This window comes from Procambarus clarkii, chromosome 26 (genome assembly GCF_040958095.1).
Source record: "Procambarus clarkii isolate CNS0578487 chromosome 26, FALCON_Pclarkii_2.0, whole genome shotgun sequence".
Classification (NCBI taxonomy): Eukaryota; Metazoa; Arthropoda; class Malacostraca; order Decapoda; family Cambaridae; genus Procambarus; species Procambarus clarkii.
The window spans coordinates 45,721,119-45,793,207 of NC_091175.1; the positions used below are offsets into that span (position 1 = coordinate 45,721,119).

Consider the following 72,089-nt stretch of genomic DNA (forward strand, 5'->3'; position numbering starts at 1 on the left):
TGGTCCTCTCAGTTCAAAAGGTGGGAAGTACTGAACAATGTATGATGAAGAAAAGAGCATATATGAATACCTTATGTTCTAATGTTATTAAGTATGATGTTATTACAGAGTGTATTGCTGTGCCCAAGAGAAAATTCACACCACCATGGGAGGATTGTAATGTAGATGTAGTAATTACTCCCTTGCAAAAGAAAAAAAGTATGTATGAAATAGGAGAGCTGAGGGCAACATATGATTGTATAATTAGAAAATTGCCTACAGAAAACACTCTACTACATGTATATTGTGATGGGTCAGTAGCTAGGGATGGGAAGGCAGGATGTATATTGTGATGGGTCAGTAGCTAGGGATGGGAAGGCAGAATGTATATTGTGATGGGTCAGTAGCTAGGGATGGGAAGGCAGGATGTATATTGTGATGGGTCAGTAGCTAGGGATGGGAAGGCAGGATGTATATGTTCTTAACATTCTGAAACCTATATTGTTTGCTGATAATACTACACTCATCTACTCCAACCCCAACCCACATACACTAAATACTGTAATGTTGTTAATAATGAACTAAAAAAAGTCCACTTATGGATGTCAACCAACAAACTAACACTTAACATAGAAAAGACCTACTACATCTTATTTGGAAGCAAATCTACAAATGCAATTCAGCTTCAGATGACAATGTAAACATTAGCAATAACAATGATGGAAAGTTTCTTGGTCTATTCTTAGACAAGAGACTCAACTTCAGTACCCACATACAACACATAACTAAGAAAGTCTCTAAAACAGTTGGTATACTCTCCAAAATCAGATATTATGTACCTAACCCTGCTCTCATCTCTCTATATTATACACTAATCTATCCCTATCTCAACTATGGTATCTGTGCATGGGGTTCAACCACTGCAAACCACCTCAAGTCCATCATCACCCAGCAAAAATCTGCTATCAGAATAATATCAAATTCTGCTTTCAGACAACACTCAGCCCCCTTGTTTAACTCCCTAAACATGCTAAACATAATCTCACTCCATAAATTCTCTTGTGTCAACTACATTTACAAAACCCTGTTCTTAAATGTAAATCCTGCTCTGAAACTCTTCCTGGACAGATGTAATAGGACCCATTATCACCACACCAGAAATAAATATCTCTTTGATATCCCCAGAGTTAAACTTGTATAAATAAATAAATAAATAAATAAATATGTTTATTCAGGTAAGGTACATACATACAAGTAATGTTACATTAATGGATCGATATATAGAGCTAGTACATACAATGCCTAAAGCCACTATTACGCAACGCGTTTCGGGCAGGAAAAACATTAATATCTAGAACTTAATACTAATTAAGCATAAAGAATAAAATGTGTTGAGAACAAATACAAATAAAGATAAAAAAAAGGGGGAACATGACTGAAAAAGCAGCACAAATACAATAGGTTGACAGTGTTGATTAAAAAAAAAAAAAAAAATAACAGACATGGGTTGACAATAGAGGGGTAAGGTAGGTTAGTGAATTTATTAGGTAGTGTTTAGTTTTTATCTTAAACTGGTTGAGAGAGGTACAGTCTTTAACATGGTTGGGAAGATCATTCCACATTCTGGGTCCCTTGATTTGTAGAGCATTTCTAGTTTGATTAAGTCGTACTCTTGGAATATCAAAACTGTATTTATTTCTGGTGTGGTGCTCATGGGTTCTGTTACAACCTTCAATGAAGCTTTTGAGCTTATATGTATGTATTTGTAATGTATGTATGTAAACAATGTATTTATTATCATTTATCAATTCTGATAGAAATTACCTACTTAAAATTATCTGTTAGATTAAGGACCTGCCTGAAACGCTGCGCATACTAGTGGCTTTACAAGATTGTAAATACTGTACTATTCAATGTATTCTCACAAACCCAATGTACCTACTTGTATATATATAAATAAAATAAAATAAAATATTGTGATGGGTCAGTAGCTAGGGATGGGAAGGCAGGATGCAGTATGCCAAACTGAATTCGTGCGCCCCTTGAGGGACTTGAAGTAGAGGGATACGGATCACAGGATAAGTATGGGTTGCACAAACTACTGGTAACAGGATGAGTATGGGTTGCACAATTAATTACTACAAAGTGGTTGAGTATGGGGTGCACGTAAATGAAGACTCCCAAGAAGCAAATCAGAGATCAGCCCAAGCTTCATCTTGAGGCAAAGCTCAATGCCTTAAGCCATATTGATGCTCTGTCCACAGAGCATTCTCTCTCTCAAATCATAATAGTACACTAATGGTTCCCTACACCACCCCTCAGGTGCAGCTGCAGCAGGCTTGGGTGACATGATGACTATGGGGTGCACAATAAACTAACACTCACAGAATGAGTATGGGCTGCACAATAAGCTACCTCTCACAAGATTAGTAATAAAGAAACATTAATTTTTTGGGTAGGGTGACTGAAACTTATCCTGGGGTAAAAATGTTTATTTAAATTTATTATAGTTAAATGAATTTAGTAAATTATTCCATATATTGTATTATAAGTGAATTGACACTAAACTATAAATGATACTAATAAGGTTTTAAAAATGAAAAACAGTAAAAATCCTTCATGTAAGATATGGAAGTTGAAGAGTAAATTAACTGTAAACTAAATTATAAACTGTAGACATAATATAAAGTATTATAAGTAAAATACCTATAAACTACCAAATAATAAGGTGTAAGGAACCATTTCTATTGTTTGTCCTTTTTTACCTGTTTCCTCAGGTATTTTAAAATTCCCATTCCGTTGTTACTACACTGTTTTCTTGGTGTAGTTCCCTGTGGTTCAAATTTTACTACTTGTACTTCTTGCTGTTTCTGAATGATTGCTAATGGTAGCCCTTGTTGCACCTGCGGAACTTTTTGTAAATGTTCCACCTGCGGAACTTTTTGTACTTGTTGAATTTCTTGCACCTGCGGTACTTTTTGGACTTTATGCACCTGCTGCACTTGTAGCTCGTCAGGATTTTTTTCCAAGGCATTATCGCTATCACCTTCTGATCCTAATGTAAGTTTATCTGCATCAAGCTTCCTTGTGCGTGCTGGAAAAAAAATAAAAATAAAAAATAAAAAATTTTGAAATGGAAGATCCTGTGTAACAAATTTAATCAGTTACTATGATCGAGCCGCAGAAATTTTACAGGAAAGATATGGTTGGGTTGACTGCATCTATCTGGACCTAAAAGAGGCATTCAACAGAATTCCACATAAGAGTTTGTTCTGGAAACTGGAACATATTGGAGGGGTGACAGGTAAGCTTCTAACATGGATTAAAAAATTTCAAACTGATAGAAAAATGAGGGCAGTAATCAGAGGCAATGTATTGGACTGGAGAAATGTCACGAGTGGAGTACCACAGGGTTTAGTTCTGGCATTCATGGATAAATAATAAATAAATTGTTCATGATTTTTTTAGACAAAAGCTAGAATATGCAGCAGTTGTATGGTGCCCATATCTTAAGAAGTATATGTACAAACTTGAAATGATACAAAGACGTCATGGGTGTCATAGGGGCCCCAGCACACTGGTTTGCTAAAGGGCCCTTAATGCTGTCGAGACCTTATGGGCCCTTGGACCCATTACGTTAAGACATAGTGCTGTATTGGGCCACACACTTTTTGCCATATACATCAATGACAGAGATGATTGAATTGAAATTATATATATATATATATATATATATATATATATATATATATATATATATATATATATATATATATATATATATATATATATATATATAAATATCTTTGATATCCCCAGAGTCAAAGTTATTCTGTGTAAATACTCTATGCAAATAAAGGGACCTTGTCTATGGAACTCACTCGCTAACAAATTTAAAAACTGTCCAACTTCTGCCATTTTAAAAAATAAAACCAAAAAGTACCTAAATTTTTTCTTGATAGTTTCCTAACTAGTGTATTAAACTCGCACTGTATCTTATGAAATCCAATGCCAGAATATATGTGCCTAAACCATACAACTTTTCCATTGTAATCATTGCTATCACCTTATATCATGATTGTTATATTGAATGCATATCTTACTATATTATACCTTGAAATATTCCTCAAATTATGCTACAATTTATATGTTGATAACCCTCAAATTTTACTTTAATGTACATAGTAATCTTTGTGATACTTTCTTACAATGTACCAGCCAATTTTTTTCCATTTAAGCTTTAAATTGCCTATTTAAAATTATCTGTTAGATTAAGGACCTGCCCAAAACACTATGTGTGCTAGTGGCTTTACAAGAATGTAAAAACATCAATGCTATGTACTCTCATAATCCCAGTGTGCTAACTTGTATATAAATAAATAAACAAATAGTATGTAAGTACTGTACAGCATTATTCATGTTGATTCTATACCTTATCAAGCAAGTTCAGCATAAGAAGAATACAAATGAATACAACAGATGTAGACAAACTTCAATACCTGATTTTCAATCCTTCGTAGAACCCGGCTTGCTGTATTTCGTTCTAAAGCCTTCTTGCCTTTAAGTAGAAAACGGGCTTCCTCTTCTTTCTTCATTAATTCTCTACTGTTTCGGAAGTCACACTGGCAGAACTTGCAAACATTGCTTCGGACATGCACACATTGTTTGCAGTTTGTGCATCTCCTCAAGAATTTTCCCTGAAGACCTGAAGGAAATAGTTTCTAATAAAATACTTATATTCAAATGACCTATGATGCAAAAATTATAAGTTAAATTGTTGTTAAAATGTACTACAGTAATTAAATATATTATTTAAATTATGAAATAATCTACATTAACACTAGTGAGAGCAATGTTAAAAATTTTAGGACTGCATCTGGAAATAACTTTAATTTTGGATGTGATTAACCATGCTGTAACTCGTATAACAAAACTGAGAGGAGTTGAATCCAACAGCCTGATTGACCAGGCTGTTAATTTCAAGCGAATACTATATTATTGGAAGAAAAAAAAATTATATATATATATATATATATATATATATATATATATATATATATATATATATATATATATATATATATATATATATATATATAATCAATATTGTAACTTTTTTTGTGTAATGACGTTTTCAAATAAAGTTAGATAAATATACACACATACCAAAAGAATAAGGGTGGTAGGAGAAGAAAATATGAAAGTGTTCAGTGAGGATCCACAAGGTCTTCTCTGAGTACTCTTTATTTTCTTCTCCGAGGCTATGGGTCCCTACACTTGCACCAGAGGTGGTACCCCTCATATATATATATATATATATATATATATATATATATATATATATATATATATATATATATATATATATATATATATATATATATGACAGTGTCAGATTCACCACCACCATCAAACACCACCAGCACCATACACCACCAGCATCATACACCAACAGCACCATACACCACCAGCATCATACACCACCAGCATCATACACCACCAGCATCATACACCATCAGCATCATACATCACCAGCATCATACACCATCAGCATAATACACCACCAGCATCATACACCATACACCACCAGCACCATACACCACCAGCACCATACACCACCAGCATCATACACCACCAGCACCATACACCACCAGCATCATACACCACCAGCACCATACACCACCAGCATCATACACCATCAGCATCATACACCATCAGCATCATACACCATCAGCATCATACTCCACCAGAATCATACACCACCAGCATCATACACCACCAGCACCATACACCAGCATCATACACCATCAGCATCATACACCATCAGCATCATACACCATCAGCATCATACTCCACCAGCACCATACACCACCAGCACCATACACCACCACCATGTCAAATGGACAGTGTTAACAAAATTATTCCCACATACTCCGTCACTATGTGATGGAGTACACATAGAACAGGGGACTGTAACAAATGTTCTAGCATAAAACTTTGTACTGTTTAGTAATTCCTTACCATTTGATGTACTAGGTAGATCCATGTTTGGTGAAGTTTTATAGCTGGAGCTGGAAGATCCTGTCGAGATGACTTCTTCAAAGAGAATAACTTCAACACATTGTGTCTTGAGTCTTCCAGTACTTGGCCTACAGTTACCAGATCTGATTTACAGAAACTAGTGAACTATGGAGATAAGATTGTTAATAATATACTTTTTTTGAGATTCATATGACTTGCAGCTTAAAAACCAACCTTATTTTAAAATAGTACACTAAAGTACATAGCAAATTGCGAAATTCGTAGTTTTTTAACTACTTTAAAGCTAAATTCTCAAGCTTTGAAAATAAGCACAATTTGCTATTTTAAGCAGAATCTGGCAACTCTGATTTAGCATGTAAACATTGACTTGCATTCACAATGTAGTTATTTATTTTTCAACAATTTAAAACGAGTTATGAAAATACACACATTGGTACATTATTGCAAAGGCACTATACTATATATATATATATATATATATATAAATTGTTGCAAGTCGAGCAACAAATATTTTACATTGAACAACAAATGAGATTGGAAAAGCAGTATTGCCAAAATAGACCCCAGACACACCCTGTGGGTAGTAATGGACCCCCATACCGACCCTATGAGGGGTAGTGGACCCCATAATAACACTATGGGCGATAGTGGACACTATACAAACACTATGGGCGGTAGTTGACTTCATAGAGACCCTGTGGGCGGTAAGGGACCCCCTATCGACCCTGTGGGCGGCAGTGGACCCCCTATCGATCCTGTGGGCGGCAGTGGACCCCCTACCGACCCTGTGGGCGGCAGTGGACCCCTACCGAACGTGTGGGCGGCAGTGGACCCCCTACCGACCCTGTGGGCGGCAGTGGACCCCCTATCGATCCTGTGGGCGGTAGTGGACCCCCCCATATCGACCCTGTGGGCGGCAGTGGACCCCCTATCGATCCTGTGGGCGGCAGTGGACCCCCTACCGACCCAGTGGGTGGCAGTGGACCCCCTGCCGACCCTGTGGGCGGTAGTGGACCCCTACCGACCCTGTGGACGGTAGTTGACTTCATAGCGACCCTGTGGGCGGTAGTGGACCCCATACCGACCCTGTGGGTGGCGGTGGACCCCATACCGACTCTGTGGGCGGCAGTGAACCCTATATACTAATCCTGTGGGCGATACTGTACCCTATAGTCATCCTGTGGGGGCAATGGATGCCATACATATCCAGTGGGTGTTATTGTACCCCATACTTATTCTGTGGGTGGTTGGAGCCCCATACCCATCCTGTGGGTTATAGTGGACCCCATACTCATCCTGTGGGTGGTATTGGACCCCATACCTATCCTGTGGGTGGTTGTGAGCCCATACCCATCCTGTCGGTGGTAGTGGACGCAATACACATCCAGTGGATGGTATTGGATCCCATACCCTTCCTGTGGGTGGAAGTGATCCCCATACCATTCCTGTGGGTGGATGTGACCCCCATACTCATCCTGCGGGTGTTATTGGACCCCTTACCCACCTAACAGGTGGTAGTGGACCCTATACTAATCCTATAGTTTCCAATAATCCACACCATACCATCCTGTTTGCAGTAGTTTACCCTATATACATTCCAACATAACATCGTTTTCTGTTAGCGTTCCTACAAAACATTCTTTAAAGATTTCTAAAGCACAAACTATGGTATATAATATTGATTGGTGAAGCACTTATTCTATGTAATAATTTATTGTGCTTATTATAATTTACTAAGAACAACTAATATTTCTCAAAACAAAACTACGAGCCTTCAATGGGATGTAGCTGATCTGTAATATTATAAGAGCATGGACAATAGTAGGTGAATTTCACAACCCATGTGGGACCTGAAAACTACAATTTTCGTTATAATTGAACCAATCACGACTATTCAGCTATCTACGTTGATGGACGAGTACTGTGAGACGTAAATTGGTACGTGAGGAAGAGTTTGAGCCTTGGTAAAAAAGTTAACTGGGAATATATCACATATGTACTAAATCACATTCCACATATTGACTTTAAGCACTAGTCATATATGTACTGTCTTGTGTGAGAACGGTTACATCAGAAGTGATTTACCACACACTCTTGTGAGCACGTCACACAATGTACACACACAGTACCATCACTTTCATGTACAAACTGCAGCAGGCCACTTCTCATCCTCAACGTATATGCCAGAAGCCAGAAACTCAATGTAACATTGCTCCCAGATCTAGACAATCATGGGACAATATACATGGGAGATTTTAATGCTAGACATATTACGCTGGGAGACAGTACTAACAACGATAATGGATGCAAATTTATCAAATATGCTTATGACAACAGATTAACCGTGTATACTACGGATACTCAAACTCATTTATTGGGAGGCAGACTTGATTATGTAATGGGTAGAAACCTTGTGCAAAATAGTATGGAATGTTCGTTGTTAAATCACTTGGTTAGTGATCACTATGCAGTTTCTGCTTCCTATGAGGTACAGTGTGATGTACCTAATAGACATCAGAGACGGAAAATTAATATTCCATATGGCTTGCATGACCACTTTATTAATTGTATATCAAAATTATATCAAGATTACACAATAACGAATGTACAAGCCTTCTCCAGAGATCTCGTTGATACGATTACTACCTACTATGACACATGGGTGTGTTGGGGAACAGGGCGTAAGCCTAGCAGAAGTGGGCAACACCTACCACCACCCAAGTGGGTCCTTGACCCCGTATTTGTTAAAGAACATGAACGAGTAAAGCAACTTGGAGATACGTACAAACGAACCAAAGCACAAGGTGACTTGCATGCATTTCTAGTTGCAAATAGAGAGGTGAGAGACATGAGCAACGTTATACGTAATAAACATTGGGAAGAGTTCCTACAAAGTATAAATGAGCAAACAACACTTGTTGAAGTTTGGGAGAAGATACAAAAAATCCCTAGAAGCAACCCAACCACACCAATGCATCACAGCCCACTAGAACAAGCAAACAGTCTCCTTGATCAATGGGCACTAACATTAAGCTACAACTCACTCGCAATTAACATACAGCACAAACTCAATGATACACGCCCCAACAGACAATGAACCATCAATCTTGCCTGTACAGCTATTGACGTGTCTGATCTTAATGATGTAGCCTAATGGGAATTAAATCATGCACTAAAGATGGGCAAATCAACTGCTCCTGGAGAGGATGGTATTACTTACAGTCTACTGAGATTAGTCTCACAAGTACCAGATAATCCACTTTTAGTGTTGTACAGAATGAGTTTAAGTGAAGGAGTATTACATGATGCTTGGACAAAGAGTGACATTGTTCCCATCCCCAAACCAAACTTAGATAACTATAGACCCGTATCTCTAACATCGTGTGTCTGTGAAGTGCTTGAACGTATCGTCCTTAACCAACTCGTGTATTGTATACAGGGGCACCTGTCACCCCAACTGTTTGGATTTATGCCTGGGCTCAGTACACAACACTTTTGCTGAATACTTCGCTCATATTGAAACTTCCCCTGTTGGGATCGAACTGTCGAAAACCCAACACATTTAAAATAGGTTAGTTCTGTAATTGCTTTTGTTATTCTTTGTTAGCCATATGGATACTTTGATTTATTCAGGTGTCAGCCTCAGCATGACCTATTGTCAGGTGCGACACTTGGTGTTGAGGTCTGACAAAGGACAAGAAATAAGTTTGTATAAAAACTTCATCATGGATATATTCGGATATATCACGAAACACATAAGAGAGTACATTATATACAATATAATACATGTATATATGTTAAGGCATTGTACATGATAAGTACAGTTATATATATAGAGAGAGAGATACTATGACCATGAAATTGTCGTCACTTGTCAGTTGGTTCCTCCCACTTATAGATTATCTACTTTCCGGCAATTTGTACCACTATCAGGAAATCAGCGCGTTACCTCCACGCCGACCTCTAAATCTCAAAGACGGTATCTTCCATAACTTTCAAGAACGTCGACCATGCCGCGAGGTCCTTTTCCTTAGTGAGGATAGAGCACACTAAAAGTTGGGTCCGTTGGTCAAACATCCAAACGCGACGACAGCATGTCGACGGGACGGAGGGGAGTAGATTTCTGTTTCTCCTCATGCTTCGACCAGCACTCGTTACCTCGCCCGGTGATTCTGATTGGCTAACAGAATTCCCGCTATCGGACGAGCCACACCGTGCTGACCGCAACCTTATTCTCCCTGTAACATTGAAAAATTTGCTATTAAATACCAGTGCTATGCGACGCAATAACACGATAAGGCATTCCATAACATTCCTCCCCCCTTAAAAAGAGTGCTATCTCGGAGCATCCAGAATAATTTTCTTTACCAAATGTAGCATTATTCTTTTTGCGTCCATCATATAAAGATTTAACTCATTCTAGTCATGTCATGTCTTATCAGACATACCTTATCATTTTGTAGACATGGTGCCGTACCTACTGACCACTGATCTTTTGCGTACAGGATCTCCTGTGCCTCCAACTGCACACAAAATCTGTATTAACAACAAATCATCTTTATAAGTATATACAGAAAATACATATGCACGTTTTCTGAACACACCGCTTTGGACGGTGTGGCTGATGCACAAGTACTTTCCTGGGGTCTACCGTCCTTCATCACTTCACTATTTTCTTATTTTCTTTTCTAAAACGTTTTAATTCACACTGTCTACTGTTTTCTTTATATCATACTACGGGATAATGCGTCAGCCGTTACGTTTTCCTTTCCTTTAATATGTACTATATTTAAGTTATAGTCTTGTAATATTAGAGCCCACCTGGTTAGGCGCTGATTGGTATTCTTCATTTTATTTAAAAATACGAGGGGGTTATGATCCGTGAAGACCGTAACAGGTCCTATGCCCGCTCCCACGTATACCTCAAAATACTGTAGCGCCATCACTAAGGCTAAGGTTTCCTTCTCAACGGTACTATATGATCTTTGATTAGTAAAAACTTCCTAGAGAAATAGGACACTGGTTTACAAGTTCCATTTTGGTCCTGAGTCAAAACAGCGCCAGCACCTACATCACTTGCATCGACAAAGAGGGAAAATGGCTTCTGAAAATCGGGTGAAACCAATACAGGGGCAATGATTTCGTTTTATTAAACGATTCTTGACAGGCTTCGTCCCACTGCCACTTCTTATGCTTCGCTAAAAGTCCTGTTAATGGTACCGCAATGGTTGCAAAATTTCTGCAGAATTTTCTATAGTACCCCACCATGCCTTGGTACCTGAGTAAATCTCTTCTCCCTCTAGGCACAGGGTACTTATCAATGGCTTCAACTTTTTGTCTGACAGGGGCAACCTCCCCTTGCCCTACGATGTATCCAAGATATTGCAATTTCGCTTTGCCAAATTCACTTTTTGGGAAATTAATAGTCAAATTTACCTCTTCCAATTTATCAAACAACTCTTTCAATTGATGTAGGTGTCTTTCCCACGAGTGTAAATACACTATAATGTCATCAATATAAACTGAACAACCTACCATTCCTTGTAACATTTTATTCATGGCTCTCTGGAAAAAACTTCCACTATTTTTCATACCGAATGGTAGTACTTTATATTGATAAAGACCGTCAGGTGTCACGAAGGCAGAGATTCTCTTGGCACTCTCCGAGAGGGGTATCTGATAGTACCCTTTCAGAAGGTCAATTTTAGATACGAACTGGGCGTGTCCTATTTGGTCGATACAATCCTCAATTCGAGGAATTGGGTACGAGTCTGCGATAGTGATCGAATTCACCTTTCTGTAATCCGTGCACAACCTATGTGTGCCATCTGGCTTTTTCACCAGTAGACAAGGTGAGCTCCAATCACTGTCGCTCAATTCTGCCAGATCGTTATCCAATAGATATTTTACCTCAAGTCGCATAATTTCTCTCTTTTCAGGATTTACTCTATAAGGATGTTGCTTTATTGGTCGAGCTCCTCCTACATTTACCTCGTGCGTAATTTCGCGGTGTCGTCGCGGTACGTCAGAGAATAGTGATAGGTATTTCATGAGAATCTCCTCTATGTCCTGCCTCTTTTGATCATCTAAGTATGTCAAGTGTTCATTCATATCTCGTAACCACAGAGAATTAGAAATTCGGGCTCCATCTGCTCTTTCTAGCCTCTTATGGTTTAATTCCGTAAACTCATGGGAAACTGCACACATTACAGCAGTGTCTAGTTGCCCATCCTCATCTCTATCCCAATACCTTTTCATTAAGTTTACGTGACATATCTGGGATTTTCTCGGTCTGTCAGGCATGTGTATTACGTATGTTAAATCACCAAGTCTCTTCTTGACCATATAGGGTCCACAAAATTTTGAATCATTTACCGTCCATTTTACAGGTAGATAGACCAATACCTTATCACCTGCATTAAAACTTCTCTTTTTGGTACCTTTGTTGTATTATCTTGCCATGGTTGCTTGGGATATTTTCAAATTTTCCTTCGCCAACTTTCGCGCCCTGAACAATCTGCATTTAAACTTTTGAACATACGTTTCCAGATTATCTCTTGAACCTTCAGATGTTAGCCGATCCTTCAACATAACTATCGGACTTCTCACTGTATGCCCATATACTAATTGAAACGGTGTCATGCCTAAGGACTCTACTACCGAATCCCTAATAGCAAACATTATTGGGGCGATGGCCTCGTCCCACTGTGCCCCCTTTCTCAGCACAATAAATTCGCAAAAGGCTCTTCATAGTGCCATGAAAACGTTCGATGGCCCCTTGAGATTGGGGATGATAAGGAGATGACCTAATCTATTTCACCTCACAATCCTTCATTGTCTAACGGAACATATTTGATTGAAAAACACTGCCTAAATCGGATTGCAAAACCTTCGGCATTCCTACCCACGACAAGTATTGCTGTAACCTGTCAAGCAATATTCTGGAGGTTATCTTTCGCACGGGAATTGCCTCGGGAAAACGAGTCGCTGAGCACATGATGGTAAATAAGTATTCGTTCCCTTTTCTTGTTCTGGGTAGGGGACCTACACAATCCACTATTATCCTTTCAAAACGTTCCCCAAACGCTGGAATTGGCTTTAGTTGGGCTCTAGGAAGCGCTGGAGCAGGTTTTCCCGCTCTCTGACAGTATAAACAAGTTCTACAATACCTTTTTACATCTGCAGCCATACTTGGCCAATGAAAATGCTCTTGTATTTTCCTAAGTGTCTTATGGACACCGAGATGTCCCGCCATTTCTAATGCATGGGCAACTTCCAATACAGAGTTCCTATAACCTTTAGGTACAATCGCTTGATCCTTTTCAACCCAGTCTTTGTCAGCTGGCGCGTGGTCTGATCGCCATTTTCACATCAAAACCCCGTCGTCCAGGTGATAGTAAGTGGGTGACGTGATACAAGCATTTCCTCCCTTAGCTTCCTTGATATATTTTTCAAATTCAAATTTCTGGGCAGCTATAAAATCTGGTTTGCTTACCTTTATGTGGGATGGTAATTGTGGTCTTACTTCCACTCTCGCTGTACTTGGGACTGCATGTTCCTCGAACAAATCTTTTAGGCCAAAATCCACCTCTTCCTCCTCTGCATAAGATACGTCCATCCTCTCTGGCACATCTCTTAGTCGAGCACTCTGCGCTCGGGTTGCGACGCAGGCTGGATATACTTCTATTTGATCAACTTCCGAGGGATCATCCAGAATACTGGCGAGCGTTATGTTATCACATTTTTCATCTTCCAAATAGTTTTGATGTCCGTTTGGTATATCACTGCGCAGTACCTCTGGCAACACACTTGAACTACACAAATCGTTGCCCAAGATTACGTGTACTCCAGGAATGGGTATGTCCGAGCACACTTCTAACATCACTTCATCTGTAAAGTAATCAGAGGTTAGCTTTACTGTACACACAGGTATATCCATCTGTGAATTTATACCCCGTACCTTAGTTATTTGTCCGTTTATACAAGATGTGTACTCAGGGATCAGACTTTTTAGTATTAAGCTCTGATTCGCTCCTGTGTCACGTAATATTGTAACTTGTTGGTCAGGCTGACCCCCAATACTCACCATACCTTTGCTAATGAAAGGGTTATATCTTTTCGTAATGAACGTCATCACCTGGGGCAATTCCTCTTTTAAACTCTTATATGGACGATTGTATTTACTTACTGTGAGTGACACCACTCTCCTGCCTTGCCTACACTCTACTTAAGTGTCCAAGCTTGTTACATGTGTAGCATATTACCTGAGAAGGGAATCCTCGTCCTCTCGAACTACGTTGTCCATTATAATAGGATTCGCCACATCTCCTTTGTCCTGTACCTCGATTTCTAGACGATGTTGTACTTCCTCCCTGACCCGAGGGTGTGCTAGCTTAACCCTCGAATGCGTCACCTCCTGACGGAGAAAATATCACATACCCCTGACTTTGTCAGGCTATCGGCTTGCCAGTATATCCACGACCATCTCCACTGTTCCACGTACACCGTCTTACTACCCTGCAACTTTGCGTGACCTTTTTCTTTATGTTCCTGGAGACTTCTGTAAGCTTCCGTAATTACATCTGCTTTGTCCGCTGCTTCTAAGAGTGTTTTTATTCCTGCTTCTTGAACCTTAAACCTGGTGTCTGGAGTCACCATCTCCAAGAATTTTTCCATTAACATCAATTTTTTTAAGTCTTCGAAAGATTCTACCTTTTTGGAACCCATCCATCTTTGGAATCTACGTTCCAAATCTCTGGCTGTTTCAGCATATGTGCTCCTTTGTGTCTTTACCATTTCTCTGAACCGCTTCCGGTAAGCTTCGGGTGTCAGTAGAAATGATCTTAATACGCTGTTTTTCACAGTCTAGTAATTTTTACAATCTTCTAGAGAGAGCTAGGTATAGGCCTCTCTCGCCGCCCCAGTCAATCTTATTTGCACCAATTGGGCCCAATCCTCCTCTGGCCACTGCTTTAGTTTAGCGACTTTCTCAAAATGCTCAAAAAATACTCAGACTCTTCCGGACAAAATTGCGGAACCTCCTTTTCACGTGCCTTGTGATCATATGCTCCAGGCATAGGTATGCTCTCCGAGTGTACCTCTCGCTCTCGCCTCTGAGCAGCCACAAATTTATTTGCTTCGATTTCCATTTGCTCCGTTTTCTCCTTTCTAATTCTACACGCGTTTTTTGCTCACTCTCAAGTCGCACTTTCTCGTTCTCAAGTCTCATTTTTTCTTGCTCGCTCTCAAGTCTCATCTTTTCTTACTCACTCAAATCGCAATTTCTCTTGCTCACTCTCAAGTTGCAATTTCTCTTGCTCCAGTTTCAGTTTCTCTAATTGAAACTGTCTCTCTTCCCTCTTAATTTGAGCTTCCAGTTTCAAACGTTCCAGTTCATACTCTAAATTTCCACTCCTATGTGACGTATTTGAAGATACTTCCTCATTACCTTGTTCCCCCCACTTTCTTTTGCACTCACATCTAATCCTACCGCTCCTACGTCTTTCCGTCGAGACTTTACTTTATTTCTAAGTTCTTGTCTCATATAGACCACTTTAGTCGACACTAATTCTATCTCATAGTGTTCGGCGATTTGCTTCAGCTGTTCTTTCGTACAGCTCTCCAAAATCAATGGGTCCTCTTTTGTTATAAATTCTTGGACATGATCCATGATAAACTTTACCTGGCTGGATACCTAGATGACTAGCAATGGGTGCTACAAGTGTACACAGTGTGTCTTGCTCAAAACACTCCCGGACAGGCCCCCATATGTGTTGGACCGAACTGTCGAAAACCCAACACATTTAAAATAGGTTAGTTCTGTAATTGCTTTTGTTATTCTTTGTTAGCCATATGGATACTTTGATTTATTCAGGTGTCAGCCTCAGCATGACCTATTGTCAGGTGCGACACTTGGTGTTGAGGTCTGACAAAGGACAAGAAATAAGTTTGTAAAAAAACTTCATCATGGATATATTCGGATATATCACGAAACACATAAGAGAGTACATTATATACAATATAATACATGTATATATGTTAAGGCATTGTACATGATAAGTACAGTTATATATAGAGAGAGAGATACTATGACCATGAAATTGTCGTCACTTGTCAGTTGGTTCCTCCCACTTATAGATTATCTACTTTCCGGCAATTTGTACCACTATCAGGAAATCAGCGCGTTACCTCCACGCCGACCTCTAAATCTCAAAGACGGTATCTTCCATAAATTTCAAGAACGTCGACCATGCCGCAAGGTCCTTTTCCTTAGTGAGGGTGGAGCACACTTACAGTTGGGTCCGTTGGCTAAACATCGAAACGCGACGACAGCATGTCGACGGGATGGAGGGGAATAGATTTCTGTTTCTCCTCATGCTTCGACCAGCACTCGTTACCTCGCCCGGTGATTCTGATTGGCTAACAGAATTCCCGCCACCAGACGAGCCACATCGTGCTGACCGTTAACGACCTTCACGGTCATTAACCTTATTCTCCCTGTAATATTGAAAAATTTGCTATTAAATACCAGTGCTATACGACGTAACAACACGATAAGGCCTTCCATAACACCCCTCAAGCAGTCGTCATCGACCTAGCTGCAGCTTTTGATACAGCAAACAGGGAAATCATACTAGAACAGCTTGCTGGGCTAGGAATACAAGGAAAATTATTTAAATGGATAAATGGATATTTGTCTAATCGAACAGCATATGTTTTGTTTAATGGTGTTGTTACGAACCCGATTCCATCGTCGGAGCATGGAGCAGCGACGTCAATGCCATCTGTGAGTCCGCTCCCGAAACCCCCCCGCCCCACCCTCCACAAATTGGACGACGCCATCTAGTGGTGACAGGATTATACCAGCATGAGGCGTTAAATTCTTGTTCTAGTCAGCTCGAGAGGTAGCTGGTGCTGACCTCTGGTGAGGTGGCGCCTAGAAAAAGCAGTGCCATCTATTATAGAAGGAGTTGTATGTCTATTTCAGAGTACGTAAGTGATGTTTCCTAGTGTCCCATGTACTGACCAGTGTAGTGATGACGTGTCTGTATCCAAAGAGGCGACGTAGGGCTGCTGTGGTACGAGGACAGTCAGTCTACCCAGGGCAGCGAATAGCTCTCTACTCCATTCTGCTTTACAGAAGCAGTGAGCCGCCGCCGAAAAAGAACGGTGTAGTGTTCTACTGTCTGCCTGTGAAGTGGCAGTGACAGAATTCGGCGTACCCAGGACTGGCTAGCGGAAGAGACGACTGACAGTAAGGTGCTATAGAGGAGTGTAACCAGCGAGTTGCAAGAAGCTCCTGCCAGGGGTTCGCTACCCTTGTATTTGTACATGAAGAGGCCCAGCAGCGTGAGGCTGATGTTCTCTGCCAGCTCCAGGCTGGAGAGTGATTGTGGGCGTGCACGAAGAGCACCTAGTGAGACTGTGTTTTGGCTGGCCCGTGGCCAGGGTAGACTCGGAGGACTTCAAAGATTGCTTGTCGGGGGATCTGAAGACATACTTACAAGAACAGCAGGTGGAGACCTTAAGTGCAGCAGCCACTATGGCTGAGGAATACATCTTGACACATAGGTCTTCTGCTTGATATGTCTCAAAGAGCTACACGAAGTACTCTGCAAAGCATAAACCGGAGGATAAGACCGTCCCTCGTAGTGCCGCCAAATCAACCCCGGATAGTCCTAGATGGTTTAATCCAAGAAGGAACGTAGTGTGTTGGACCTGTGGAAAGAAAGGGCGATGGCTACTAAGTGTCGTGGCAATGCTGGTAACGATCCACGTAAGCAAGTTATGCTGGTGAGTAGTATAGCACCACCGGTGGCCGCCCTAGAGAAGAGAAAGAGTTGTTCGCCCTATACACTTCCCAAGGGTATGTATCAAGTGACCACTTGGGTAAGCCCGTGGTAGTACTCAGAGACAGTGGAGCTGCCCGGTCTCTGATTTTGGAGAAATCATTACCCGAGGGAGTATCAGTTGATGGGAAACAATGTTATCCTAGGCGGTTTTCCTTCCACATTGTACGTTGCCCCTTTGATAAAAGTGCATCTAGAGTCACAAAACTTCATCGGCGAGTTTAAGTTAGCTGTGGTGGACAGCCTTCCTATAGAGGGAATTGAGGTTATCTTGGCCAATGACTTAGCCCTAGGTTTATTGCCTAACAATCCCCTGGTCGTGGATGATCCAGTGAATGAAGATGTAAGTTCAGTTGTTGTAGTGCAAACGAGGTCTCAGGCTCAATCCCAGGTACCATCGGATTTAAATACTTTGTTTGACTCGCCTTCTACCCCACAGGATACGAGTAGCCCTTCACCAGACCCGCCAGCCCTGATGCCAGTTCCCAAATACTGGACCCGAGAAAGTCTAAAAGAAGAGCAGAGGAAGGACCCTCAAGTAAAAGTGTTGGCAGATATCATAGTCTCCTACGAAAGGAGGTGACCTGTATTTCCTGTCAAATGAAGTACTGTGTCGCAGGTGCCCACCGAAATATCCCCAGTCAACTGAGGTAGGTGAACAGATAGTCGTCCCTGCCGTGTTCCTAGCTAAACTTTTAGAAACAGCTCATGCCGACAGATTTGCTGGACATTGTGGGGTTTCAAAAACCTTTCATCGTCTGGCTAAGTGTTTCTGCTGGCCACACATGAAGAGGGACGTACGACGTTTCTGCAAATCCTGCCACGCATGCCAGATGGCGGGGAAGGTGAACCAGCCTGTCCCCAAAGCTCCTCTCTGCCCCATATCTTCAATAGGTGAGCCCTTCTCCTTGCGACTCGGGATGGTAGGCACTGGACGTAATCTGTTGAATTCCAAGATCGGCGATCTGTTGGCGAAACAAACGAGATGTAAAATTCGATCCCTGATCCGTCTGGATGGTCTTAGGGAGAACATATCGGGAGACTAACCAGAGTAGATGTTTTGCAAGTACCTTAGCCGTAATGGTCTTCAGGGAGATCGCTTCTGGGTACCTACTAACCCGATCTAATATAGTGAACAGATACTGCACCCCAGATGTAGACGGCGGAAGAGGGCCTACTATATCAAGAATGAGGTGCTCACCACAATGAGGAGCCCTCATTCTTGATATAGTAGGCCCTCTTCCGCCGTCTACATCTGGGGTGCAGTATCTGTTCACTATATTAGATCGGGTTAGTAGGTACCCAGAAGCGATCTCCCTGAAGACCATTACGGCTAAGGTACTTGCAAAACATCTACTCTGGTTCGTCTCCCGATATGTTCTCCCTAAGACCATCCAGACGGATCAGGGATCGAATTTTACATCTCGTTTGTTTCGCCAACAGATCGCCGATCTTGGAATTCAACAGATTACGTCCAGTGCCTACCATCCCGAGTCGCAAGGAGATTTGGAGCGGTTCCACCAGACGCTGAAGGGCATCCTGAGGAAATACTGCTATGACCAGCAGAGTAAGTGGATTGAAGACCTACCCTACCTCCTATTTGCGGTAAGATCAGTTCCTAATGAATCAATAGGTATATCCCCATTTGAAATGATTTATGGCCACTCTGTGAGAGGTCCCTTGGAAGTGGTACGAGACCATTGGCTGGACAAGGAAACCGATGTAGACGTTTTGGACTGGCTGTCTACTACTAAAGGCAGGTTGTTTTCTGCTTGGGAGATGGCAAAGAAAACCTTAATGAATACCCAGGCCACCACCAAGAGCAGGTATGACCGAAGAACAAAGCATAGGGATTTTCTAGTAGGGGATCTAGTGTTGGTATGTTCTCCCACAGTGACCGGAAGTTTAAGTGCTAAATTTGTAGGTCCTTACCAGGTCTTAAGGAAAGTAACATGTCATAATTATATTCTCAGCACGCCAGATCACAGAAAGAAAGAAACTTTGGTCCACGTTAACATGATGAAAAAGTATGAGGGGCAAGGATATGCACCCAATAACCATGGTGACAACTAGAGATGACATTGAGGTAATGGAAGAGGATGAGAATGTACTAACTCAGAGATTTTATGTAATTTGCAGGCAAAGTTGACGCATGTAACCAGAGGAAATCAACTGTCTTTGGTGAAACTGATCCAGCAATACAAGCAATAGCAATACAATATCTTCAGAGATGCTCCAGGACTAACATCTGTCCTACAGCATAATGTTGTACTGGACGACGGAGTCAGGCCTATAAAACACCCCTACCGTCTCAACCCTCTGAAGAAAAAGGTGGTGAAAAACGAGGTGGAGTATATGTTGCAACACCATCTGATAGCCCCAAGCACAAGCCCATGGTCATCTCCGATACTACTAGTGCCCAAACCGGGTAAGAAATACCATTTATGTATTGATTATCGCCAGATAAATAAGGTCAAAGTAGCTGATACCTATGCTCTCCCCAAAGTAGGGAAATGTCTTGATGCCATAGGCAAAGCTAGCTACCTGACTAAATTTGATCTATTTAAGGGCTTTTGGCAAGTCCCCCTCTCAGAGCGGGCCAAACCCATCTCCGCGTTCGTGACTCCCGACGGACTGCTTGAATGTCTGGTGATGCCGTTTGGGATGAAAAATGCAGCGTCCACCTTCCAGAGGCTGATGGGTATTGTATTGCTTGACGTAGAAAACACCTTGGTCTACATCGATGATGTATTGATATATGATGTAAATTGGCAGGACCATCTACATCACACAGAGGACTTCTTCGAAGCCATGCTCCAGTCAGGGTTGGTAGTCAACCTGCACAAATCTGAGTTTGCCAAAACCTCTGTCATCTTTGTAGGCCATGAGGTGGGAGGAGGATGGATTGCGCCAAAGGCCAGCAAGGTAGAGGCAAGCGTCCAGTACCCTACACCAGCCACCAGGAAGGAAATCTTGCGTTTCCTTGGTATGGCTGCTTTCTACCGTAAGTCTGTCCCTAACTTTTCGTCTATCGCCGCCCCCCTGACAAATCTTTTGAGGAAGGGTGTGACACTGTTGTGGGATGAACATTGCCAGGAAGCTTTTGAGAGCCTCAAGGCGATTGTGATCTCTTCTCTCATCCTCAGGTCCCCGAGCTTTGAGGATAGATTTATTTTAACCGTCGATGCTTCCGACTATGGCCTGGGGGCCGTATTATCTCAGACGGATCAAAAAGGGGGTGGAACATCCTGTAGCCTACTATTCCAAGAAGTTTACCCCAGTCAGCTCAACTATTCCGTCATAGAGAAAGAAACGTTGACTTTAATCAGTTCCGTCCCAAATTTTGAGGTGTACCTAACTAGTAATAGCCATCCCATCCTAGTACAATCTGACCATAACCCTCCGAAGTTTCTTGCCCAGTTCAGGCAGAAGAATCTTCGACTCACCAGATGGAGTCTACATCTTCAACAATATCCCCTCCAGATTGAGCACATTATAGGAGTGGATAACGTTATCACACTTCTGTACACCTGATTAATTTGGTTTGTTTTCTCTTTATCAGAAGCCCAAACCAAATTCCTTTTGGTGGGGAGGTGTTACGAACCCCATTCCATCGTCGGAGCACGGAGCAGCGACGTCAATGCCATCTGTGAGTCCGCTCCCGAAACCCCCCTACAAATTGGACGACGCCATCTAGTGGAGACAGGATTATACCAGCATGAGGCGCTAGATTCCTGTCCTAGTCAGCTCGAGAGGCAGCTGGTGCTGACCTCTGGTGAGGTGGCACCTAGAAAAGCAGCGCCATCTATTATAGGAGTTGTGTGTCTGTCAGAGTACGTAAGTGATGTTTCCTAGTGTCCCATGTACTGACCAGTGTACTGATGACGTGTCTGTATCCACGTAGTCGACGTAGGGCTGCTGTGGTACCAGGACAGACAGTCTACCCAGGGCAGCAAATAGCTCTCTACTCCATTCTGCTTTACGGAAGCAGTGAGCCGCTGCCGAAGAAGAACTGTGTAGTGTTCTACTGTCTGCCTGTGAAGTGGCAGTGACAGAATTCGGCGTACCCGGGACTGGCTAGCGGAAGAGACGACTGACAGTGAGGTGCTACGGAGGAGTGTAACCAGCGAGTTGCATGAAGCTCCTGCCAGGGGTTCGCTACCCTTGTATTTGTACATGAAGAGGCCCAGCAGCGTGAGGCTGATGTTCTCTGCCAGCTCCAGGCTGGAGAGTGATTGTGGGCGTGCACGAAGAGCACCTAGTGAGACTGTGTTTTGGCTGGCTCGTGGCCAGGGTAGATTCGTTGGTGTTTCCCAGTACTAGTCGAGGATGGTAGTGTGTGTTGAGGAAACACGGTATCTGACAAGACTGCATCGATTGAGCATCGAGGAGCTCTTAGTGTTATTAGAGAAACTTGTGTACATATTAAGTGTAGTAATACTTTCTTTAGGATCTTTCTTTATGAGGTGATGGGAAAGTGATTATATGTGAATATATTGATAATTGATGAAGTATCGTATTCAATGCACCTCCCCTATTGTGTTTTACATGCACTACCGAGCTTACTCCTTGAAAGCCTCTACTAACTTTGGGCCGGGTTCCAGAACTTTAGTTCCACCAGCAAAGAAACCGGTTGCGACCCATTGTGGCCGTAACAGGTGTTAAAAGCACAGAGAGCAGACACTTTGAACTGGGAACTCCACAAGGAGGGGTCCTCAGCCCCTTGTTGTTCAACGTTCTGATGCATAAACTTATTAAAGATCTCCCAACTAATAATGAAAACACTGTCATTTGTTATGATGATATATGTTTACAGGCTGCCTCTGAACCTAGAATGCAAGTTCTGCTCGACGCTTTTACTTCTAGAGCTGAGGAATGTGGCCGACTTATCTCTGTACAGAAAACTCGTGCCCTCATTCCATGTGGTATTCCACCAGCCAATTATCATATAGATGGGCGAGTACTTGAGAACTGCGAGTCTTACAGATACCTTGGTGTCCCCATTAACAACCCTGGGTACCTTTCTTCTCTCAAGAGGAGACTCTGGGAGAGATTAAAGCCCTTGCGGGTCCTTGTTGGTGTCAATCATGGATTTAACGTGAGACTTGCTAGAATGTTTTATGTCATTTATACGCTCTGTGATTGACTACAATGCTCTACATCTCACACTGTATACTGACAAAGAGCTGAAATCTCTTGAAACCTTGCAAAATGAAACTATGCGTCTCATCCTTGGAGCTCCAAAGTCCACGAGAATAGTTAATATGAGAGCAGAGTTAAAATTGCCTAACATAAGTGAAAGAATTTTGTCCATTAGCACAGTTTTCGGCGTGAAGGCGTTGAGTAGATCTCGGCAACACATTAAGTTTCAAGAAAAACTTTCTAATATGCTACACTCACCTGAGGTCCATAGAAGAAGAGCAAAATCTGATTATGCATTTTGGTTCTACAAGGTAGCCAATTTTATCAAAATCTTAAATATGTACCCAACTCAGTTAATTATTAATCAACCAATTACTCCATGGGATAACTGGGATCTATCAGTTGATTTTGTAAATGCACCCAAGAAAGATAGTGAACACTCTACATTATTAAAACAGTTAACACTGAAAAGCATCACGGAGAGTACTCAGGGCATGGGTACCAATGTGTATCAGTGCTATACCGACGGTCGGCCGAGCGGACAGCACGCAGGACTTGTGGTCCTGGGTTCGATCCCAGGCGCCGGCGAGAAACAATGGGCAGAGTTTCTTTCACCCTATGCCCCTGTTACCTAGCAGTAAAATAGGTACCTGGGTGTTAGTCAGCTGTCACGGGCTGCTTCCTGGGGGTGGAGGCCTGGTCGAGGACCGGGCCGCGGGGACACTAAAAGCCCCGAAATCATCTCAAGACAACTCAAGATATGACGGTTCTGTAGAAGAAGGTGGACGATGTACAGGATGCGCATGTAATATATTTGAACAATCTTCTTTCGTACATACAGCAATGAGGCGCGTCAATGATTGGGCAAGTACAACTCAAATCGACCTTGCAGGCATGTACCTTGCCACTGAATTTTTAAAAGACAAAGGCTGTGGACTTATATACTGTGACTCGCAGAGTGCACTCCTGGCATTGAATGCACATAGTAGTGACACCCAGAAAATAGTCAGTGATATTCGAATGAATGTTTTAGCTGCTAAAGAAAACAGATTTGAAATTAAATTCCTATGGATACCATCACATGTTGGCATCTTAAGGCATGACACTGTTGATATGCTTGCAAAGACAGCTTGTTGGAAACCAGTAGTAGAAATTAATATGGATGTTTCACTAGCAGTGACAAAGAGAATACTTTAAACAAATTTTTAATGAAGATCCCACCGACCTAACAAATTCACAAAGGCCTGAAAGTTGCAGTATTAAATATTATGATAGATATCGTGAGGAGACTTTCACATATGGGACTAATAGAACAAGAACCCGGCAATGTGATGTTATAGTGGCCAGAATACGCCTGGGATATAGACGTATCTGTCAGCTTTCTCAAAACCCAAATGTCGAATACACAATGTGTCAACTTTGTGAAAGAGAAAACATGTAATCACTTGAACATTATATTGTAGAATGTCCCATATTGTCTTGACTTTCGCCCTCCTGGGCTGAGGTATGCTGAACTCTGTAACTACTATATGAGTACTGGAACAATTGAGGATATATTGAACTTGTACCCCAGATTAACCATGTAATGTAACTATATAGCCTGAGCTTGTAAAAGCATCTTAATCACCTTCAGTAGTTAAGTTCTTAATTGCACACTAGTTTCTCTTGTCAGCTATCTCACCCTGTCAGAGTAAAAAAGACAAATATATATGTATGTATGTATGTATGTATGTATGTATGTATGTATGTGTATGTGTGTGTGTATGTATGTGTATAAAGCTGATCAGAATTACATTTCACCATTATATATTCACATTAATGCATTCATAAATCTGTATTTAGGTATGTAGCTTAGCCTAACATTTTAAAAGCACTACGATCACCTTCTGTGGTTGTTCAATAAATCCCTGAACTGTATGTTTGACAAATCTTTCACCCTGTCCATGGAGGATAGAAGAAAATGTATATATGCTAGTTAGCATTGTAAATGTGTGGCCATGTCTGTGGTAGAAAATAATATAAAAAAAACAAGTTTCCGCCTTTCTGGTGTGTACTGTCTTCAATCTAGTAAAATATATTCATCATACAGGAATAGAACATTTGGTACCTAGAGGCCCTGGGACATACTCCAAAGTTTGTACATCTAGGTTGTTTGTGCTATATGGAGCATGGCGAGATTTTCTTCTTGCCACAAATGAGACTAATTCACAACCATGGAACAACAGTGGCTATTTTTGCATTTAGTTCATTATTGGTGACATTATAGTTGCATCTTTGTCATACATTGTAACCCCCTGATGGATCAATACTGTCAGGCAGTAGATTTAGTTGAAACCTTTAGTATTGAATCTTACTGCTACTGTCAAGTTTTCTTTTTCCCTTCTTAGCCCCATGTGCCATACTCCAGCAGAGACAGACTGACTTGCTTTTGGCAAACAGCTTGCACAGTCACTTCAGAGCGTTCTAAACTAGTCGAATGCATGGGTTATATTTTCAGAATATTGATATGATGCTTTGAAAGCTGGTGAGCATGACAAGGTTAAGTTTGAGGCTCCCAATTATAATGTACGAGGCTGTTGAAAAATTTAACTTATGTCTGCAGTATGTGAAAGCAGATTTTCAGCTTGGCTCTATATATTGTTTATAGCAACAAAATGTAGACAATTATTTTATATCCATCCGTATAAATATATGGTCACCGTATAAATATATCTTCACCGTGTACATATACGCAATTTTACTCTAGAAAAATAGTGGATATTACCATTTGTGAACTTTGAACCTTTTCTAATATCAGCTGGAATGTAAGAATGAAAGATGATACTCATAGTGAAATGTAAGAATGAAAGCGGGTTTTTCATTTTCAGGAGTTAAAATAGTACTAAGGAGACATCTGCTGGGCATGTGTGGGCGGTTCAACGGCTGAGTGAATATCCTGCCCGTTGTCAAGATTTTGTGAGTATTTCTTTTTCCAACTGAAAGTGAACATATCTTGATAATCCACCTAAAATACAGCTGACGCTCCATAATTCATCATAATATATAATGATGTATAATCCATCATAATCCATCTCCATAAGCATCAATTTTGTGGTTTTCTTATTTCACTTAACACTGAAGTACTAAGGCTTTGATAAAATTGAATAATGTTGGATTATTTTTGTATGTATAGTGTTTCATAGTGTTTCTTCAGAAGGATCTTGAGGTGAAGGACTCACGTTTGTCTGTAGTTCAATGTGTCACCCAAAAACGTAAGCTGTTGTTTTGATGGAATAATTGTAGGTGGGAATTTAAACTTGCGACTTCCAGAAAAAGGATATAACCATCGTTATTTTTGGTAAAGTCAATAGTTGTCATCAGCCCAATGGGGTATCGTTTCCATCACGGTATGTAGCCTCCTAGTGTCACATTGTAAAATCAAAACCTGAGCAATGATTGGCCAGATAAACCATAGAGAGAGCAGCAGCTTACCACAGAGCAAATCAAACATTGCACTACGTTATTATGATACAGGTTAAACACTAAAGTTCTTTGTTGTTCAAAGGAAATAATACAGAGTGAGGTCATTGGGTTTAAGCGGTGATGGGTTTTGCTTCCGACTGGGCAGATTCACCAAGAAGTTTGAAAATATTTTTTTGTGGAAGACTTTATCTCCAGCAGTCATTTATATTTATCCTAAAGGACACATACTGTCGGACCTGTAGGTTTATCTCTAATTTTCATACATACGAAAATCAATCGTAGCGGGAATGAGAGACAGCAGTCCACAAAAGATGCTGTCTGTGATGGTCTGCCGGTATGATAAAGTTGGTACTCATTCATCTTCATAGACTAGATAAGGCCTCCCATTACAATATCTCAATAGATAAGTGTATTTTTGTCTGCAATTTGAAGTTTGACTGGAGATAGATTGGAATTCCAATTGATTCATATTAAATAATAGACTTAATGCGAAATATAATTCGTATTAATCAAGTCTGCTGGCAACGGTTCCCAATGGGCTTGCATAACTAAGTCTGTGTGTATTTCATTGACAATCCTCTCAATGATTGCACTTGTGATCTCGAATGTACTGTAATATTTATTGCACAGTGAGTCTATCTGTTCATATTGAAAGCTCTTCCCGAGTGACAAAATCCTTGATAGATATGTTATAGATATATATGATTCAGCCCTTTTACTGTTAAAAGAGGGTATGGCTATAAAAAAAATAATTTTTATTCATTCATTCATATAAATTTTAACCCAGTTGTTGCGGGGGGGGGGGGGTGCCGGAGATTTTATGTAAATTTGAATAACTGTTTGCTATTTGTTTTATTTTTCAGATATATTCCTGCGATGGTTCAAAGCCTCGTGGACAGAATTACTTAGTCACACTGATGACAGTATTACTTAGGCTGTTGATATGACTCCTATATGCTCCTCTTCACTAAGTTCACTGTAGAGCCAATAATTCCTTCATTCTGTCCTTCCTGGGGGTAATAACTAGGATAACTTTGACTTTAGCACATGTAATTACCTAAGTGTAGTTACTGGATGAGAGTTACGCTCGTGGTGTCCCGTCTTCCCAGCACTCTTTGCCGTATAACACTTTGAAATTACTGAAGGTTTTGGCCTCCACCACCACCACCTCACCTAACTTGTTCCAACCGTCTACCACTCTGTTTACATAAGTGAAATTTCCTTATATTTCTCCGGTAGCTTTGTTTCGTTAGTTTAAATCAATGACCTCTTGTTCTTGAAGTTCCAGGTCTCAGGAATTCTTCTCTATCAATTATATCGATTCCTGTTATTATTTTGTACGCAATGATCATATCGCCTCTTCTTCTTCTATCTTCTAGTTTTTGCATATTAGTGCCTCTAACCTCTGCTCGTAGCTCGTGTACTTCAGTTCTGGGACCCACTTAGTGGCATGTCTCTGCACCTTTTCCAGTTTGTTGATGTGCTTCTTAAGATATGGGCACCACACAACCGCTGCATAGCTTTGGTCTAACAAAAGTCGTGAACAATTTCTTTAGTATTTCTCCATCCAAGTATTTAAAAATAATTCTGAAGTTAAAATGTGTAGCATAGGCTCTTCGCACAATGTGATCCTCAGGTGACAGTTTTCTATCTTGAACCACCCCTAGAACTCTTTCTTTATCAAATTTTTTTAAAGATTTATCATCTAATTTATAGGTTGTGTGGGGTCTATGGTCTCCTATTCCACATTACATAATATGGCATTTATTCACATTAAATTCCATTTGCCAAGTGTTGCTCCATATACTTATTGTGTCCAGGTCTTCTTGAAGGGCATGACAATCATAAGTTTCTTATCTTTATTATCTTAGCATCATCAGCAAACATGTTTATATAATTCTGTATTCCATCTGGTAGATCATTTATGTAGACAATAAACATCACTGGTGCAAGAACTGAACCCTGTGGTACTCCACTTGTGACATTTCTCCACTCCGATACATTGCCTCTGATTACTGCCCTCATTTTTCTATCAGTTAGAAAATTTTTCATCCGTGTTAGAAACTTAGCTGTCACCCCTCCAATATGTTCGTTTCCAGAACAACCTCTTATGTGGAACTCTGTCGAAAGCATTTTTTAGGTCCAGATAGATGCCGTCAACCCAACCATCTCTTTCCTGTAAAATCTTTGTGGCTCGATCATAGAAACTGAGTAAATTCGTTACACAGGATCTTCCAGATCAAAAACGATACTGTCTGTCTGATATTATATTATTTCTCTCCAGGTGTTCTACCCATTTATTTTTTATTATTTTCTTCCAATTTTTCTATTATTACACTTGTCAATGATACAGGTCAATAATTGAGCGGGTCTTCCCTGCTGCCACTTTTGTAGATTGGAACTATGTTAGCCTTTTTCCACACATTTGTTACAACTCCAGTACACAGGGATGCCTAAAAAATCAGTTGAAGTGGAATGCTGAGCTCAGGTGCACATTCTCTCAGAACCCATGGTGAAACTCCATCTGGACCAACTGCTTTGTTCTTTCTTAGCTCCTTGAGCATTTTTCCACCTCGTCATTAGACACCTATATATGCTCCATGTTGTTCTCTGGAATTCTAATTGTGTCTGGTTCCCTGAATATATAATTTTGTACAAACACACTTTAAAACTTTTCGTTTAATGTTTCACACATTTCTTTTCCATTTTCCGTGAATCTGTTTCCCATTTTCAACCTCAGAATATTATCATTTACCTGCAATATGATGTTTATGAAATTATAGAATAGGCCTGGTTCTGTTTTACACTTGTCTGCAATTACTTTTTCAAAAGTTCTTTCTGCCTCTCTCCTCACTGCGTGTAGTTGTTTCTCGCACATTTGTATCACTGGGATGTTTGGGGGTTTGGCCTCTTCCTATATTGGTTCCATTTTTGTGTCTTTTGGTCTCTGGGCCTCTCGCAATTTCTGTTGAACCAATCCTGATTCCTGGTTCTGGATCTCTGCTTTGGTATAAATTTTGTTGTACCTTTATCATATATTTCACAAAACTTGACATATATCTCATTTACTTTATGTCCTAACAACAAGTCTTTCCAGTTAAATTCCTCAAAGAAATGTACAAGTTTCCTCATAATGTTCTCTCTTGAAATCAGGTTTTTCAACTGCTTCAACCCCCTTATTTTCTTCCAGATTATAACTCATTGCATACTTTATTCCCAAAAAGACATGGTCACTTACCCATGGGAGGAAGGTACTGAATGTCAAATATCTCTTCCTCTTTCCTGGTAAATATTAAATCCAGCATGGAGGGAACATCCCCTTACCTCATCTTCGTAGTTGTTTAACATGTTGATACATGAATGTTTTCAGGATGAGGTTTACGAATTTACAAGTCTAAAAATCCTCTGTTCTAGATTCATATGCCTCCCAGTCTACGGATTTCAAGTTGAAGTCACCGACTACCAACAGTCGTTATCTACCTCTATCTGGTCTCGCTATAATCTCTCTCATTATTGTTATAAGACCCTCTCGTTTATTATCCATCACTTCCTTTGACCATGTGTTGCATTACGGTGGACTATATGCATTTATGATCATTAGTTTATCATCCTGATTGCAGATCTCTAGTGCCATAATGTCAACTTCTTGTGGATTGACAGTCATTATTTCATTTATCTTTAGATGTTCTTTCACCAGCACAACATCGTCACCGTCTTTCCTAATTTTTCTGTCCCATCTCCAAACTGAGTAGCCTCTTGGAAATATGACTTCATTTAAAATATCATCTTCAAGTTTTGTCTCCGTAGGTGCAACAATGTCTGGCATCTGCAGCTGTATTACAACACTTAACTCAGGTATCTTTGATCTCGCCCCCATCTATGTTGGTGTATAAAATTTGCAGGAACATGTTCCCCCTCTCCTTATTCTTTATTAGCCCTCTCTCTAGCGATTTTGTTGGTTCGCCTTTTTGTACCATTTTACTGGTCTGCCTATCCCTATCACTTTGTAGAAAAAAAAATGATTTCTTCTTCATTCCTGCTCTCATTTAGACGTTTTGTTTCTACGAGGTTGTATTTCAGCTTCTCTCTGTCTTCTTTTATAAGATCTCGTCTTAACGACCATACTTTCCCTCCCTCATCACTTTGTAATTTTCTAGCATTCCTTAGTACTTCTTCCATCTGTTTGGCACCGTTTAGGGTGATTCTAAAAGGTCGATCTTTCCCTTTTCCGTACCTGCCAATTCTCCTGTAGTCGCAGACATTCTCTTTAGTAGTAAGACCTTCCACTAGCGCAAGAATTTTATCTACTATCTCTTTTTCTACAGCTCTTTCTGACCTAGATGTTATCTCCGTTTCTTTGCAGCCAAAAATTATCAGGGACTTGCTTCGATCGACTGTGTTTTGCACCAATTTAGGATTTGATGCCAGTTCCTTCTGACTTGCAGCGTAATGTTTGTTTTATCCTGGTTGCTGCAGTGTTTGGCTTCCTTTACTGCTTCTTTTATTTTTCCTTCTCCTTGGCCACTTGTGCATAGGTGAGTTGCATATCTTTCTTGCACTGTTTTATTCCCTGTTTAACTTTCTCCATCTGTACTGACAAGAGCTGTTTTTCCTGTTGAATTTCCTTACCTAACCTATTGCAGTCATTTATATTTAAATTTGTTTTAACTTCTTCCAAAAGCCATTTTTAAGAGTTTATTTTCCTCTTCCATGGCTTTGCTATTTGTTTCCAACTGATTTTTGTCCTTGCACAAGTCTTTCACTAACCCCTCAAGACCTAATACATTGTTAATCATGTGGTCATTACTTTATTTCAATTTGCCGATTATTTTTACTTGATAGTTCATTATAATATCTAATTTTTCCAACTACTTGTGTAGATTCAACGCCTTATTCATTGAAACCCCCAGAATCTTGCTCTGTTTTGTTTTTAGTATTGCCGGCGGCCATCTTCAATTTCGTCATCTGCACTGTTAACACTAGGACAACTTTTTCTCATCTAATTGTTTCACTTCCCTTGGCATATTCGTGTTACCTCGCCTATTTTTCAAAACCACTACACCTTTATCTTCCTTGGGACACCACTCACTATCATCAATCTGTTCCACAATACTTAGGTGGAATTTTTAAATAACCTCGAGCTCCTCTGATGCAGGTGTTGACAAGGGGTGTCACCTTCTCCCGAAAAATGTAATGCCGTCATTGTGATTATTCTCCAGTTGTCATATCAACAGGTGGCATATATATTGCGTACTGTTTTCCATATTCCACTCAACATATATTTATGTTGGCCCTTCTTTAATATCCACTTTGTTTGTACAGATGGTACAAAAGAGCGTTCTGTTTCGTAAAATAATACCATGTTGGTGGTTCTTGATTACATGGTCGTCCTTCCACCTCATCTGATGTTTGAAAGCAGTTCATAAAAACATTACATTACAGTAATCACCTTCAGTGTGTTTAGGTTTCCCAGGTATTCACAAGTGTCACCTCAAAACATACTTGCAGAATTTCAGTTATATGAGGCCAATCAACATTGACTCTTAACAAACAATTCACACACAACCCTTGCCGTAGAGCATTGAGGTCCAAATAAATTAATTTATTTGGACTTCATTCCTTCTGAAGATGTCTTAATATACGAAAGTATTTAAGGAAATTCCTGTTTCAATTCTTCCTCTGTGGTCTAACACTCATAAATTAATTTATATACTGAGGCAAATCGAACACTGCCTGTGCTCCTAGCTCACGTTGAGAGGGTTTGATAATGTTGTATGAGATAGTTGTCTGCTGTATGCTCTGTTACTGCTCATACCCCAACTCTATCTTGGTACGAAACTGGATTTACTTTCGTGATTTACTTTCATATATCTGGCTTATCACTGATTCCCTGTATCACCTCAATGCTATGCGGTATGTTGCCGATCATACTGAAGGATTTTTTGTTGAGGGAAGGGGATTCTTACAAAACGATATCTGCTTTTATACCGATTATATTCCTGAATGATACGGAGTTTTATTTCTAGGATCTTGCACATTGCATTGCAGTATTTGTTATAGCTAGACTGCATTGTTTACCAGACCATTCTCAAGTCGACTTGAGAATGGTCCAGGACGGACCGAAACGTCGTCGTCCCTTCACTTTCTAGTGTGTGATCTGGTCATCATACTTCAGTCACGTTATTGTGACTCATCGCCTGCATATAGACTGCATTCTTCCTTGGTACTGTCTATCCAACTCTAACGCCTCTATAGATCTCGAATCCAAATTCTTAATTTCGCTGCTGTTGGTCCTGTATATCAGACAGTATTGATTGCTCATGCTCGACTCTTGTGTTGTGACTTTCCATGCACCTCGCTTAGTCTGTGCTTCCTGCTGCTGCTGCTGCTGTTAATGTTGTTTAAGATTCGCTACTCATAACAATAAGTTCCAGTAGCACGGGCTATGGTGAGCCCGTAAGTGGAGGCTCTTTGGAGCCATTATCTGTATCAGTGGCTGATACTAGAGATCTGGCGATGAATGGGGGTCTTCATAATGGTTTTCAGCCTGGGGGGCTGGCTATACCAGTTATGGAGCTGGTGGGATTAGTGTGGATCTCTGGGTTTTCTGTTTTTTCTTTGCCTGCGACTTTGGCTGAGCAGTGCTGTCGTTGGAGTTTGGTGACGTGGTTTCCATGAGGAAGTTTTGAACCGTGTAGGTGTCGTATTTGTGATGCGGCGGTGGAGCTCCTACTATGATTTCCTCGTCTGAGGAGTCTGTAACCTCCGTAGTGGGCGTTTTTGTCTTTCGCCTCGCAGCCTTAGGTAGGTTTAGGTGTCGTTGATTGGTGGTTGTAGCTATTTCAGGAGCGCTGGTGGTGCTGTTATCGTTTGTAGACAGCACGTCTGCTAGCGCGGCTGCTGAGATAGTGATGGTAGGAGTGTCGGGAGCTGGAGAAGGAATTACTTCTGTGTCGCCCGGGTCATGGGCGCTTCTGGAGTCGGTGTTGAAGTTGACCGCATGGTCGTCCTGGTGGTAGTCTCCGGAGTGGTAGAGGAGGCAGTGAGATTTACGCTAGTGGCTATGATGGGGGCCAGGCCATTGTCTATGTATAATGCGTTTAGTTCACTGACAAAGCGCTGGTTGTCTGGTCCTGCTAGCCTTTCCGCTAGTCTAATAAGACCAGGATAATGCCTGCACGTGATGCAGGGGGCTGTGAAGGAGCCTGTGGGACCTTGGGTCCCCAATGAGAAGGCTATGTCGCCTGCTGGGAGAAGCCACATGTTGGTAAGACTGGAAAGTCTTCTGGTCGATCAGTGAGAGCTAAGGTGGTGGGTTGAACGCTTGGGGCTCTGGTCGAGGAGGTAGAAGGGTTGTTTCTCTTGGCTTCAACCTGGCCCTTGATGCTTTCCTGTCTGCGAGGGCAGCGGGAGGAAATTGCAGGGTGACTGCCATCACAGAGCAAGCAGCGATGGACTGTTGCCTTGAGTATGGAGTAGTGATGGTCCAGTGCGCACAGGCTGCACTTCTGGACAGGGTGCTGACACGTATTGGTCGGGTGGGAGAGCTCGTAGCACTTAGAGCACTGCTTGATCTCATGGTATCGTTCCTTTTTTATTTGGTGGGGTGGTATTTTTAAGTCGAAGCAGTAGAATCCTTGTGTGGCAGCCTGGGTGGCCGCAGCTATGGTGGTGAACGTAATCTTCATTGATGTTTTGTTGGTGTTGCAGAATTTTTAGTTTAAATACAGCCAGGTTTGGATTTTCGTCCTCGATATTGTCCTTGATATGATGTTGAGGTCGGTCAGCGATCCACTGGCTGGTCCTGCTGATAAAAACAGTTCTTCCGGCCAGGAACTGACGTGGGAAGTGAGGATGTAGGTGGTGCTCTTTACGAAGAAGTTTAATCCATTTAATCCATCATTAGTCAGGAGTTTTTCTAGCTCCTCTTCACATGAAAAGGAGAGCACGATATCTTCACTTTCCTGACTAATGTCAGCGGGTTTGAGGCCAGTTACGTTTTTCAGGATCTTTAAAATATTGCTTCTCCCGATAGCATGACCGTCAAGTGGAGTAGCTCTGACCTTAAGACGTTTGGGGTCGCATTGTGACCACACTGCTCCTTGTGGTGTGTGGTGAGTGGTGTCACTCACCACACTGGACCACTGCCGGACTGTGTGTCTTGCTGCTGTTTTGTGGGATCATGTCGATGGTGTGGTGTCTGCCTTCTTGGATCATGTCGATGGTGTGGTGTCTGCCTTCTTGGATCATGTCGATGGTGTGGTGTCTGCCTTCTTGGATCATGTCGATGGTGTGGTGTCTGCCTTCTTGGATCATGTCGATGGTGTGGTGTCTGCCTTCTTGGATCATGTCGATGGTGTGGTGTCTGCCTTCTTGGATCATGTCGATGGTGTGGTGTCTGCCTTCTTGGATCATGTCGATGGTGTGGTGTCTGCCTTCTTGGATCATGTCGATGGTGTGGTGTCTGCCTTCTTGGATCATGTCGATGGTGTGGTGTCTGCCTTCTTGGATCATGTCGATGGTGTGGTGTCTGCCTTCTTGGATCTTGTCGATGGTGTGGTGTCTGCCTTCTTGGATCATGTCGATGGTGTGGTGTCTGCCTTCTTGGATCTTGTCCATGGTGTAGTGTCTGCCTTCTAGGATCTTGTCGATGGTGTGGTGTCTGCTGTTATTCTGCGTGTCTATATGGTATTGCTTTTATTCTTTGCACAGCCGCTTGGGCTGGACGGTAGAGCAATGGTTTCGCTTCATTGAGGTTGGCGTTCAATTCCCCGACCGTTCAAAGTGGTTGGCGTCATTCTTTTCCCCCCGTTCCATCCCAAATCCTTATCCTGACCCCTTCCAAGTGCTATATAGTCGTAATGGCTTGACGCTTTTCTCCTGATCGTTCCCTTCGCCTTGTGTTGTCTCATTCTCTGTTACTTGAGTACCTGGTGTGCTACACCACCTTTTCCATTATCTAACCAGAGGTTTTGGGAGTCTTTTGTTATAAATGTTCTTCATAATCTATAGGCAATCTACAGATTATGTTCTTCATCTACAGTTCTTTCTAATGTTTCCAGCTGGTTCTCTTACAGCCTGTCATCTGGTCTGTTGTCTTGCAATGATTTAATCTTGCTTCAATGTTGTATTTTTGTACATTTTTGTTATACTGACTGCTATAGAGTTTGTAGAATCTGGAAGTTGTCTTCAACGGGATCCAGTTTAAATTTTGCGCATAGTCCAAAAGATGGCACATCATTCTGGTCTGTATGAATAGCTTGAGCTTTTTGTACATTTATTATTTCTTGTGGAGCGCTTGAGCAGCGTGTGCGCCATGCGTGAAGTTGGTCTCCAAAATTTGGTTATTGAGGACTGGTAGGACTCGTGGTTGGCTGTACAATCCGCATCTCTTCCGCCTTCCAATATGTGTTTGTCAGTGCTTTATTTGTTTGCATTTAAATTTATGTATAGGTTCCGGAGCGCTGCTTTGTTTCGGTATAGTTATCAATTTCCAAGACTTAATGGTTCTTGGACCTGTGTTATTACAGTCCCTAAAACTGTGTGTGTTGTTGCTTTATTAATCTTTAAGGTATCGTTCAACATTGCAGATTCAGTTTCTCTCTGTTATTAAATTTTGCGAGGGATTCAACTCAATTGTAATTCTCGTCTGAATCTTTCAGAGGAGTCCAATTTTATCAATCACTTTTGCAGGACTCAATTTGTTCAATTACTCTTGCAGGACTTTTACCGTTTCTAAGCATATAACAATCTTTACATTTGGTGGTGTCACTATAATTTCTACTTTCAGGTTGACTAATGGAAAGTTTCAATTCTGACAGCTACTTTACCATTACTGTTACTACCCCAAGAGCTGTAGTGAAGTCGTGTATCTGCATTATCATAAACTTTTGAAAGATTTGCAATGTGTTGACCAAACCACACACACTAGAAGATTTGTTTTGCAGGGATATTCCTGCGCTGGCTCTAAGCCTATGGCTGGCCTACGAATTGTTACTGGTTTCTTGTTTCTGTTTTACTTAGGAGGATTATGAGTATTTATGACTATATTCGCTTCAGTAAGATTATGCCCCATGTGTTTAACAACAACAACTACTGCTCTGTTGAATCTTAGTTGAAATTTTATTGGGTTTGTAACTATGCACTGTGTTACATAATGTTCCAGTGGTCTGTTGGGCATCGCTAAAAGATTTAGAGACGACGATGTTTCGACCTGATAATGGTCCAAGACGGACCGAAACGTCGTCGCCTCCTTATCTTCTAGTGTGTGGTTTGGTCAACATTTCTTCAGCCACGTTATCGTGACACTTCGTCTATATTTGCAGTGTCTTCACACTAGTGCTGTCCTCTCAAGCTTCACAATGTTGACCTCAACCTAGTGGTCTGGTGTCGCCTGCGAGTTTCCAGCGCATAGGTTCGAATCCTCCACATGGCTCCTACTGATATGCTCATTGATACATCACGGTGATATGATTTCTTTGTACATTTGGCGTCTTGCTAATTGTAGGAATGTGTAGCCACGAAAGCAGTTTTATGATGAACTTGCTGCCTATCTGTGTGTCGTCGCTCCTCTTGTTCTGAGTACTGCCTCCATTTCCTCTTGCTCCGATTTCCTCCCCCACATTCAATGTTGCCGTCCGCATAGCTAGGAAAAATTCACTGATCAACCTATTGCTTGAGACACTCCAAAGCTTGAATTAATTCACCTCCAACAGAGGTCGAAAATTGACTCCTTCAGGTACACACAGGGCTACCCAACACAAAAGAAGCTAATTGGTCTACCTTTCCAATGGGCTGGGTATACTTTCTAAGATGCCTCTCTGTGGATGGCACTGCCTGTTGGTGTCTTTGTGACTTTTAGGATGAAACTAAGTGTTCATATTATATATATATAAAATCCATATTTGTATATCTTAGTCAATGGAGACCGAGGCTAGGTTGACATATGCATGTTGGTTAACAGTTTAATGGCTATTTCCTGTTATCTTTGACGCTATTTTCTGTAATTTTTTTTTTTTGTTTACTAGACAGGAAAAGGGCTTTCCGGAAGGTAGGTGCTGCGACAAAAACATTTTAATCAAAACGTGTAAAAACGTTTCATTATTTATTTAGACAACCATGGTGCAAAGTGTGCCAATATTAAAAGTTTATCTCGTGAAAGTATGTCGTGCCCACGTAATGAACTCTCACCTGACCGAACTGATGGGGAAGCAAGAGAAGGGTACCTGTGCCCCTTGGCACTACCTGTGCCCCTTGGCACTACTTGTGCCCCTTGGCACTACCTGTGCCATTTTTAAATAGACGTCCCAATGATAACCATCCAATGTGTCCTTTGCTTACGAACACGGCGCGCTCTGTGGCGCCATTCATAATATTGTTGAATTTCTCACTTGGTCTTCCTAAAATTTCCATAATACTATAACATCTTAACAATTCAATCTTCTGTTTCCACTCTGACCGTCGCATTGGTCCATAAACGCAGCTAAATTTTAGGATTGCCAGACATAAAGGTAAACATTGCAATTATTATACCAAAGTTGGTAGCTCAACACTGGTTTAAGGCAACCATTAAAGAGCTTTTTGCTGAAAAAAATCACCAACTATCACTGTAGGGTAATTGTGACTTATCAGGGTTGTCACTTCAATGCTTCTCTAAGTGGAGTATTGCATTGGTCCAATTCATTGGCTGCTACACTTAAATGCTGCAATCGCTATGCCACTGGAGTAACAGAACTTTAGTGTCTATGGCACAGCACTGCACTAGTTACCTTCTGAATAACCAACCCACTTGCCCGGGACTGGTCGTTCAATGTTAGTTGAGGCTCGACAGGTTTGCTAGCGAGTATGGGCAATTCCTCACCCTTCTTCCCTGGAGTTCTTTATAGCTTGGATTTGGAGAAACAGCAGTCCCACACCACTAGCATTGCGCGAATTGTGTCCGGATTCATCAAGCAGCGATTCATCCCTCCTCACTAACTTTTGGGAAATGGTAAACTGGTTTACTCGAAGTTACAATCACACACGTTTCGATACAAACGAGCTCTCTCTCGGCTCTTCTAAGGTCTGGCTTCACTGCGGTTATAAAAAATCTGCTAATTATTGAAGCATGTTTTATCTTTTCCAGCTCAATGGTTGTAACGAGGCCTCGGGCCCAATTAACTGCCTCACGGCATCCCCCTCAGGAGTCACGTGACCTCAGGTAACCCCAATTAGATGGCAGGTATGAAACTTGGCCAATCAGGTGTTACGCATACATCTGCCTGGCTCTAATCTGGCGAGCCCAAAATTCTTGCTTAATCCAACGACGCTACCCATCCCTATGTTCAGAATCACACAGCTAGGCTACACCCCAGAAATTCACAAATGCCAAAATGGCGCAGAAAATACGTCCTGTCATATTTGAACAAAAAGTTACTTCGGGCTGTCTTACATGTTTTATAAAGAATGTTGAGGGTCGATATTAAAATGGCATCGCAACATAACACATAATGAACGCACCTTATCTTTCGGAGTGTCAAATGTCCCACGATGAGCTGTAGGGAGGACGTACCTGCCAAAGAAGTTAATAAAATTGAAATAAACTAATAAAATACTGCCAATTTCACATGTATAAACTTTTGCAACGAGTGAGCCTTTTTGGCCTTAGAGGAAAGTCCTACAGTTTACCGTAACCTGAAAAAAATTATATACAAAATTTTGAGTATCAACATCAAAGTAATTGGTGCATGGGGAGATGATTAATTGAATGAGAAATGGACTGTAAAGTTGGAAAGCAATCATAGAAATTTTGTGTTCTTAGAATAGATAGCTAAAGAGAAAATAATATAAAATGAGCTCATCACAGATGAAAAACATTGTGTACTGAAAGACGAGCCCATCTACGTTGTGGAACATATTCGTATTAGAATTGATTCTTTATTATGCACCTTATACCCATCCCGTGGGCGGTGGTGGAAAGGGTTACAAAGGCACATAATGGGTTCAGGAACTGAACCCATGTAATAGAAAATAAAAGTATATAATTGAAAATAATAATAATAGTATAAATATATATATATATATATATATTATATATATATATATATATATATATATATATATATATATATATATATATATATATATATATATATGTCGTACCTAGTAGCCAGAATGCACTTCTCAGCCTACTATGCAAGGCCCGATTTGCCTAATAAGCCAAGTTTTACTGAATTAATATATTTTCGCAATTTTTTTTTCTTATAAAATGATAAAGCTACCCATTTCATTATGTATGAGGAAATTTTTTTTTATTGGAGTTAAAATTAACGTAGATATATGACCGAACCTAACCAACCCTACCTAACCTAACCTATCTTTATACGTTAGGTTAGGTTAGGCACCCGAAAAAGTTAGGTTAGGTAGTTGAAAAAACATTAATTCATGAAAACTTGGCTTATTAGGCAAATCGGCCCTTGCATAGTAGGCTGAGAAGTGCGTTCTGGCTACTAGGTACGACATTATATATATATATATATATATATATATATATATATATATATATATATATATATATATATATATATATATATATATATATATATGTCGTACCTAGTAGCCAGAACTCACTTCTCAGCCTACTATTCAAGGCCCGATTTGCCTAATAAGCCAAGTTTTCCTGAATTAATATATTTACTATAATTTTTTTATTTTGAAATGATAAAGCAACCCTTTTCTCTATGTATGAGGTCAATTTTTTTTTATTGGAGTTAAAATTAACGTAGATATATGACCGAACCTAACCAACCCTACCTAACCTAACCTAACCTATATTTATAGGTAAGGTTAGGTTAGGTAGCCAAAAAAAGCTAGGTTAGGTAGACGAAAAAACATTAATTCATGAAAACTTGGCTTATTAGGCAAATCGGGCCTTGAATAGTAGGCTGAGAAGTGCGTTCTGGCTATTAGGTACGACATATATATATATATATATATATATATAGATATATATATATATATATATATATATATATATATATATATATATATATATATATTTCATTGAATATGACTGCATATTCTGTATTTATTATTTTCTGGTTTAGGGCTTCTATCCCTCTAACTATTTTCTTAGCATCAGGGCTTAATTGAAATAGGAGTTCTCCAAAACTCATTTTCGTACTTTTAAGGTGAAGAAAAGAAGTGATGTCATGGGCTTGTCATTACAAGTCATGACAAGCCCATGACATTACTCTAACAAGAGAAATGTTGAACAAGAATACTTGCATAATAGACAAAACCCAAGATTCAAGAAGATTACAAATTCTTGAGGCAATTCACATAAGAATAGAGCGACCTACCATGAACACCCAAATCACGGAACTATTTACTCTACCCACCATGAGAGTAAGGACAAGACAAGAACATATCGATGCCAACACAGAAGACAATGTCCAACATAACAGGCCAATTACACTGGATTAATCTTTGTGTTTAGATAGGAGATGCCTCGTATGGGCCAATAAGCCTTCTGCAGCCCCTATGTTTATCCCTTATGTATCCCCCCATGTTTTCACCTTCATTGTATTATCACCTGACCTAATGCGGGTATAAAATCAACTAGTATTGTAAGATCTGTTCACTTGAGAATGAACCATGGAGGTTCGAAACGTCGTGCAAATTATACAAATAAGTGTAATACACTCTATAGTAAATCACTTCTTTTCTTCACCTTAAAAGTACGAAAATGAATTTTGGAGAACTCCTATTTCAATTAAGCCCTGATGCTAAGAAAATAGTTAGAGGGATAGAAGCCCTAAACCAGAAAATAATAAATACAGAATATGCGGTCATATTCAATGAAACATGTTTGAAAGAAAACCTGCTGCCAGTATACACCAATATATATATATATATATATATATATATATATATATATATATATATATATATATATATATATATATATATATATATATATATATATATATATATATTATTAAATATGACCGAAAAAGTAAGATTAATAATTCTAACACAAATTTTCTCAATCTTTCGTACATTTCTTTTCACTGTTGGTGGTAATTCAAAAATCAATTCTCCAAAATTCATTTTTATTTCTAGTCTGACGCGACACTTGAGCGCGTTTCGTAAAACTTATTACATTTTCAAAGACTTTAGTTTAAACATACACAACTGAATAGAACTTACACATCTCCGATTTGTTTATATCTACATTTGAGTGAGGTGGATGGGGTGAGGTGGTATTTAATAAGGTATTAATTTCATCAACACAAGACAGAACACGAAACAATGGGTATTGAATAGAAGTGATTGTAGAAAGCCTATTGGTCCATATTTCTTAATGCTTCTATATTGGAGCGGAGTCTTGAGGTGGGTAGAATATAGTTGTGCATTAATTGGCTGTTGATTGCTGGTGTTGACTTCTTGATGTGTAGTGCCTCGCAAACGTCAAGCCGCCTGCTATCGCTGTATCTATCGATGATTTCTGTGTTGTTTACTAGGATTTCTCTGGCGATGGTTTGGTTGTGGGAAGAGAATATATGTTCCTTAATGGAGCCCTGTTGCTTATGCATCGTTAAACGCCTAGAAAGAGATGTTGTTGTCTTGCCTATATACTGGGTTTTTTGGAGCTTACAGTCCCCAAGAGGGTATTTGAAGGCATAGACGACGTTGGTCTCTTTTAAAGCGTTCTGTTTTGTGTCTGGAGAGTTTCTCATGAGTAGGCTGGCCGTTTTTCTGGTTTTATAGTAAATCGTCAGTTGTATCCTCTGATTTTTGTCTGTAGGGATAACGTTTCCACTAACAATATCTTTCAGGACCCTTTCCTCCGTTTTATGAGCTGTGGAAAAGAAGTTCCTGTAAAATAGTCTAATAGGGGGTATAGGTGTTGTGTTGGTTGTCTCTTCAGAGGTTGCATGGCATTTCACTTTCCTTCTTATGATGTCTTCAACGAAACCATTGGAGAAGCCGTTGTTGACTAGGACCTGCCTTACCCTACAGAGTTCTTCGTCGACTTGCTTCCATTCTGAGCTGTGGCTGAGAGCACGGTCGACATATGCGTTAACAACACTCCTCTTGTACCTATCTGGGCAATCGCTTTTGGCATTTAGGCACATTCCTATGTTCGTTTCCTTAGTGTAGACTGCAGTGTGGAAACCTCCGCTCTTTTCCATGACTGTTACATCTAGAAAGGGCAGCTTCCCATCCTTTTCCATCTCGTAAGTGAAACGCAGCACGGAACTCCGCTCAAATGCCTCCTTCAGCTCCTGCAGATGTCTGACATCAGGTACCTGTGTAATAATGTCGTCAACATACCTGCAGTATATGGCCGACTAAGTCGTTCATGTCGACTAAGACTTTTTGCTCGATGGTACCCATGTAGAAGTTTGCAAACAGGACACCTAGGGGAGAACCCATGGCGACCCCATCTACTTGCTTATACATGTGCCCATCCGGGCTCAAGAAGGGTGCCTCTTTAGTACAAGCTTGGAGTAGTTTCCTTAGGATATTTTCTGGTATGTCAAGAGGAGTACAGGCTGGATCACGATACACTCTGTCGGCTATCATTCCGATTGTTTCATCCACTGGTACGTTGGTGAACAGCGATTCTACGTCCAACGAGGCTCTTATTCCTGTGGCCTGTGTGCCCCGCAGTAAACTGTCCATCACGACCGGACAGTTTTTGTCCGGTCGTGATGGTCAAGTATATATATATAATACAAGAGGGGGGGTCGGGCCTACCCCCCCACACTGCGATGGTCATGGGGGATGGGGACTGCAGGGGGGGGACAGACGAAGGGGGGGGGGATGGAGGAGACGAAGGGGGGATGGGGGAGACGGGGGGGATGGAGGAGACGGGGGGGATGGAGGAGACGGGGGGGATGGAGGAGACGGGGGGGATGGGGGAGACGGGGGGGGATGGGGGAGACGGGGGGGGATAGGGGAGACGGGGGGGGATGGGGGAGACGGGGGGGATGGGGGAGATGGGAGAGACGGGGGGGAGATGGGGGAGACGGGGGGGATGGGGGAGACGGGGGAGGATGGGGGAGACGGGGGAGGATGGGGGAGACGGGGGAGACGGGAGGGATGGGGGAGACGGGGGGGATGGGGGAGACGGGTGGGGGATAGGAAAACGGGGGGGATGTGGGAGACAGGGGGATGGGGGAGACGGGGCGGGATGGGGGAGACGAGGCGGGATGGGGGAGACGGGGCGGGATGGGGGAGACGGGGGGGATGGGGGAGACGGGGGGGATGGGGGAGACGGGGGGGAATGGGGGAGACGGGGGGGAATGGGGGAGACGGGGGGGGATGGGGGAGACGGGAGGGATGGGGGAGACGGGGGGGATGGGGGAGACGGGGAGGGATGGGGGAGACGGGGGGGGGATGGGGGAGACGGGGGGGGGATGGGGGAGACGGAGCGGGATGGTGGAGACGGAGCGGGATGGGGGAGACGGAGCAGGATGGGGGAGACGGAGCGGGATGGGGGAGACGGGGGGGGATGGGGGAGACGGGGGAGACGGGGGGGGATGGGGGAGACGGGGGGGATGGGGAGACGGGGGGGATGGGGGAGACGGAGGGGGGATGGGGGAGACGGAGGGGGGATGGGGGAGACGGAGGGGGGGATGGGGGAGACGGAGGGGGTGATGGGGGAGACGGGGGGGGATGGGGGAGACGGGGGGGATGGGGGAGACGGGGGGGGGATGGGGGGATGGAGGAGATGGGGGGGGGATGGGGGAGACGGGGGGATGGGGGAGACGGGGGGGATGGGGGAGACGGGGGGGGATGGGGGAGACGGGGGGGGATGGGGGAGACAGGGGGGGGAATGGGGGAGACATGGGGGGAATGGGGGAGACGGGGGGGGGGAATGGGGGAGACAGGGGGGGAATGGGGGAGACGGGGGGGGGAATGGGGGAGACGGGGGGGGGGGAATGGGGGAGACGGGGGGGGGAATGGGGGAGACGGGAGGGGGGGAATGGGGGAGACAGGGGGGATAAGGGAAATGGGGGGGATAGAGGTGATGGGGAAATACGGGACAAAGAACCCAGCAATAAGTGACGCCAGAGAAAGTAAACAAATAATTATAGGAGCAGAATATGATGAATGCCGCCACAGTTCCTGATTATACCTCCTCATGTAGCATTGTATGGACCCCCTGGCTATATTCTTAACTCTTCCTTGCAAAAGGGTGAATTACACGATACTTTAACAGAGGCTTGTGGGCTTCACCATATATAAGTAATGAAAAAAGAAACCACTGAACTACAGATGTTATCAATAACAGTATTTCCACTAATAATGAATTAAAAGAATTCTTGCTAAGATCAGCGGAACACCAAAGGGGTCAAAGCGGGCCCTCCCAAACCGCCAAGACCAGATTCACGAAGCAGTTACTCAAGCACTTACAAACGTGTACATCTTTCCTCAATCTTTGACGGCTTTGGTTACATTTATTAGTTTAAACAGTTTACAAGCATGAAAACTTCCCAAACAACTGTTGTTATTGTTGTAAACAGTCTCCTGGTGCTTCGCACCTCTTTAACTGTTTAATAATTCAACCCATCCTCGACTCAAGTCTATTACATTCAGCGGTCAACCCTACAAACGCATTCATAAATTTTAACATGCTGTTCATTCAAAACGGGAATTTTCTCATGTATAAATTAATATAATAATATATTAGCATATTGTGTATTTATAGGCAGAGGATAGGTTATATGTTTAGATTCTGTTGGCGATTATTTGTATTTGTAGTACGTGGGTGAAGCATTTATAGCGTTGTGGTTCGAACAAAATTCGTCAGTGAAGCACTTGTTCCGGATATGTTCGAACGTCAGCAGTTGTGAGTCGTGTGTAAACCGCTTTTCATTCATAAACGGGGGTTTGGCGGGTGCATGGAATCACTTTTGGATCTTTGTTTGGAGGACGGGTTGAATAACTGTAAAAAAAGCCGCCAAAGATTGATTAAAGTTGTACAGGTTTGTAGGTGCTTGCGTAACTGCTTCGTGAATCAGGGTCCAGGGCCCTCACTCCTAAGGCTCACTTTAAACATCCTCCTGTTCAGATAGTACTTTCTATAGTACAAACATTGATGTACTAAGCAATTAGATAGTCCCCCTCCGACTCAAGAAGCGCAATGTGTTACATAATTAAGGAGTCAAGTATTGGGAAAGTTTCTCACCTTAACATGATGGAAGATAATACACGGATGAATCGCTGGCATCTGGTCACTATCCTGCCTGCTGGAGACTGTGACCGACCACCAACTTACCTGTAATATAAGATAGTAATGAGTAATGTAACATTTTAACTGTATTTAATAAGCGCTGTAAAAACAAGTTTTTGTTGGCGGATTTGGAATTTTTTGTTGGCGTATTTGGATTTTGTTTTTTGGTGAAATTCGAATTAACGCATAATCAGCCAACAAAAAAAAAATCAAATCCGCCAACAAAAACAAAATCCAAATCCACCAAAAAACAAAATCAAAATCCAACAAAAAATATATATATAAATCCGTCAAACAAAAATACAAATCCGCCAATAAACAAATTAAAAACTCCACCAAAAAATTCGTAATGCTCAACAAAAAATTAAAACCACCAACAAAAATATAAAGATCCCTGCAATAAGTGAGGCCAGAGGAAGTAAACAAAAGGGTGAATTACACGATACTTGAATAGCGGCTTGTAGGGGGTTCAATATATATAATTAATTAAGAAACAAGCCACTGATCTACAGCCTTTATCAATAACAATATTCCCACTGATATTGAATTAAAGGAATTCTTGTTGAGATTAGCGGGCCACCAAGAGGGTCAAACCGGGCCCCTCCTAAATCGAGACCAGGGGTCCTCACTCCTTAAGTCACAAGACCGACCGAGAAGTGCAGCTCAGAGGGTAACTGCTCAAGAAGCGCAATGTGTTACGTAATTAAGGAGTCGCGTATTGGGGCAAGTTTCTCACCTTAACATGATGGAAGATAACACCTGGATGAATCTCGTTGAATTCGTGACTATCCTGCCTGCTGGAGGCTGTGACCGAGCACCAATTTTCCTGTAATACAAGACAATACAATACTAATTGAATACAATAGTAACTGAACATTTTAACTTTTTAATAGCTGTAAATACGTCTCCGAATTTCGGCTCATAATACTATTATGGAATAAATGAAGTTTTGTTATAAAAAAGAAGCATATTAGGCATATGTAAAGATGTTGCAATTATTTAATTATACGTTATATATGACAATAACAACGTACATCTAATATATGACGTCCCTCAAACGCTAGTTCAAACCCACCGTCTTACTCCAAAGATTTTGTTCACAATTATCACGTTACTGTGATTTCATTCAGTATTTTATCATCTCGCATTAAGCAGTTGTTTACTGATGCCTGGCATTGGTGCAACACAACTAATACAAGTTTATACATGTGTACGAGTGTGAAGGACCTTGTGCATGAATAGGTATGAATGCCAGTGTCATGAATTAAACATGTGTGATTAACGAGCAATTCGCCTCCTTCCCTCACTAAACAAGAACATATCACATTCCTGACAACAAAACTAACATTACAACTCGTAAACTTACTTGACACTGTATTTCCACTAAGCAGGGACAATATAAAGTTTATACACACGTTATTACGCACTCAATAATTTTCTATCAACCGCTCACTCACGCAGGTCCTCGCCTGACCACGACACGAGAGGTAATGAAGACAGTGATTCAGAAAAGACTGAAGACTCGAGACCTTAAAACTACCGCCATAAGGAACCTCGAAGCCTCGTTAGTGGTCAGATAAAGAAGCATTTCCACAGCGACAATAACGTCTTGCCTCGTTGTCACTCCCATTAGATTTTTGTATTAAATCATAATATATTTTAGAACAGAGTTAATTAGATGGCAGGAGTTTTAAGATATAAAACCTAATTCCCCAACACAATTCTCATTAAATTTGTGAGAACTAATAATTAGATAATTTTAAATGAATTGCATAGTTGGTGTCATCATGCTGATGTTCGTAGCAGCGAGCCTCCAGAAAAATAATTATTATCTTTCATGCAAATAAATTACAATTATTTTTCCAGTTGATTTAACGATTATTATAAAATAATATGTACAGTAAACATTAATTTTTGTATTGGGATATATTTGCTAAGAAAAAGTAGCCAGAAAATTGTTCGAGAATTTTGATAATTTGAAACTGAACTCTGAATGATGCCATCAGCGGCTGTCGAGATTTTGTTAATCTGTTCTATTATTTTATATATTATATTTTAGATTCATTTACAGTAATACATCAATATATATACATCTTGTATTATCCGAACCAATTAGCATTAGCTAAGTTTATATAATACATTACAAGGAGTAGTGGCAGGGGTCCGCCACACAGGGTGGCAGGGGGTCCACCACACAGGGTGGCAGGGGGTCCACCACACAGGGTGACAGGGGGTCCACCACACAGGGTGACAGGGGGGTCCACCACACAGGGTGACAGGGGGTCCACAACACAGGGTGACAGGGGGTCCACCACACAGGGTGGCAGGGGTCCACCACACAGGGTGACAGGGGGTCCACCACACAGGGTGACAGGGGGTCCACCACACAGGGTGGCAGGGGTCCACCACACAGGGTGACAGGGGGGTCCACCACACAGGGTGACAGGGGGTCCACCACACAGGGTGGCAGGGGGTCCACAACACAGGGTGACAGTGGGTCCACCACACAGGGTGGCAGGGGTCCACCACACAGGGTGGCAGGGGGTCCACAACACAGGGTGACAGGGGGTCCACCACACAGGGTGACAGGGGGTCCACCACACAGGGTGGCAGGGGGTCCACAACACAGGGTGACAGGGGGTCCACCACACAGGGTGACAGGGGGTCCACCACACAGGGTGACAGGGGGTCCACCACACAGGGTGGCAGGGGTCCACCACACAGGGTGACAGGGGGTCCACCACACAGGGTGACAGGGGGTCCACCACACAGGGTGGCAGGGGGTCCACCACACAGAGTGACAGGGGGTCCACCAGACAGGGTGACAGGGGGTCCACCACACAGGGTGACAGGGGGTCCACCACACAGGGTGGCAGGGGGTCCACCAGACAGGGTGACAGGAGGTCCACCACACAGGGTGACAGGGGGTCCACCACACAGGGTGACAGGGGGTCCACAACACAGGGTGACAGGGGGTCCACCACACAGGGTGGCAGGGGTCCACCACACAGGGTGACAGGGGGTCCACCACACAGGGTGACAGGGGGTCCACCACACAGGGTGGCAGGGGGTCCACAACACAGGGTGACAGGGGGTCCACCACACAGGGTGGCAGGGGTCCACCACACAGGGTGGCAGGGGGTCCACAACACAGGGTGACAGGGGGTCCACCACACAGGGTGACAGGGGGTCCACCACACAGGGTGGCAGGGGGTCCACAACACAGGGTGACAGGGGGTCCACCACACAGGGTGACAGGGGGTCCACCACACAGGGTGACAGGGGGTCCACCACACAGGGTGGCAGAGGTCCACCACACAGGGTGACAGGGGGTCCACCACACAGGGTGACAGGGGGTCCACCACACAGGGTGGCAGGGGGTCCACCACACAGAGTGACAGGGGGTCCACCAGACAGGGTGACAGGGGGTCCACCACACAGGGTGACAGGGGGTCCACCACACAGGGTGGCAGGGGGTCCACCAGACAGGGTGACAGGGGGTCCACCACAAAGGGTGACAGGAGGTCCACCACACAGGGTGACAGGGGGTCCACAACACAGGGTGACAGGGGGTCCACCACACAGGGTGGCAGGGGTCCACCACACAGGGTGACAGGGGGCCCACCACACAGGGTGACAGGGGGTCCATCAAACACGGTGGCAGGGGGCCCACAACACAGGGTGACAGGGGGTCCACCACACAGGGTGGCAGGGGTCCACCACACAGGGTGGCAGGGGGTCCACAACACAGGGTGACAGGGGGTCCACCACACAGGGTGACAGGGGGTCCACCACACAGGGTGGCAGGGGGTCCACAACACAGGGTGACAGGGGGTCCACCACACAGGGTGACAGGGGGTCCACCACACAGGGTGACAGGGGGTCCACCACACAGGGTGGCAGGGGTCCACCACACAGGGTGACAGGGGGTCCACCACACAGGGTGACAGGAGGTCCACCACACAGGGTGGCAGGGGGTCCACCACACAGAGTGACAGGGGGTCCACCAGACAGGGTGACAGGGGGTCCACCACACAGGGTGACAGGGGGTCCTCCACACAGGGTGGCAGGGGGTCCACCAGACAGGGTGACAGGGGGTCCACCACACAGGGTGACAGGGGGTCCACCACACAGGGTGACAGGGGGTCCAAAACACAGGGTGACAGGGGGTCCACCACACAGGGTGACAGGTCACCATCACACAGGGCAGCAGGTCACCATCACACAGGGCAGCAGGTCACCATCACACAAGGCAGCAGGTCACCATCACACAAGGCAGCAGGTCACCATCACACAGGGCAGCAGGTCACCATCACACAGGGCAGCAGGTCACCATCACACAAGGCAGCAGGTCACCATCACACAGGGCAGCAGGTCACCATCACACAGGGCAGCAGGTCACCATCACACAGGGCAACAGGTCACCATCACACAGGGCAGCAGGTCACCATCACACAGGGCAGCAAGTCACCATCACACAGGGCAGGTCACCATCACACAGGGCAACAGGTCACCATCACACAAGGCAGCAGGTCACCATCACACAGGGCAGCAGGTCACCATCACACAAGGCAGCAGGTCACCATCACACAGGGCAGCAGGTCACCATCACACAGGGCAGCAGGTCACCATCACACAGGGCAGCAGGTCACCATCACACAGGGCAGCAGGTCACCATCACACAGGGCAGCAGGTCACCATCACACAGGGCAGCAGGTCACCATCACACAGGGCAGGTCACCATCACACAGGGCAGCAGGTCACCATCACACAGGGCAGCAGGTCACCATCACACAGGGCAGGTCACCATCACACAGGGCAGCAGGTCACCATCACACAGGGCAGCAGGTCACCATCACACAGGGCAACAGGTCACCATCACACAGGGCAGGTCACCATCAGACAGGGCAGCAGGTCACCATCACACAGGGCAGCAGGTCACCATCACACAGGGCAGCAGGTCACCATCACACAGGGCAGGTCACCATCACACAGATCAACAGGTCACAATCACACAGGGCAGCAGGTCACCATCACACAGGGCAGCAGGTCACCATCACACAGGGCAACAGGTCACCATCACACAGGGCAGGTCACCATCACACAGGGCAGCAAGTCACCATCACACAGGGCAGCAGGTCACCATCACACAGGGCAGGTCACCATCACACAGGGCAGCAAGTCACCATCACACAGGGCAGCAAGTCACCATCACACAGGGCAACAGGTCACCATCACACAGGGCAGCAGGTCACCATCACACAGGGCAGCAGGTCACCATCACACAGGGCAACAGGTCACCATCACACAGGGCAGGTCACCATCACACAGGGCAGCAAGTCACCATCACACAGGGCAACAGGTCACCATCACACAGGGCAGGTCACCATCACACAGGGCAGCAGGTCACCATCACACAGGGCAACAGGTCACCATCACACAGGGCAGGTCACCATCACACAGGGCAGCAAGTCACCATCACACAGGGCAGGTCACCATCACACAGGGCAGGTCACCATCACACATTGCAGCAAGTCACCATCACACAGGGCAGCAGGTCACCATCACACAGGGCAGGTCACCATCACACAGGGCAGCAGGTCACCATCACACAGGGCAACAGGTCACCATCACACAGGGCAGGTCACCATCACACAGGGCAGCAAGTCACCATCACACAGGGCAGGTCACCATCACACAGGGCAGGTCACCATCACACAGGGCAGCAAGTCACCATCACACAGGGCAGCAGGTCACCATCACACAGGGCAGCAGGTCACCATCACACAGGGCAACAGGTCACCATCACACAGGGCAACAGGTCACCATCACACAGGGCAGGTCACCATCACACAGGGCAGCAGGTCACCATCACACAGGGCAGCAGGTCACCATCACACAGGGCAGCAGGTCACCATCACACAGGGCAGGAGGTCACCATCACACAGGGCAGCAGGTCACCATCACACAGGGCAGCAGGTCACCATCACACAGGGCAACAGGTCACCATCACACAGAGCAGGTCACCATCACACAGGGCAGCAAGTCACCATCACACAGGGCTACAGGTCACCATCACACTGGGCAGCAGGTCACCATCACACAGGGCAGCAAGTCACCATCACACAGGGCAACAGGTCACCATCACACAGGGCAGGTCACCATCACACAGGGCAGCAGGTCACCATCACACAGGGCAACAGGTCACCATCACACAGGGCAGGTCACCATCACACAGGGCAGCAGGTCACCATCACACAGGGCAGCAAGTCACCATCACACAGGGCAACAGGTCACCATCACACAGGGCAGGTCACCATCACACAGGGCAGCAGGTCACCATCACACAGGGCAACAGGTCACCATCACACAGGGCAGGTCACCATCACACAGGGCAGCAAGTCACCATCACACAGGGCAGGTCACCATCACACAGGGCAGGTCACCATCACACATTGCAGCATGTCACCATCACACAGGGCAGCAGGTCACCATCACACAGGGCAGGTCACCATCACACAGGGCAGCAGGTCACCATCACACAGGGCAACAGGTCACCATCACACAGGGCAGGTCACCATCACACAGGGCAGCAAGTCACCATCACACAGGGCAGGTCACCATCACACAGGGCAGGTCACCATCACACAGGGCAGGTCACCATCACACAGGGCAGCAAGTCACCATCACACAGGGCAGCAGGTCACCATCACACAGGGCAGCAGGTCACCATCACACAGGGCAACAGGTCACCATCACACAGGGCAACAGGTCACCATCACACAGGACAGGTCACCATCACACAGGGCAGCAGGTCACCATCACACAGGGCAGCAGGTCACCATCACACAGGGCAGGAGGTCACCATCACACAGGGCAGCAGGTCACCATCACACATGGCAGCAGGTCACCATCACACAGGGCAACAGGTCACCATCACACAGAGCAGGTCACCATCACACAGGGCAGCAAGTCACCATCACACAGGGCAGGTCACCATCACACAGGGCAACAGGTCACCATTACAGAGAATAATGAGATGGGACAAATATAATAATATAAAATATATAGTATAATTCTGCTCATTAATACAAATACTCAAAAATGTTAAAATAATCACCTCTAAAACATTTCCATTGTATACTTATGTAAAATTTTAGTAATTATTTCTTTCCTAGAGAATAGTTAAAAACAATAAGAATATATTATATTACCGAAAAGTTATATGTAAGTAGTGTAATTTGTTCCTCCATTAGAAATAAGACAAAGTAAATATTAGTGCTACAGTATTTAAATACTCTTACACACACACACACCATCACACCATATGTATATATATATATATATATATATATATTTATATATATATATATATATATATATATATATATATATATGTATATATATATATGTATATATATATATATATGTATATATATATATATATATATATATATATATATATATATATATATATATATACATATATATATATATATATATGTCGTACCTAGTAGCCAGAACTCACTTCTCAGCCTACTATTCAAGGCCCGATTTGCCTAATAAGCCAAGTTTTCCTGAATTAATATATTTACTATAATTTTTTTCTGATGAAATGATAAAGCAACCCTTTTCTCTATGTATGAGGTCAATTTTTTTTTATTGGAGTTAAAATTAACGTAGATATATGACCGAACCTAACCAACCCTACCTAACCTAACCTAACCTATATTTATAGGTAAGGTTAGGTTAGGTAGCCAAAAAAGCTAGGTTAGGTTAGGTTAGGTAGGTTAGGTAGACGAAAAAACATTAATTCATGAAAACTTGGCTTATTAGGCAAATCGGGCCTTGAATAGTAGGCTGAGAAGTGCGTTCTGGCTATTAGGTACGACATATATATATATATATATATATATATATATATATATATATATATATATATTTATATATATTGTCGGGGTTTATCGGTAAGCGACAGTATAAGTACTTAATCCTGGCAAGGTCGCCAATGTCGGCGTTCACCTCATTAAGAGAGGGGCGAGTAACAGTATACTCAAGGTCACTCACCGTAGCCCTGCGGGTCTTCACTCTATCCTCGCGGCGCCACTGTATGCCAGGAGAGTATCCCAGCCAATCCCAACCGGCCTCTGATCGAGAAAGAGTGGGAGCACAACTTGTTCTCTCAACTATTGTGCGCCCGCCCCAGCATAGGGCTCTATTACTAACCACAATGTCGCCAACTGGTGTTTCCGGTGTCCAGTAACACGTCAGTGGTTTTGCTGAATTGTGGTAACAGTGGCAAGAGCACACTCAATATGTCTGATATCAGGCAGGTATTTATTTCTATTACTATTTGCTTTCAGGTATTATATAGCCACAAGAAATATGGAGGGTATGATGTAAACACCAATGTACTTTGTATTTTACTTAAAACTCATTCAAAGACATCACAAGATTATATCAATAAGCAAACAGCTGTTTCAGGCGGAAGTCGCTCGTTCCCACATATAATCATGAACTCGCCAAGGCGGCAACGCTCCCCCTCACGTCAATGTCAAAATCAGCTGGGCGACTCCCACCGTGCGAATGTTCATGTATTTATTTGCTTGTGGCGTAACGCGCCTGTTTCTTTAAGTTCTCAAAGATCACTAGTAGTTCGAACACACAATATTTGCGACAATAGCACGTAAATACTTCGCTGCACTGACCTTGAGCTCAATCAAACATTTCTATATAAATGGACACAATAATTCACTATCATTGTATTACACACTGCCCTTCATTTAATGATAACGTATGCAAGTATATATCACTGGAGTTCTCAGTAATTCCTTTCGTGGGCGATAACACAATTAATCACTGCACACATGAATGATTATTCAATACACAAGCATAGACTTATATATATACATATGGATGAATCATAGACATCAATAATGGTAATAACATAGTTACTGGGCACATAGCCTAACTCCAATTACTGGCATATTTATATATATATACTCTCTCACTAACTGATCATATTAAAGTCTCATGAAAGACATTATCAACACAGTAAATTCATCAATTACTTCAGGTGCCTGCACACACCAATAATAATCATAAATATCGTGGGTACTCTATGTAGTCCCACTCTGCACACTGGTGCCTTACTGTGACATAGGTGAGCCTTGCTCACGACATACAAAATACTCTGGCTAAATAATATAGCTGACTAAAGGGGAATTGGGAGGGAAACTAGAATCACCTACTTCCACCTATCCTCCGGTGAGAGTTGAGTTGTAGCTCCTGGTCCTGGCTCCTGCCTCGTGTAGGGAACGCCCCCACACACACTCTGCCGTGTTCTCCAGGAACTCAATCAACGTCCCACCATAAGCGCATCGTCTCCGTGCCTTTTCACTGCAGGTCCGTGCTCCTCCTCGACTTCTTGTAGGGTTGGAGTCGGTCTCCCGGCCGTCAACTTCTCCTCTCAACTACGGCTGCCTGCCTACATCTCGGCTGCAGTCGTTCGGATTCCCGAATAGTTTTCTTCTTCCACTGCTTCCCGGTGGCTCAGTCCAGCCACTACGCCGTCACAAATGGGTGAACTGCCTCAGACGTCGCATACGTCACTGCACAGACTTCACTTCTTGCACAGTACCTGTCCTGGAGCACTTGTTGCTCAATATCCCGTCGATTCCCTCTCTGGTCCAACACATGAACGAAAGAAGACCTCACAGAGTACTTGCAGACTTCGAGTGATGCGTAAAATTCACGGGAGTGGGAAACAACTGTCAAACTGACAGGACCAATCTTCGCACGTCCAACCTCCTTGACGTGTCGTGTCAGACTGATGGCACCGCCGTGGCGCTCTAACCGGACCCCTCTTCCTTAGTGACGTCACATTTGCCATGGGAGGTTTTCATTGGCTCCCTGTGCCACATCGCTGTCAGTGACCAATCCGGTGTCACTGACGTCACACAGTTTTGGCGGCAAAACAGAAGAGCCAGCGCCATATTGGCTTCCTAAAGGGCCTAAACCACAGGCCAAAATACTCTTCTTTTACAAATTTCTCGCCACTTCGAGAACGCTACATTCTCCCACATATATCAAACTGATGCCTGCGACGTAGAGAACGCTTGGGTAAAGCGTTCTAAACGCTTGGGTAAAGCGTTTAGTCTCTGTGGTGTAGTGGTAAGACACTCGCCTGGCGTTCCGCGAGCGCTATGTCATGGGTTCGTATCCTGGCCGGGGAGGAATTACTGGGCGCAATTCCTTAACTGTAGCCTCTGTTTAACGCAACAGTAAAATGTGTACTTGGATGAAAAAACGATTCTTCGCGGCAGGGGATCGTATTCCAGGGACCATAGGATTAAGGACTTGCCCGAAACGCTACGCGTACTAGTGGCTGTACAAGAATGTAACAACTCTTGTATATATCTCAAAAAAAAAAAAAAAAAAAAAAAAAAAAAAAAATAAAAAGTGGACATGACTCTTACAGCAGGCGTGGGAGAAATATAAGGGGGGGAACACCGTCACATATCCCTCCCCTTAAAATAAGAGTCATGTCTGGTTAGTGTATACGGGACAGGGCATCCGCCACCACGTTGTCCTTCCCCCTGATGTGCTTAATGTCCAGCCGGTACTCTTGCAGTAGCAACGCCCACCTCGTCAGACGTTGGTTGGAGTTCCTCATTTTGTACAAAAAGGTGAGAGGGTTGTGATCTGTGAACACCAGAACAGGTCTCGCCCCTCCTCCCACGTACACATCGAAGTGCTTCAGGGCCATAACTAGCGCCAATGCTTCTTTCTCAACGGTACTATAGGCCCGCTGGTATTTCACAAACTTCTTAGAGTAGAAAGCCACTGGCCTATGTATCTCACTCCTCTCTTGAGCCAACATGGCCCCTATCCCAACGTCGCTGGCATCTACGTACAGGATGAATCCGGCTGAGAAATCTGGGGATATTAATACCGGGGCCTCCGTCAACAGTTTCTTGGTCTTCTCAAAAGACTCTTGGCAGGCCTCTCCCCATCTCCATCGCACATTCTTGGAGAGTAGCTCGGTCAGGGGATGCGCTACCGTGGAAAAATTCCTGCAGAACCCACGATAGTACCCTATCATCCCGAGATACCTAACAACTCTTTACGCGTTCTGGGCACGGGGTATTCCTTAATGGCTGACACTTTGTGATCTACAGGGGTTACTTCACCTTGGCCGATGACGAAGCCAAGGTACTCTAAGTGGGCCTTCCCAAACTCGCTCTTGGCTAAATTTACAGTCAAGTTAGCCTCCTCTAGCCTTCTAAACAATTCCTTGAGTCTCTCCAGGTGCGTCTTCCAATCGTCGGCGTACACGACGATGTCATCGATGTATACTGTGCAGCCTTCGGCACCCCTTAGTAACTCATTCATCATGCGCTGGAAACAGCTACCACTGTTTTTCATTCCAAAGGGTAACACCTTGTATTGGTACAGCCCGTCAGGAGTTGCGAAAGCTGATATTTTCCTGGCTTCAGGAGTCAAAGAGATCTGGTAGTACCCCTTGAGCAGATCGACCTTGGATACATACCTTGCACTGCCCACCTGGTCGATGCAATCGCTCACTCTTGGCATGGGGTGAGAATCTGCTCCTGTGATGGAGTTCACTTTTCTGTAGTCTGTACAAAAGCGGAAGGTACCATCGCTTTTCTTCACTAACAAGCATGGGGAACTCCACTCACTTTTACTGGGCTCCGCTAGGTCGTTCTCAAGGAGATACTCCACCTCCTTCCTCATCAGCTCTCGCTTCTCCGGGCTCACCCTATACGCGCTCTGCTTGACGGGCCTGGCATCTCTCACCTCCACCTCGTGCGTTACACTCTTGTGTCGTCGGGGCACGTCGGTAAAGAGAGAGGCATTCTCCCTCAGTAGGTTCGTCAGGTCCGCGCTTTGTTGCCCTTCCAGGTGTAGTAGCTTGTCCTCGATCTTCGCCAGACTCTCCGTGTTGGTGAGACGGTTGCCGTCCGCCCTGGACCACTTTCCTTCCTCCTCTGGAAGTTCCTGGTCCACCTGCATGCACAAAATCGTCTTCTGCTGGGGGTCTCGGGTCACCGTCCCGTCCTGCATGGCGGCTCCTCCTTCCTCGGGGAAGAAAGGCTTCAGGCGGTCTACATGACACACCTGTTTCTTGCGGGGTCTATCCGGCTTCCCGATTTCATACGATACAGGACCCAACCGCCGTAGCACCCGGTATGGTCCCTCGAACCGCGACTCGGTCACTCTACTCTTACCCGGCAGCAATACCATCACCTGGGACCCAACCTGGAACTCCCTCGGCGTAGCTCTCTTGTCGTACCACTCCGACATCTTACGCTGCGCCTCCTTCAGATGTTTCTCAGCTAGTTCCTTTGCTAGAGTGAGACGCTCCTTGAACTTTTGAACATATTCATTTACCGTTCCCACGGTCACTCCCGGTGTTCATTGTTCCTTCAGCATGGACAGAGGACTTCGCACCTCGTGTCCATACACCAGCTGGAAAGGTGAGAAACCTAACGATTCTACCACCGCGTTACGTATGGCAAACAACGCGGGGTAAACTGCCTCGTCCCACTCAGCCCCCTGTTCTGCGCAGAACACTCTCAGAACGGTCTTCAAGGTGGAGTGAAATCTTTCGATCGCCCCTTGCGACTGCGGTCGGTAGGGCGACGACCGAATCTGAGTCACTCCCCAACTTGTCACCGTCTGTCGGAACCACTTAGACTGGAATATACTTCCACAGTCTGTCTGAATTTCTCTGGGCATCCCCACCCAAGAGAAAAATCGTTGTAGTTGCCTGGCTACTCCTCTCGACGTCAAACGTCGCATCGGGACGGCTTCTGGAAATCTGGTGGACGCACACATGATCGTCATCAGGTAGGTATTCCCTCGTTTCGTCCTTGGCAACGGACCCACCCCGTCGACCAACAGACGCTCGAATGCAGGCCCAAACGCCGGAACAGGGACCAACGGGGCCTTTGGTATCGCGGGTTGGCTCTTCCCTGCCCTCTGGCACGGTAAGCACGTCTTACAATAACGCCTCACGTCGGCGTCCATACCTGGCCAGTAGAAATGATCCCTGATCTTTCGCAGCGTCTTGGTCACCCCCAGGTGACCTGCAGAGTCCACGGAGTGCGATAGGTCTAACACTGCCGCTCTGCACTGGGCCGGCAACACTACCTGGTGCCTCGTACCTAGAGACTCTTCTCCGGCCTCCATCCTCACAGGCCTCCACTGTCTCATCAGCATGCCGTCCTGTATGTAAAAATGAGTGGCCCTCTCAGGACCAACACGTCCTCCATTGGCCTCATGAATCAATTCGGGGAACTCTATCTGCTGCAGCTCTCCAAGATGAGTGCGGTCTACCCCTAGAGAACTGGTGAGGGTCACCTGCAACTCACCATTCGGGCTGCCTTCGCCCTCCGCTCGTTCTCCGGGTCCCATGAAGAGGTGATCGATTCCCAGGCTGTCGGACGTCTCCTCAACCCCATCAGACCCACACCCTCCGTGTCCTTCGCGCTGCCTCGGCATCACAGCACAAACCGGAAACGCCACCGTGGCGATTCCTTTCTCGTCCCCACAGGCGGCTAACACTCCGCCCGTCTCCTTATAGTGCTCTAGGCACTCCTCGCCCTTCACGAGATTCGGGAGGACATATCCTCCACATGCGTCATTTCCCAAGATGACTTGTGCTTCCATCTTGGGTATTGATGCACAGACCCCCACCACAAGGGTCTGGAAGCCATAATCAGAATTCAGAGTCACCTGGTGTAGGGACATCCTCACTGGGCCTCCCACAGTGGTCACACTTGCCACCCCCACACTGGTACTCTCGTAACCCTCGGGGAACAGGGTTTCACTCACCAGGGTAAAATCTGCCCCAGTGTCTCTTAATATCTTCACCGGGATGGGGTCTGCGTCCTCCATCCTTACGGTTCCCTCACACATGAATGGGTGCACTCTTTTCTCCCCACTCAGTACGGGATCATCTCGCATCCTCTCGGCCATCTGGTCCTCGACCCTCACGAAAGCAACGTTCCCCCGCTGTTTAGGGCGTTTGCATTCCCGCACGACGTGTCCGAATGCTCCGCAGTTGTAGCAGCGGATCTTCCTCGTCGGAGACCATCCACCACTGCTCGCCCTGGCACCGCCTCCAGAGGCCGTCGCTCCGTGTGTCTTCCTCGCACCATCCGTCGACTCCTTCGTCGCAGCGACAGCTCCTGAACTCTCAGCTTGGGACTTCTTTACCGGCTCCACAGCACTCTTCGATCCTCTGTTGTCCCCACTCGAGAGGTGGGACTTGGGAGAACTCGCTCCTGTCCTCCATCCGTCCGTCCTTCTATAATTTCTACCATTTCCGGAGTATACGGGCGGTTGGTGCTGTCCCTCTCTGCGTGGGCGTAAGGCTTCTTCCAGCATGTCGGCTCTGTTGGCTGCGGCCCTCAGGTCCTTTATGTCCGCCTCCTTTACTCTCACCCTGATCTCAGGAGAGAGCACGGACATAAACTTCTCCATGACCATAAGCCTCTTGACCTCCTCAGCCGACCTCGCTCCTTCAGACTCCAGCCACTTAAGGAACTTTCTCTCCATGTCCCTCGCCGTTTCCGCATAAGATTTTCCTGGCGAACGGGTACATTCCCTGAATCTCTTCCTGTAACATTCCGGCGTGAGCTTGAAAGAATGGAGCACAGCTCTCTTTACAGCATCGTAGTTGGTGCACTCTTGGAGGTCGAGCATATTGTAGGCTTCACGAGCTTCACCGGTGAGCCTACCCTGAACCAGCTCCGCCCTCGGCCACTTCTTCAAAGTAGCAACCCTTTCGAAGTGGTCGAAGAAACCTTCAGCTTCATTTGATACAATGACCAGCAAATCTCGCTCCCTGACTCGGCGGTCTTCCTGCTGTGGCGGAACAGGTGGGGCTAGCCCTAGCTCAGCTCGCTTCAGCTCCACATCCTTGTTAGCTTCTATCTCCTGCTGTTTCAGCCTAGCTTCTCGCTCGTGCTCCTCTCGTCTTAGCTGTGCTTCTCGCACCTCACGCTTCAGCTGTGCTTCTCACTCCTCACGCTTCAGCTGTGTTTCTCGCTCCTCACGCTTCAGCTGTGCTTCTCGCTCCTCACGCTTCAGCTGTGCTTCTTCTCTCCTCAGCTGCGCTTCTGCTTCTCGCTCTTCTTTGCGCTGCTGTGCCTCTCGCTCTTCTTTGCGCTGCTGTGCCTCTCGCTCTTCTTTGCGCTGCTGTGCCTCTCGCTCTTCTTTGCGCTGCTGTGCTTCCAGCTGCAGCTTCATTATCTCCAGCTTAACGCTGTGCCTGCTGCCGCTGGATCCCCTGCTGCTTCCACCAATGCTCAGGTGTTCTCCCATACTGGCAGGTGTTTGTGGCCGTTCCTCCCCCAAAGCTTCGTCTCGTGCTCTGAGCTGTGCCATGATCTCCAGTCTTCTCTCTTCCACTTTGGAAGATCTCAGCTTTATCCCAAAATAGTCTGATATTGCCTGTAACTGTGCCTTGGTGCACTCCTCCAGCACCTGCTCATCTCTAGTGTCAATGAACCTTGTTACTTTATCATCCTCCATCTTGTGCTATGAGTGATAACCTGTACCTGGTACCTAATACCACTGCAAAGTACCACAACTGCAACCTTTATCTTGATCGTTATCCTGGCAAGGTCGCCAATGTCGGGGTTTATCGGTAAGCGACAGTATAAGTACTTAATCCTGGCAAGGTCGCCAATGTCGGGGTTCACCTCATTAAGAGAGGGGCGAGTAACAGTATACTCAAGGTCACTCACCGTAGCCCTGCGGGTCTTCTTTCTATCCTCGCGGCGCCACTGTACGCCAGGAGAGTATCCCAGTCAATCCCAACCGGCCTCTGATCGAGAAAGAGTGGGAGCACAACTTGTTCTCTCAACTATTGTGCGCCCGCCCCGGCATAGGGCTCTACTACTAACCACAAGGTCGCCAACTGGTGTTTCCGGTGTCCAGTAACACGTTAGAGGTTTTGTTGAATTGTTGTAACAGTGGCAAGAGCACACTCAACTTGGAAGTCAAAGTTGAAGCCCCCATAGGAATGAGTGACCACAGTGTACTGACCTTTGAGTACTTGGTGGAGGTAGGGATAACCTATCCAAGGATGGGAGTGGAGGGGAAAAGACTGAATTACCGAAGAGGAAAATATGACGAGATGAGGAACTTCCTAATGGGAATACCATGGGAAACAGAACTTAGAGACAAGAATGTGCAGGTCATGATGGATATTGTCACCCAAAAGTGCCAGGAAGCTGCAGACAGGTTTATCCCCGTCCAAAAGGAGAAAAACGAAAAACAACAGAAAAACCCATGGTTCAACCAGGAATGTAAGGTAGCGAAACAACTGAGTAAAAGAACATGGAGAAACTACAGAAATAACAGAACACCAGAGAGCAGGGAGAGGTACCAGAGGGCCAGAAATGAGTACATCAGAGTGAGGAGGGAAGCAGAGAGACAGTTTGAAAATGACATCGCGAGTAAAGCCAAGACCCAACCAAAGCTGCTCCACAGCCATATCAGGAGGAAAACAGCAGTGAAGGAACAAGTGATGAAGCTGCGGAAAGGGGAGAACAGATACACAGAGAATGACAAGGAGGTGTGTGAAGAACTCAACAAGAGATTCCAGGAGGTCTTCACAATAGAACAAGGAGAAGCCCCTGCACTAAATGAGGAGGCGGCAACCTTGGAAACCTTGGAGGAATTTGACCTCACCAGTGATGAGGTCAAAAGGTGTCTGCTGGAGCTAGATGTGACAAAGGCTGTTGGGCCTGATAGAATCTCACCATGGATACTAAAGGAAGGTGCAGAAGCACTAAGTGTGCCACTCTCTATGGTGTATAACAGGTCACTGGAAACAGGAGACTTACCAGAAAGTTGGAAGACAGCTAACGTGGTCCCAATATACAAAAAGGGTGACAGGCAAGAGGCACTGAATTACAGGCCAGTTTCCTTAACTTGTATACCATGCAAGGTGCTGGAGAAGATCGTGAGGAAAAGGCTCGTAGAGCATCTGGAGGGAAATAACTTTGTAACGCACCACCAACATGGGTTGAGAGATGGTAAATCGTGCCTCATAGGGTTAATAGAATTTTATGACCAGGCAACGAAAATTAGGCAGGAAAGAGAAGGGTGGGCCGACTGCATTTTCCTGGATTGCCAAAAAGCCTTCGACACAGTACCCCATAAAAGGCTGTTAAAAAAGTTGGAGCAACAGGCAGGAGTAAAAGGGAAGGTGCTCCAGTGGATAAGGGAGTACTTAAGCAACAGGAAACAGCGAGTAACGGTGAGGGGGAAGACATCAGAGTGGCGAGATGTCACCAGCGGAGTCCCACAGGGCTCAGTACTTGGACCCATCCTGTTTCTAATATATGTGAACGATCTTCCAGAGGGTATAGACTCATTCCTCTCGATGTTTGCTGATGATGCAAAAATTATGAGAAGAATCAAGACGGATGAAGATAGACAGAGACTACAGGATGACCTGGATAAACTGGAGGAATGGTCTAGAAAATGGCTGCTGAAGTTCAACTCTGGAAAGTGTAAGGTGATGCAATTAGGCGAAGGGAGCAGGAGGCTGAACACAAGGTATCATCTGGGAGGGGAAATCCTGCAAGAATCAAATAGAGAGAAGGATCTGGGGGATGATATCACACCGAACCTGTCCCCAGAGGCCCACATCAAAAGAATATCATCAGCGGCATATGCTAGACTGGCCAACATAAGAACTGCCTTCAGAAACTTGTGTAAGGAATCTTTCAGAACCCTGTATACCACTTATGTAAGACCAATCCTGGAGTATGCAGCTCCAGCCTGGAGTCCATACCTAGTTAAATACAAGACAAAGTTAGAGAAGATTCAGCGGTATGCCACCAGGCTCGTCCCGGAACTGAGAGGATTGAGCTACGAGGAAAGGCTAAAGGAGCTGAACCTCACATCCCTGGAAAACAGAAGAGTAAGGGGAGACATGATAACCACCTACAAAATTCTCAGGGGAATTGACAGGGTGGACAAAGACAAACTCTTCAGCACGGGTGGGACACGAACAAGGGGACACAGGTGGAAACTTAGTACCCAGATGAGCCACAGAGACGTTAGAAAGAATTTTTTCAGTGTCAGAGTAGTTAATAAATGGAATGCACTAGGAAGTGATGTGGTGGAGGCTGACTCCATACACAGTTTCAAATGTAGGTATGATAGAGCCCAGTAGGCTCAGGAATCTGTACACCAGTTGATTGACAGTTGAGAGGCGGGACCAAAGAGCCAAAGCTCAACCCCCGCAAGCACAATTAGGTGAGTACACTCAATATGTCTGATATCAGGCAGGTATTTATTTCTATTACTATTTGCTTTCAGGTATTATATAGCCACAAGAAATATGGAGGGGATGATGTAAACACCAATGTACTTTGTATTTTACTTAAAACTCATTGAAAGACATCTCAAGATTATATCAATAAGCAAACAGCTGTGTCAGGCGGAAGTCGCTCGTTCCCACATATAATCATGAACTCGCCAAGGCGGCAACGCTCCCCCTCACGTCAGTGTCAAAATCAGCTGGGCGACTCCCACCGCGCGAATGTTCGTGTATTTATTTGCTTGTGGCGTAACGCGCCTGTTTGTTTAAGTTCTCAAAGATCACTAGAAGTTCGAACACACAATATTTGCGACAATAGCACGTAAATACTTCGCTGCACTGATCTTGAGCTCAATCAAACATTTCTATATAAATGGACACAATAATTCACTATCATTGTATTATACACTGCCCTTCATTTAATGATAACTTATGAATGTATATATCACTGGAGTTCTCAGTAATTCCTTTCGTGGGCGATAACACAATTAATCACTGCACACATGAATGATTATTCAATACACAAGCATAGACTTATATATATACATATGGATGAATCATAGACATCAATAATGGTAATAACATAGTTACTGGGCACATAGCCTAACTCCAAATACTGGCATATTTATATATATATACTCTCTCACTAACTGATCATATTAAAGTCTCATGAAAGACATTATCAACACAGTAAATTCATCAATTACTCCGGGTGCCTGCACACACCAATAATAATCATAAATATCATGGGTACTCTATGTAGTCCCACTCTGCACACTGGTGCCTTACTGTGACATAGGTGAGCCTTGCTCCCGACATACAAAATACTCTGGCTAAATAATATAGCTGACTAAAGGGGAATTGGGAGGGAAACTAGAATCACCTACTTCCACCTATCCTCCGGTGAGAGTTGAGTTGTAGCTCCTGGTCCTGGCTCCTGCCTCGTGTAGGGAACGCCCCCACACACACTCTGTCGTGTTCTCCAGGAACTCAATCAACGTCCCACCATAAGCGCGTCGTCTCCGTGCCTTTTCACTGCAGGTCCGTGCTCCTCCTCGACTTCTTGTAGGGTTGGACTCGGTCTCCCGGCCGTCAACTTCTCCTCTCAACTACGGCTGCCTGCCTACATCTCGGCTGCAGTCGTTCGGATTCCCGAATAGTTTTCTTCTTCCACTGCTTCCCGGTGGCTCGGTCCAGCCACTACGCCGTCACAAACGGGTGAACTGCCTCAGACATCGCATACGTCACTGCACAGACTTCAATTCTTCTTGCACAGTACCTGTCCTAGAGCACTTGTTGCTCAATATCCCGTCGATTCCCTCTCTGGTCCAACACATGAACGAAGGAAGACCTCACAGAGTACTTGCAGACTTCGGGTGACGCGTAAAATCCACGGGAGCGGGAAACAACTGTCAAACTGACAGGACCACTCTTCGCACGTCCAACTACCTTGACGTGTCGTGTCAGACTGATGGCGTCGCCGTGGCGTTCTGACCGGAGCCCCCCTTCCTTAGTGACGTCACATTCGCCATGGGAGGTTTTCATTGGCTCCCTGTGCCACATCGCTGTCGGTGACCAATCTGGTGTCACTGACGTCACACAGTTTTAGCGGCAAAACAGAAGAGCCAGCGCATATTGGCTTCTTAATGGGCCTAAAAACAGGCCAAAATACTCTTCTTTTACAAATTTCTCGCCACTTCGAGAACACTACATTCTCCCACATATATCAAACTGAGGCCTGCCACGTAGAGAACGCTCGGGTAAAGTGGACATGACTCTTACAGCAGGCGTGGGAGAAATATAAGGGGGGGGAACACCGTCACAATATATATATATATATATATATATATATATATATATATATATATATATATATATATATATATATATATATACGTATATATATATATATATATATATATATATATATATATATATATATATATATATATATATATATATATATATATATGTCGTACCTAGTAGCCAGAACGCACTTCTCAGCCTACTATGCAAGGCCCGATTTGCCTAATAAGCCAAGTTTTCATGAATTAATATATTTTCTCTAATTCTTTTCTTATGAAATGATAAAGCTACCCATTTCATTATGTATGAGGTCAATTTTTTTTTATTGGAGTTAAAATTAACGTAGATATATGTACAAACCTAACCAACCCTACCTAACCTAACCTAACATATCTTTATAGGTTAGGTTAGGTTAGGTAGCCGAAAAAGTTAGGTTAGGTTATTTATTGGAGTTAAAATTAACGTAGATATATGTACAAACCTAACCAACCCTACCTAACTTAACCTAACATATCTTTATAGGTTAGGTTAGGTTAGGTAGCCGAAAAAGTTAGGTTAGGTTAGGTTAGGTAGGTTAGGTCGTCGAAAAAACATTAATTCATGAAAACTTGGCTTATTAGGCAAATTGGGCCTTGCATAGTAGGCTGAGAAGTGCGTTCTGGCAACTAGGTACGACATATATGTATATATATATATATATATATGTATATGTCGTACCTAGTAGCCAGAATGCACTTCTCAGCCTACTATGCAAGGCCCAATTTGCCTAATAAGCCAAGTTTTCATGAATTAATTGTTTTTCGACTACCTAACCTACCTAACCTAACCTAACGTTTTCGGCTACCTAACCTAACCTAACCTAGAAAGATAGGTTAGGTTAGGTTAAGTAGGGTTGGTTAGGTTCGGTCATATATCTACGTTAATTTTAACTCCAATAAAAAAAAATTGACCTCATACATAATGAAATGGGTAGCTTTATTATTTCATAAGAAAAAAAATTGAGAAAATATATTAATTCAGGAAAACTTGGCTTATTAGGCAAATCGGGCCTTGCATAGTAGGCTGAGAAGTGCGTTCTGGCTACTAGATACAACATATATATATATATGGTATATATATATATATATGTCGTACCTAGTAGCCAGAATGCGCTTCTCAGCCTACTATGCAAGGCCCGATTTGCCTAATAAGCCAAGTTTTCATGAAATAATGTTTTTTCGACTACCTAACCTAACCTAACCTAACTTTTTCTGCTACCTAACCTAACATAACCTATAAAGATAGGTTAGGTTAGGTTAGGTAGGGATGGTTAGGTTCGGTCATATATCTACGTTAATTTTAACTCCAATAAAAAAAAATGACCTCATACATAATGAAATGGGTAGCTTTATCATTTCATAAGAAAACAATTTGAAAAAATATATTAATTCAGTAAAACTTGGCTTATTAGGCAAATCGGGCCTTGCATAGTAGGCTGAGAAGTGCGTTCTGGCTACTAGGTACGACATATATATATATATATATATATATGTCGTACCTAATAGCCAGAACGCACTTCTCAGCCTACTATTCAAGGCCCGATTTGCCTAATAAGCCAAGTTTTCCTGAATTAATGTTTTTTCGTCTACCTAACCTACCTAACCTAACCTAACCTAGCTTTTTTTGGCTACCTAACCTAACCTTACCTATAAATATAGGTTAGGTTAGGTTAGGTAGGGTTGGTTAGGTTCGGTCATATATCTACGTTAATTTTAACTCCAATAAAAAAAAATTGACCTCATACATAGAGAAAAGGGTTGCTTTATCATTTCATAAGACAAAAATTATAGTAAATATAATAATTCAGGAAAACTTGGCTTATTAGGCAAATCGGGCCTTGAATAGTAGGCTGAGAAGTGAGTTCTGGCTACTAGGTACGACATATATATATATATATATATATATATATATATATATATATATATATATATATATATATGTCGTACCTAGTAGCCAGAACTCACTTCTCAGCCTACTATTCAAGGCCCGATTTGCCTAATAAGCCAAGTTTTCCTGAATTAATATATTTACTATAATTTTTTTCTTATGAAATGATAAAGCAACCCTTTTCTCTATGTATGAGGTCAATTTTTTTTTATTGGAGTTAAAATTAACGTAGATATATGACCGAACCTAACCAACCCTACCTAACCTAACCTAACCTATATTTATAGGTAAGGTTAGGTTAGGTAGCCAAAAAAAGCTAGGTTAGGTTAGGTTAGGTAGGTTAGGTAGACGAAAAAACATTAATTCATGAAAACTTGGCTTATTAGGCAAATCGGGCCTTGAATAGTAGGCTGAGAAGTGCGTTCTGGCTATTAGGTACGACATATATATATATATATATATATATATATATATATATATATATATATATATATATATATGTCGTACCTAATAGCCAGAACGCACTTCTCAGCCTACTATTCAAGGCCCGATTTGCCTAATAAGCCAAGTTTTCATGAATTAATGTTTTTTCGTCTACCTAACCTACCTAACCTAACCTAACCTAGCTTTTTTGGCTACCTAACCTAACCTTACCTATAAATATAGGTTAGGTTAGGTTAGGTAGGGTTGGTTAGGTTCGGTCATATATCTACGTTAATTTTAACTCCAATAAAAAAAAATTGACCTCATACATAGAGAAAAGGGTTGCTTTATCATTTCATAAGAAAAAAATTATAGTAAATATATTAATTCAGGAAAACTTGGCTTATTAGGCAAATCGGGCCTTGAATAGTAGGCTGAGAAGTGAGTTCTGGCTACTAGGTACGACATATATATATATATATATATATATATATATATATATATATATATATATATATATATATATATATGTCGTACCTAGTAGCCAGAACTCACTTCTCAGCCTACTATGCAAGGCCCGATTTGCCTACTAAGCCAAGTTTTCATGAATTAATGTTTTTTCGTCTACCTAACCTACCTAACCTAACCTAACCTAGCTTTTTTTGGCTACCTAACCTAACCTTACCTATATATATAGGTTAGGTTAGGTTAGGTAGGGTTGGTTAGGTTAGGTCATATATCTACGTTAATTTTAACTCCAATAAAAAAAAATTGACCTCATACATAGTGAAAAGGGTAGCTTTATCATTTCATAAGAAAAAAATTATAGTAAATAAATTAATTCAGGAAAACTTGGCTTATTAGGCAAATCGGGCCTTGAATAGTAGGCTGAGAAGTGAGTTCTGGCTACTAGGTACGACATATATATATATATATATATATATATATATATATATATATATGTCGTACCTAGTAGCCAGAACGCACTTCTCAGCTTACTATACACGGCCCGATTTGCCTAATAAGCCAAGTTTTCATGAATTAATGTTTTTTCGACTCCCTAACCTACCTAACCTAACCTAACCTAACTTTTTCGGCTGCCTAACCTAACCTAACCTATTAAGATAGGTTAGGTTAGGTTAGGTAGGGTTGGTTAGGTTCGGTCATATATCTACGTTAATTTTAACTCCAATAAAAAGCAATTGACCTCATACATAATGAAATGGGTAGCTTTATCATTTCATAAGAAAAAAAATAGAGAAAATATATTAATTCAGGATAATTTGGCTTATTGGGCAAATCGGGCCTTGCATAATAGGCTGAGAAGTGCATTCTGGCTACTAGGTACGACATATATATATATATATATATATATGTCGTACCTAGTAGCCAGAACACACTTCTCAGCCTACTATGCAAGGCCCGATTTGCCTAATAAGCCAAGTTTTCATGAATTAATTGTTTTTCGACTACCTAACCTAACCTAACCTAACTTTTTCTGCTACCTAACCTAACATAACCTATAAAGATAGGTTAGGTTAGGTTAGGTAGGGTTGGTTAGGTTTGGTCATATATCTACGTTAATTTTAACTCCAATAAAAAAAATTGACCTCATATATAATGAAATGGGTAGCTTTATCATTTCATAAGAAAAAAAATGGAGAAAATATATTAATTCAGGAAAACTTGGCTTATTAGGCAAATCGGGCCTTGCATAGTAGGCTGAGAAGTGCGTTCTGGCTATTAGGTACGACATATATATATATATATATATATATATATATATATATATATATATATATATATATATATATATATATATGTCGTACCTAATAGCCAGAACGCACTTCTCAGCCTACTATTCAAGGCCCGATTTGCCTAATAAGCCAAGTTTTCATGAATTAATGTTTTTTCGTCTACCTAACCTAACCTAACCTAGCTTTTTTTGGCTACCTAACCTAACCTTACCTATAAATATAGGATAGGTTAGGTTAGGTAGGGTTGGTTAGGTTCGGTCATATATCTACGTTAATTTTAACTCCAATAAAAAGAAATTGACCTCATACATAGAGAAAAGGGTTGCTTTATCATTTCATAAGAAAAAAATTATAGTAAATATATTAATTCAGGAAAACTTGGCTTATTAGGCAAATCGGGCCTTGAATAGTAGGCTGAGAAGTGAGTTCTGGCTACTAGGTACGACATATATATATATATATGTCGTACCTAGTAGCCAGAACGCACTTCTGAGCCTACTATGCAAGGCCCGATTTGCCTAATAAGCCAAGTTTTCCTGAAAAATTATATTTTCTCTATTTTTTTTCTTATGAAATGATAAAGCTACCCATTTCATTATGTATGAGGTCAATTTTTTTAATTGGAGTTAAAATTAACGTAGATATATGACCGAACCTACCCAACTCTACTTAACCTCACCTTACCTATCTTTATAGGTTAGGTTCGGTTTGGTAGCCGAAAAAGTTAGGTTAGGTTAGGTTAGGTAGGTTAGGTATTCGGAAAACAATTAATTCATGAAAACTTGGCTTATTAGGCAAATCGGGCCTTGCATAGTACACTGAGAAGTGCGTTCTGGCTACTAGGTACGACATATATATATATATATATATATATATATATATATATATATATATATATATATATATATATATATATATATATATGTATATATATATGTATATATATATATATATATATATATATATATATATATATATATATATATATATATGTATATATATATATATATAGGGGCTGCAGAAGGCTTATTGGCCCATACGAGGCATCTCCTATCTAAACACAAAGATTAATCCAGTGTAATTGGCCTGTTATGTTGGACATTGTCTTCTGTGTTGGCATCGATATGTTCTTGTCTTGTCCTTACTCTCATGGTGGGTAGAGTAAATAGTTCCGTGATTTGGGTGTTCATGGTAGGTCGCTCTATTCTTATGTGAATTGCCTCAAGAATTTGTAATCTTCTTGAATCTTGGGTTTTGTCTATTATGCAAGTATTCTTGTTCAACATTTCTCTTGTTAGAGTAATGTCATGGGCTTGTCTCATGTGATTCCTAGGGGCACCAGATTGAAGATGGCATGAGGAAGCCCTCCAAACCTTTATAGAGCAGGCGGAGCATCTGTTAAACAAATGGACCCAGTACGACATCCCTATATATATATATGTATATATGTATATATATATGTATATATATATATATATATATATATATATATATATATATATATATATATATATATATATATATATATGTATATATATATATATTTTTTTTTTATAGGGAAGGGAGTACCACCTCTGGCTGGAAGAAGGGGGACCCATAGCCTTGGAGGAAACCACACATAACGCATTGGAGGGAATGTAGGTCCCCTCCAATACAGTTTCTGTGTGCTTTTCTCCTACCACCCCCTTCCCTTTATATATATATATATATATATATATATATATATATATATATATATATATATATATATATATATATATATATATATATATATATATATATATATATTTATATATATATATATATATATATATATATATATATATATATTGTTGGGGATTCCACTACTCTATTCTTACTCTGGGGTGAGCAATAGTTATGCTCAAGGTCACTCACCGTAGCCCTGCGGGTCTTCACTCGATCCTCACGGCGCCACTGCACGCCAGGAGAGTCTCCCAGTCAATCTCAACGGCCTCTGATTGAGAAGGAGTGGGAACACGACTCGTTCACTTGACTGTCATGTGCCCTCCCCAAAAATCGGGCTCTACGGTTAACCACAAGGTCGCCAACTGGTGTTTTAGGTGGCCAGTAACACCTCAGTGGACAGG

General features: G+C 43.1%; 1 protein-coding gene and 1 long non-coding RNA gene across 2 annotated transcripts; both read right to left on the reverse strand.

Moving 5' to 3' along the window:
- Positions 1–2,256: 2,256 nt before the first annotated feature.
- Positions 2,257–6,481, reverse strand: LOC138368787 (uncharacterized). Its single transcript, XR_011229688.1, has 3 exons — positions 6,001–6,481; positions 4,479–4,684; positions 2,257–3,073 (listed from the first exon to the last, which is right to left on the reverse strand). It is a non-coding gene; the product is annotated as an uncharacterized lncRNA (long non-coding RNA).
- Positions 6,482–29,388: 22,907 nt separating this feature from the next.
- On the reverse strand, positions 29,389–35,093 carry LOC138368977 (uncharacterized). Its single transcript, XM_069331709.1, has 3 exons — positions 34,607–35,093; positions 30,709–30,868; positions 29,389–29,500 (listed from the first exon to the last, which is right to left on the reverse strand). Exons 1-3 carry the CDS (start codon positions 35,091–35,093, stop codon positions 29,389–29,391), a joined length of 759 nt encoding a protein of 252 aa, XP_069187810.1.
- Between the last annotated feature and the right edge of the window lie 36,996 nt (positions 35,094–72,089).

Coding starts and splice junctions, on each gene's coding strand:
- LOC138368977 (XM_069331709.1), bottom strand. CDS start 35,093: ATGGACAAGATCCAAGAAGGCAGACACCACACCATCGACATGATCCAA. Junction 30,869..34,606: donor TCCGGCAGTGGTCCAGTGTG/GTGAGTGACACC, acceptor TGCAAAACACAG/TCGATCGAAGCAAGTCCCTG. Junction 29,501..30,708: donor GACTACAGGAGAATTGGCAG/GTACGGAAAAGG, acceptor TATATGATAAAG/GTACAACAAAATTTATACCA.